The sequence below is a fragment of the Labrus mixtus genome, chromosome 7 (genome assembly GCF_963584025.1).
Source record: "Labrus mixtus chromosome 7, fLabMix1.1, whole genome shotgun sequence".
Classification (NCBI taxonomy): domain Eukaryota; kingdom Metazoa; phylum Chordata; class Actinopteri; order Labriformes; family Labridae; genus Labrus; species Labrus mixtus.
This window is the reverse complement of record NC_083618.1, coordinates 26,026,281-26,098,369: the sequence shown is the minus strand read 5'-3', so window position 1 is coordinate 26,098,369 and position 72,089 is coordinate 26,026,281. Positions and strand designations below refer to the sequence as shown.

At 40.2% G+C, this 72,089-nt stretch overlaps 1 protein-coding gene across 1 annotated transcript; it reads left to right on the top strand.

The window, feature by feature from the left end:
* The first annotated feature begins 27,997 nt into the window (after positions 1-27,997).
* Positions 27,998-68,873, top strand: klhdc8a (kelch domain containing 8A). The gene is made up of 9 exons (XM_061041410.1): positions 27,998-28,317; positions 31,192-31,253; positions 47,880-48,308; positions 48,756-48,966; positions 52,214-52,378; positions 52,510-52,728; positions 62,304-62,405; positions 62,788-62,936; positions 67,184-68,873. The coding sequence occupies exons 3-9, from the start codon at positions 48,144-48,146 to the stop codon at positions 67,235-67,237; spliced, it is 1,065 nt and encodes a 354-aa protein (XP_060897393.1). The 5' UTR covers positions 27,998-28,317; positions 31,192-31,253; positions 47,880-48,143; the 3' UTR covers positions 67,238-68,873.
* The last annotated feature ends 3,216 nt before the right edge of the window (positions 68,874-72,089 follow it).

The window sequence follows — 72,089 nt, the reverse complement described above, 5'->3', positions numbered from 1 at the left end:
TTGAAATACATATGGCGGATCCTGCACAGATGGATACCTTGCACTAGCAATTTCATTCCACCTGTCAATGTCTATCCCACCTGGCTGACAGACACACACTCTCTCTCTCTCACACAAACATACAGGAGTATGGCGGTGGAGCAGTGGAGGCGGAAGTGCTGTAGTTAATTAGGATTAAACATATCCAACCTGCGTTTTCCCAGTACCTCAGTGTGTGTGGGGGTTAATTGTGTGGGCAGCGTGACTTGCTGCATTGCTGTTTGTGTTAACTCAATACAAAAACAGAGGCTAACGTATGGGAGCTTCTAATAATAGAGGCATGGACAGATTGGAAAATCCTCTGCACAAGCAGAATAAAAGTGCTTTAACTAAGCAAAGAGGCAGCGTGAGGAGGGAGGAGGAGGAGAGGAAAAGTTAAGAGATAGAAGGAAGAGGGAGAAAAAAGACATGGTGTGTTTTTACTCTGCGATAGCTCTTTGTGATTGTGAAAAGTGGGGCTGTTCGGTTTTTTGATGGTGTTGTGGTGATATGGACGGCTTTCTCAGCGCAACGTTTGCCTCTGTGTTCTTTGTGTGAAGCGTTGTGCAGAATTGTCTGCATGCCTCCCAAAGACACAACTCTTTAATGAGCATATCGATCAGTGTTTCTCACACCTTCATTTCCCCCCACAGAGAGAGAGTGGGAGACAGGGAGGCAGGAGAAGAAAAGGAAGGGAAAAAAGCTATGAAGAGACGAAAGCTTTAGAAAAGCTTTAGACTCACAAAGTGGGGCTTTTTTTCTAAAGACCGCAGGGGAGTCGGCTTTGTGCCTGTAAAATTCAATTTACCTTTTCACAGATGGGCTATACTGCGGCTGGTATTGAGGTGCACAACTCATAAGCCGCTCTGAATGTGTGTGTGTGTGTGTGTGTCTGCTTCTGCTTGTACTGTATGTGTGTGCACTCTTGTGAATATGCATGCATGTGTGCTCGTGTGTGTGTGTGTGTTTGTGTATGTGTGTGTATGTGTGTGAACAGAGAGAAAAGCAGCAGTGTAAGCCACCCTGGTGTGAACCTGGGTTTTCTCTCGGAGCTCCGTCTCGCTCCAGTCGCTTCTCTGCATCACATTACCTCTCCTCCTCCACCCACCCAGCCCCACAGAGACAGAGGGAGGAAAAGAAAAACATCAAAGACAGCCAATGAGACTGTTGAAGCAACTTTAAAAATCGCTGGATTGTGACTTCATTGTTGACTTGAAGGAGAACAGTCAATACTGTATGGAGTGTTGAAGATGTGTCTGTTGTTAACTTTTGAAAATTGTCTCCGAGTCTCCCGGGTGAGCTGCTGCACTTTAGCAAACATCATGTCGAGTGATAATAATATGCTGTGTCAGCCGAACCTCCACTTCCACTCTCTATGCCCCTGTAGTTCTTTAAAGGGACACTCTGCAGCAACATTTTGTCACTTCAATCAATTCCTCTCAACAGCAGATAGTAGCTTTGGAGGAAGAGACAGAAAACATACGCTTGTTTGTCCTGGAAACTGGTTCTCCTGAACCCGAAAAAGGGGAACGAACCAATCAATTTTGAATCAAAGTCAGAAACCTTACACATGTAAAGAATTTGGTACATAACAAGTAAACCTATTATCAATAAATAATAGTATTTAGAGTAAAAGAATGCCTGGTATCAATATTAAAACAGGAATAAAATAATAAGTTCAATCATGTTTGTAAAAGTCATCTCGTTACCGATGTATTGCTACAGTTCCTTTCTTCAGGCACAGGAGGCTACAAAGAGCAGGGGTGAGCCAGTCCACCCGTAGGACTCTTTCACACAAGCTTCAAACGGTGCTGCGGGCATCCAGAGAGCTAGCCAATCACAGGAAATTGGGCTTTTAAGGTGGGTGCCTTAAAGAAACCTAAAAGCTAAAAGAGTTTGTTTTGGACCAAGAAGCAATTTCAAATGATGAAAATTGAAGACAAGTCAGAAGAGTCAAAAACTGAAGTTCCATTAGTGGCCACTCTAGGCCGACTCCACATGTGACTCAAAGCCATAGTGACACATTTTAATGCATAAGAACTATTTTTAATTGCTCAAACTTTTTGATTATGTCAGGGTTTAAACATATGATTACTGACGTGTCCTCTTTAATTGACAGGTGGGAGATTGAAGCTCTCTGCTTGTTGCCTGTCTGTTAGGGCCCTTGGCAAAAACTTCCCAGGGGGCCCCTCCTATCAGCATTCATCACCATTATGTTATCAATAATCTGCATCTGCCTCTGCATCTCTTGGCTATATTTGTGCTCATTATGAACTAGTGACAAAGTTCCAAGACGTCTGAGCTCCAGCTTCTTTCACTGAGCAAATTCTAGCAATAATATGATAGCACTACGTCTGCATTTGTTAGTCCATTTAGTGTTACCTAAGAATGACATTGAATTATTAATGACAGACCATGAAGTTGTTGATTTTCCCCACAGTGAAGCACACTGTAGTGATGAAAGGAACGGTTGGTTTGTATCTTAAACATTCAACACGTAGACTTTTATGACAATGTTTACAATAAAATATCTAAATGTATTAAAAATGGACTAAACCTATGTTATATATATTTTATTGTTGAGTACTTACATTACCTCAAATATTTCCAACAATTATCAAACACTGAGAAATCCATAGTTTTATGGTTGGAACGGGACGTATCTTGTCGAGGCGGCCGCCATGATGAGCCGCCATGACAGACAGAATGTTTATCGTTGCCAAGGAAACACCGGATGTTTTGTTAAAGACCGCTACATAAGGAAGCGGGAATTGCTACTGAAAGCTGCCGTTAACTCCCATGATTCCCTGCTAGTCCTGACGTCTTTTGTTATTGTGGTATTGGCCGAGAACCTCTTGGCAGCGGAATCTACATACTGTATCTTTAAAAGGATGAAATCACATGTAGTACATATTTGTATATACTTATTTACTGTATGCTATATATATATATATATGAATTAATTTGGTATATATATACCAAATTAATTCATTGTGACGGCATAATGACGCTGCAACCCACAACTGCACCCGATTGTGTAGTCTTGTATTTACATGATTGGTAAAGTGGTATAGGCAAAAACTCATATAGTCTCCCAACACAATAAACTTTTTAGTTCATACACAAACAGTCTGAAAACTCTTTCAGTTATTAGTGCAAGACAAAGTCATTAACACTGTGACATTTGACCTCAGCACCAAATATAAATACTATTTATATTTTTGCCTGTTTTGGCTGAAGTTATAACTAACTAACTTGGCTTAATCGACTTTAGTTGATAATAATTTCTTAGCTGTCAAGGCCAGTGTCCCTTTTGGAGGTGATGAGGGACAGCTTGAAGTCAGTCATGGTGATGATGATGATGATGATGATGATGATGATGATGATGACGAGGAGGAGGAGGAAAACAGAACAGAAACCAGAAAAAAACCACTGGCAGTGAGAGGTGCCATGCGCAGGGCTAGGTTGGCTATCATGTTATGATTAGATTTGGTAAGATTGATTCAGAAATGGTTAAGACCTCTGGTCATATGAAGTTAAACTTAATGGTAGCATTAGAGAACAGCAGCAATGGTAATGTGTGGAGTGATGCTGAAATTGCATGAGTTTACAAATGGTGGAGTTCATGAAATACTAGTTCCCATGAGAATAACAGACCTAATATTAAACCCTCTCCATCTCTGAATTCTGTCCCAGTACATCCATTGCTGCCACCCTAAATAGAATTACTCTCTGCAAACTGTTCCAATAACTACAGTGTCTAACGAGTCAGATTATGAATTAACGTTTGGATATGAAAAACATTTACCAACCCATTATTAGTGTCAAGATCTGACTTCTGTCTAAATCACCTTTGGCTCAAAAGACATTGACAGCCACTTTCATGATACTGAACTCACAACATTCAGTCCACAACGGGTGACAGCTACTTATAGTCTCTGTGTTTTCAAGCTTGTCTGGTTAGCCTTCAAATTGCAATGAATCATGAGCAAAGTTCTGAAATGACTCGTTTCAATAAAAGTTTATTTAGCATAAAACAAAAGTGGTGAGTGAAAAAAATTAACATGACCCAAAGTCTGAGCTGCCAGATTTAAGGGAATAAGATCCATGTTGTGAAAAGAAAAAGTCATAGGAAGGCAACATTTTGTGGAACCTGTACTGGTTATTTTTGACAATGTAAAGAAACTCACCTAGCCACTTATTCATGCTTTACACCAATTGCATCACACTCACTCCCAGCATTTCCTCGCTTTTGTCCCTTTTTTTAAAACCTGTCTGCATGATGCTTTGGGATGCAAATGATGGAGTTCCACTTCAGTCAAAGCACAACTGCCCACCAACCTATCCATCAATCAGATACAATCGCTCTAGTCTTCCTGTATTCTAACAGTGAAGAAAGAGCGCCATTAAGATGTTGAAATGCGGTTTTTGGAGTATAACCTTTGAAGTAATAACCATAACATGAGGTTTCATTTTCTTTAAAAATGAAATCCAACAAAACTTTGACTCAAATTTAATATGAAGCATTACTACGTATCTTTACATACAGGAGGACAAGTGTGTTTGCGTATAATGTAATGAATATGTGCTTTCTAAAGTCTATTTTTAAACTTTGAGCACAGCCATATGTTTTTTTTTTTCCCCCTCAGTGTTGACATCAATCAAATGGAAATAAGCAGCCCATCTGTTCTTCTCATTGTTGTACTTATAGTGTCTCTTTATGAAAATACAGAAGAGGCATAATCAGTCATTTAGTTTAAGAAAAAAAACAAAATAAGAAAAGAGAAGAGAAATGAAGATGAAGAGTGTGGGAGAACAGGAAAGTGAAATTGAATAATGGGCGATGGAGGAGAGTAAAGAAAATGTAAGGATGGAGGTGGGAGGAAGATGAAACAGAGATGAGATAAAAGAGAGAGAGCGATGTTTGTGACTGTGATTTCACTGTCAGCTCCCATTAGCTTGATAGAACCTGCAGGGTAGCTACATGTTGATGTTTGTGTAATTGTGCATGTATGACATTATTGTGTGTATATGTGTGTAAGTTAGCGTGCCCCCAACACACTTTGATCCACTTACACATTTTTTTTTTTATTGAAGACAAGAATTTTCTCCTCAGCACCCTCGAAAATCAAACACAGAACGAGAGAGAGAGAGTCTTCATACTACAATTACTGTGACACTCTCCCCATTTCTCTCGTACTAGAGACACAGCAGCTCCGCAGCTTTCACAAGAACTTGTGTGACATTTCAGAAGCCGAGAAACAGTGAGAAAAATAGCTCGCTCACGTCAAGAGAAAACATGTCAAAGGGTTGAAAAGGAGTTACAAGAGCAGTGGGGAATCTGTTGTCTCTGTCTCTGTCACTCTCTCTCTATAGCTGTGGGTCTTCCTGTCTGTCTTTTTGTCACAATTTGTCAATACACGTTTGTGTAGCGATCCTGCAGTTACTTCCCATGGACTATTCATCTCCAGAATCTGCACACCTTACCCAAGCCAATAAATAAAAATGAAATGTGCTACTCATAAAATTTTATAGCAAAGCTCCTGTGAGGAGTTTTTAGCTCGCTATGAAAGAACGCTATCCACAAAAGTCCAACCAAAAATCCACAGGTAGAAAACCAAGAGTCCCAAGGAAACACGAGGAAATACTGACACTGGAAACATCAAACAGAAACCGCATATTACATACTACTATCTAAAGCGTTCAACAGTAGTATGTAGTATGACTGCCAGTCGTCGTTATTTTGCAGTACGCTTGGCACGGTTAAACTGGTTTCCGGTCCTGGAATGCGGAAGTAAACAACAGCCCATCTGGAGGTAATTGACATATTAAAATATATACTTGTAGTATACTTTTCAGACGTTCAGGTTTAACTTTTACTCAGCTGTGAATAATATGTAGCAATAGAGCAAGCCAAGGACCCTGTAATTGCAGCTGCTTGTCCAGCTGTGGCACATGCACTGTACAGTCTAAAAAGAAGGAAAATCGGAGGTGGTAAGACATATAAATATATGAACATGTCATATTTGTTATTGGTTCAGGCCCATAATGTGGCAAGACATTCAGTCACCGCCACCGGCGAGTTCAAACAGCTGCGCTCCGGCATTTTGATCTCTGACCTGGCACTTTGCATTGTGGGAAACAGTACGCGAGGTAGACTGGTCCGATGCATACTGCACATTTTTCCAAAATCAGTATGACATCCTGGTATTTTTGGCATACTGCGGATCTCACAGTTGTTTGCATACTGCATACTGCATTTTGGCCAAATCAGTACGTACTAGTAGTGTAGTACACGGTTTCGAAAACAGACATGGGGTAATCAGACACAGGTGAAGACAATCGGGGCAATCAGGACTGGAGGAAAACACACACAGAGAGGCAGGAATGAACACAAGACAAGAAACACTGAGGATCAGAACCACAATATAAATCAGGAAACACTGAAGACACACATAACTCAATAATGTAACAATAATTATACACACTAGAACATAGAGAAACACAAGGATAAGAAATTACAAAATGAAACAGGAAACACTAAAGACCAAACTAGGACACATTAACACACAAGGGAAACAAGCCACATAGGACAGACAATCATCAAGTAAGAAAATGACAACTAAGCAACACTAGGGAAGAATGAGAAATTAAAACAAGGAAATCTAAACACTGAAATACCCAAAATACAAAACTAAACTAGAAACATTAATGACAGTGACAGCACAGAGAAAAACAACAGTTTACGTTATACAGTACACAGTGCAGGAAATTCCATCAGGCCTAACTGTTAAGGGCAGTTATTGCTGCAGGTATCAGACTTTTCCTGAAGCGAGCCTTCCTGCACCTCAGGGCTCTGTACCTACACCCAGAGGGCAGAAGAGTAAGGTGCTGATGTGGTTGGAGTGTGATCAGAGGAGCTGTTTGTTAACAGGCCATGCAGGCAACTGCTTGGGGTCCCAGACCAGTATAGGGGGCCCCTGACGGCTAAAAAAAAAAAACTTAAACCAAAGCAGTGGCCCAAAATGTGCAAATTTTGTAATGACAGTAGGAAACCTCCCTAAGGGGGCCAAATGTTACACGATAACTCTCGTTGCCCCTCTACGCGTTGCATGCATTATTGCTGTGAAAACCAAAGTTTGTCAATGAAAGTCAACTTTTATTATGATGTAGAGGAATTATTTGTCTATAGCGGAGGAAAAACTGAACGCTGGTTGGAGGGGCCCCCAAATGGTTTTTGCCTACAGGACCCCAACAGACTCTATAATCGCCGAGTGTGATGTCCTGTTTTATTGTGGTTGCAAAGCGTGTGATGGTCTCACTGTGCAGTAATGTGAGGGTGGATGTGGCGAGAGCAATTATTTTGGCAGTGGTGTTGGGAAAAAATAAAAGAACTCTTTACATGTTACTTTCCATGAAAAAGCAGACAACTACATAAGATTGAGGTTTATTGACATGGATTCAGCAGGTGAGGTTAAGCTGCGTCAGCACTGCGGCATCCCGGAAGAAAGAATATCAGTAGTGGAGTTAACACACACAAATAACAGCTGATGATCATGCAGGCGAGAGCTTTCTGTCTCGGAAATACAGAGGATATGTTTCTCTAGGTAAAGGGCACGACTAAAGCGGTGAGTTGTAATCCATGCGTAGGAAGGAAAACTTGGTCCACTGCCAAGAATTTTAGGTCTGTTCTCATAAAGCACCGAGCTAAACAACACGCTTCTACTGAACTAGCCAAGCGCTGCAAACACAGGAGACCAACAAGGAGCTACTCCATCCAATCACACAAGGCTTGATTTTACATCACTACCAGCTCCATGATCTAGAAATAAGGAAGAAGTAAACAGACTGATAGACAGGTATTGTCGACAACATGCTTCATACCAGCTGTTTCGTCTGTTGCCATCTGAGAACTAATTAACAAAACCTTTAAACATCAGTTAGTCACTCAGTTACTTTTTGATAGTAACTGTAAATAGTTACTTACTTACCAGAAACTCAAATCTACAAGATTGGATCCATGCAAGCTAGTATACATGTGTTCACACCTTTTCATAAGTATTTTAATTTGCATTTAAAAAAGTAAAAAATTGTTCGAAGTTGATGAATTTGGATTAAAGTTTGAATGCTTGACCTGGCAAGTGAAAAAAAGATACACCATTGAATCAAAATGTAGCTTTCAATGAAGACTTAGAAATGTATACACGATGAACGTGAAGCACGAAACTTTAAACAAAAAAACGTTGGTAGACAAAAAAACGTCTGATCTGTGAGGAGCAATGTAGAGACTGTAACCTTCCTCGAGTTTACACATGAAACCAACATAAATGTAATACTTCCTTTGTTTTTTTTTGTCATTTGATTTCTGTGTGGTGCTGTTTTAATTAAGCACCGTCTTCTTCAGCAACGGTTTCATGATTTCAGAGAATTATCTTAATTTGCCAGGCTGCTAATATTTACATAACAGAACTGAATTAATGAATTACTCATTTTCTTTTTCAGATTGTCAAGAAATACAATAACATTTTGAGCTACAGTTGGATTCAAATTTAAAAAACACCCTTACTCTAACCAGATAACAGCACTTTTATACTCCATATGAAGCAATTTTCCCTACAGCAGCAACACGTGCACAGAGTTCGATTTTGAACCTGTACCAAGGATGATAACATTTGTGTCCAACTTCACCGGAGACATCTGTTAATTTAACGGTCCATCTAGATAATAGTGCAACATCAATCTGTCATATCTTGTAAATATCGCTTTCTAAAATTGGATGACGGAGTGATCAAGGGAAACATAAAAGCAGCATGAACCTTCCAGTAAATCACTGCACTGCAACCTGAGGTTTGTAAATGAGGAACACACAGAGGTTAATGAGGTGAATATTGGAGTTATGGACTCACAGTGCAATCGTTTTGGGTTCAAGGTTTTAGTGCAAGATATTTAAAGTATTTGTATCAACGTCTTGAATTGATTGCAACTCCAAAAATAATCAATCCGACCAATTCTAATGGGTTTCTTTTTAAGCTGAACTACTGATGCTGCAACAGAGGACACATAAAACTCACCAGTGCCCAGTCATGAAGATTATAATCTTGTTTGACTCTGCTCCAGAACACAGGGCTTAGACATTGGTTTCAACACTGAAAACAACATATTTTGCCCAACAAGTGACATCCTGCAGTCTTTTTAATAATGACCGTCCTCTGCGGAGACCAAAGGAAACCATTAAACAGATTAGGTCTGGTCTATGATTAGAAAAAAACAAATGCTGATTTCTTTTCATCATAAAACCCCTCTGATATTAAACCAGCATGTACTCATCTTCTGTCACTTTGGGTAGCTGTTGACACAATATTAACTCATTATTATTATTCTTTCAAACAAGTTGTAATGACTGAAGTGTTAGCAAACATGATTGAAATGTGACACTTGTGGAGCAGCTTTATCTCTCATTCATCGCTGAAACTAAATCAATAAGCTGAAAGGCTCCAAATAATTAGAGAACTGCAAAGTCAAGAGATAAATCTCTGCACTATGAGCATCCCCTCACCGTCATTGTTCATTCATTGTTCAATTGGAGACACTGAGCTTTCACTGAGTGAAGTCCTCTATCCTCATCCTACAAATGGGTGTGTCAGCTGAGCAAAACACTCAGGGTAATTTTGGACACAAACAACCTATTTTGTTGTTTGGTTATGGCAGAATTTTGCCTTATGGGTGTATTTAATCCTCATAATGACTGTAGAACAAAAACATGCACATATGGAGGACAGGAAAATAAAGAGAAAGGTGCTGCTGGGTTTTTATGTAGACTTATAGCCCCAGTCACCCATTCTGGGTTTGGGAACAGGAAGAACATCGTCAGAGTCCATATGAACAACCAGCTGATGTTACTGGTGGAGCAGGGACACCCAATGGCTGCTTGCAGTACTGCAACTTCCTCAGACACAAGAATTCCACTTTGACACTAATGCGTTCAGGCCGAATTTTGTGACACCGGTTTGATTAATAAAACAGCAACTACAGCTCATCCACTAACTCAACACAATCAACCCGCTTTGTCCAAACTTCTGATCACTCCTCCTCCGTGTGATTAAAAGGCTGTCTGAGCCTTTTCATGTTATCTCAAGTCTGATTTCAGACAGACCTCACCCTGTTCTCCACAGGCTGTGTCTGTCTCTTGGGATTTTAGGACAGAGAGTGTCGTAAAGGTAGATATGCAGACATCAGGACAGACAGCGTTTCCCTCGGGAGATAATGGAGCTCGATGGGTGACTGCGTCGCAGCATGGCTCGAGACAGTTTCCAGCCGTGGATTAGGCTTGTGGCTGCAGGACATTTTTCATCTATGAAGCTGAAGGTCAAAAACGTAATTGTCTGGAGTCATAGAGGGAGATTTAAACCAATGAGACAGGCATGCAAACATTGTTAGCTCGCCTTTTTTTTGGAAACTACTCATTCCTTTTTCAGTTTAGACTACAATCCTTTTTTCAACATACATGAGTTTCAGGTTTACGCCAAAATACTGACAGTGTATCCCAGGTACTGTGTAACTGCAGGTAGGCTAGTGCTGTGTTCCATTTGATCTAGGAAGTCGGAAATTCCAAGTTGCCGGTCTGATACGTCATCAGGAACGCCCCCTGAAGTCAACTTGGAAACTAAAACAGGGATGTTTAACTGTTGAGTTTATTAGCAGCTTCGTCGTCTTTTTGAGTATCAATCAATCACACTGATGGTATCGTGCAAGTTCTCTCTGTGGAGGTGTTGTCATGTTATTTTTATTCAGAAACTATCACGTAGTGTGTTGTTAACATCCGGTATTAGCTAACAAAACATAGTAACTTCTGTAGGCGTCCATGTTGCTTGTCCGACATGCAACTGGAACGCAGTTAACTCAGGTGTGACGTCGTTCCCAGCTCCGAGATCCGAGTTCTGAGGTAAATGGAACGCAGCATAACCTATCGTACTGAAAAGGAAGTCAGTGTTTTCCAAATAGCTCCAGGAGAGTAACAGCTTCCTGGGAAAAGTACCAGGCAGTAAATATGTTGTTTTAACTACACACTGTCTGCAAGTGTCCATTTTCTGGCATGCAAGTTGAAAAGCCATATTAAAACGAGCAAACACAAATGTCGGGTTCAGGCTAGAAGTAGCACTGTTATGATCAGTGAGGCAAACACTGGTGACAACCAACTCAAACAGGCTGCTAAGGAGGGCACCTGTGCCTGACGTCTTGTGTGACCAGTGCAGATCTGTGGGATCTATACATGAGGGTTTGCCGTAAATTAAAATGTCAGGATTTGGAGGTTTGAAAATATCCTAAGCATGCAGTATGCGATATCTGCAGTATGCCGTTTCAGAAAAAAAATCTACAGCGTGCATCCGACCAGTCTTCCTCACGTACTTTTCCACAGTTTAAAGTGCCAGGTCAGAGATCGAAATGATGGACAGCAACCGCTATTGTAACTGGAGAAATAATCACAAGCACACCAAACCACACCAAGATACCACCTTTTATCTTTTATGATTCCCAATATCATGAAAATCTAAATGAATTTTGTCAGCTTTTTCCAGACCGTAAGTTGTTTCTACACTGTAGGGACGTTTGCCATCAGCCGGACTGTCTTGGAATTCCACATTCCAGGACAGGAAACTAGCTTAGCCAGGCCTGGTATTCTGCAAAATAACCACCCGACTGACAATCGTTTACATACAACTGTCGAACATAGTGTAATAGTAGGCGGTTTTGGAAATAGCCACTGACAACATTAGCGGCAAGTGAAATGGACGGTCACAAGAACAGGAAAGGTGGAACAGAGAGGGAGGGAATAAGAAAGGTAAATGGCCCTTCAATAGACTAAGTGAAATGTTTCAAAATAAGTGACATGTTCACCAGTAAGGGACCAGGTTAGTCTACACATACCTAGCATAGCTAAGTAGCTATTAACAGTGTGACAAAACAGTCTGTAGTTTACACAGTCAGCACATCAATCTGTGGAGGAATTAAATCATAGCAATAATGAGTGCAACAGAGCGATCATTTTTCACTAAGGGCAGTGGTTTTCAACCAAATAAAGCATAAGCTAATGAAATTGTATACTGCATACATACTGAAGCCTGCAGCTAATCAATGCATCACAATAGCTTTATCACAAATTAATGGGAACAATAACAAAGATCAATATATTTTTCTAGTGCTATATCTGACCAGAAATTATTATTGACAGCTTTTTGCTCAGTATGTCAAAGTGCTGCACGATATGTTCAAAAACTCATATTGCTAATTATTTCAGAGATATAGTGATTTCAATATAATTCACATTTAGAGACGATTGTTACATTTTGCATTAGAATTTTAAATTTGACATGCCAAACAGATTAAAATCATGATGTTTTGACATTTTGTTGGTGTCTTTACCACTCAAACATGTTTTATTACATCTGGGGAACATAATCTGTAGGCCAGAGAATCTCTGTAATGCAGTTTTATGACACACTTAACATTATCAAATAATGGTTGGTTCTTGTAATTTGGACATTGCATTTATTTATATTGCAATTTAAAATGTTTTTGAAAGTAATTGTGCAGGACAGTTAGTTTACACAATTAGTGGTTCGTGTGAACAGGGTGGCCTGGGATGGAGTCAAACAACCAGCATGATTTACTGTATTATCCCAGTCCGCCCCTGACAGTGTCCATGGCGTCACATAGACTTTTACAGTCACGCGCATAAAAAAATGTCATAAACAGTGCAGCTGTTCTACAGTCACTCAAAGACTTTTTTTTAAGGTTCTGTAGTATGCACATATGGAGATATTTGTACCTGATAGATTCATCTTAACACCTCATCCTCAGTTAGTTCGCAGCCTGAGGAGAAAGCTGATATTTGAATTTTATAATGCTGTTTATCTCAGCTCTGTGCCTGCAAGATTTATGCTGGAATGCCTCACCACTCGTTACCGTGCGGTTTCACACATCCAAGGACATAAAAAGACAGATACATGCCTTGTCTCACAGAAAGCAGACAGGAAGGAGATTTCACTGACTTTCCAATTCTGATGCAATGTCTTATTCATTACAAGCCTCTTGCAGCCTTTGGAGAGGCCCGCTTTTTTATTTCTTTATTCTTGCAGCCTCAAGGGAAATGTACATCTGATATGGACTGGAATTGGAATTACTTTTTTTTTTTTTTGCAAGAGCCGACTATCTCACACATTGGTGTATCCTGGTGTGGTATGCCTTTAATGCACTAAAATGGTAAAGCTCCCTATGGAAGCAGGTGCGCACCAATGGAAAGTATTCCCTGGTGCTGCCCTTGTAACGTGTGTTTGATTTTTCCTTGTTTTCACTCTTTCATCCTCCTCTCTTTGTTACATGGTGTGTACCCCATTCTTCCATCCTCATCTCTGTTTGTTCTGATAACGAGCATAGCGCCGCACACAGCCTGCCCACAGAGAGAGGGAGAGACACACAAACGCAGGGAGGGAAAAGAGAAAGCCATGAAGTAGAGAGAGAACACTCCGTTGTCATAGGAGACTCCTTGTGTTCCATTTTTGCCATAATGGCCTATTTGTGTACAACAATCTCTCACCAACACTTCGCCTCTAATGCCTGGTTTATTTTAAAACATGCGGGGTATGCTTCCCCAGATGCAGTTAATGTGTGCATAGTCTAAATGTGAGTACGTGCGTGTGCATGTGTGTGTTTTTCCAACTATGTGGGAAGCCAACTCCCGCGCCTCTCATCTGTCAGCCCAGCAGGGTTTCTATGGGAACAACAGAGGACCCACAGGAGTGATGAAGATGCGCTGAATTGTTGCAAGTGACCTTGAAAAAGCAGGAGAATCCTCGTGAACAGGTACAACGATACAAGATGTTGCACATTGCATACAGTCGTAGTTATGTGAAGGGTTGGTAGTGCCCTCTTCACGGAGATATGTCTTTCTTGCTCGTCAGGACAGAAAGTTCACACACTTCAGCTTCTTTGAATTTTTTTCCGAGACGAGTCGAGTCACCTCGTCCCTTTGGGAGCCGTTCAGTCAAAACTAGCAGATGCTTTCTTCCAAAATGTAAAAACCTTCTTCCATCCCAATCTGACGAAATGTTTAAAAACACAGCAGTAATACGGATCATCAGAGAGCTGGTATTTAAACTTGTGAATCAGAGGCTGTTCCTGTGGCACAGGAGCCAGGTGGAGGCTCTTTCTGTGGAATAAGTGTCATTAACTGATCACGTTAAGCAGCCTAAATTCACAAGCAACAGCTGTAGTCTCTAATGGGGAAAACAGCTAATAACTGTACGTGTGTGTGCGTGTGCGTGTGCGTGTGTGTGTATGTAGTGTACATTTATGTGAAAATAAGTGACAGTTAAAGACAGTATTTTACTGTTTATGTGTGGGGTGTATGTGCGTGCGTGTGTGTGTGTGTGTGTACTGGCAAGGGAAATGAGAGATTGAGGTCAGAGAGAGTGCAGACCTACTTTGAGAGATTCCTGTTCATTTGTTAATGTCATACAACCACCATTTAACACTGATCCTACCACCTCATTGTGCCGTTCAGAATGACCTCTATGACCCAATATGTGTGTGTGTGTGTGCGCGTGTGTGTGTGTGTGTGTGTGCGTGTGTGTGTGTGCGTGTGTGTGCGTGTGTGTGTGTGTGTGCATGTGTGTGCATGTGTGTATGGTTAGGTGCAAAATCCAACTCCACACCAATCAACCACAGAAGCGTTATTGATTGTGCTGCTCTCCGCTCACCTTCCCACTTGTTTACTTGTTTCAGTGATTAGCCTGACCCCAAACAAGCGGAAGGTCATCACCACCACTTTCCGATGGAAATGGGGGAAGCACCCTGGGTAGGAAAGTTAAGGAAGAGATCTGATGAAAAGAGAGGAGGCGAGGGGATGAGGGAACAAGGAGGTGAGAGAAGGAAGCATGAAATCCCTTGATGTGATCTGCTCAGCACACTGAGGATTACAGAAACACATCTGAGAGCAGCTGCAGCGAGCTACCCTGATGTACACCTCACTGCTTCTCAAAATGAAATATACGGCACCGGAAAGAAACAGAGGCTTTCTTTAACAAGAACATACAAGGTTCTTTATAGTCTGTGTCGATAAAAATCATTTTCATCACTAATCAGTTTAATAATGCTGCCTATTGAGGTGTCACCTGATAATATGATAATAGATCATTATAATATTAACATTAACAACTATATGTCAATGAAATGGGGTGGACTAATAATGTAAGTTAAAGCAGTAGAACCTGGGGTTTAAAAAATTGAGTTGTTATTGCCCCAGCAGAACCCCACCTAACAATATGTAATGATAATGTATAATTTCAATACTTTTGAAAAAAGGACGTTTCTTGAGTGGATGTGTTTCCGACAGCCAATGACAGCATGCATGCAGGTGAGTTTAGGAGTGGATACATTTCAGCAATTGGACGCGATGCGGCGAATTTGTCGGACCGGATGAAGCAAAAATATAATCACAGTGTGGCAAAAAGTCAAGCAGCTAAAGCTCGCTAGTGAACTTTGGGTTGACTTCAACCTGCAGACGCAGAGTTGGCCTCTTGTTGGACAGGAAGGTGCCAAACACTGGTAGTTAGCTTGTTGCTAACGTGCTAAATTATCTGCTTTTCCGTTACAACAAATGTGATGTGCCTATTCTCAGGAAGCTTACAGAGTAGGTACAAGCAGTAAACGTACATGCTAACCCCGCAGTGGTCCGTGCACTTCTTGTAGCGTTGAGCCCAGGACGAGGAGTCCAGTTTGAATGTTGTGTCTAACAAGCAGCAACAAACAATGCTACTGACTCTACCTTTAAGACAATGTGAAGGAAACAGAATACTGAACAATCACTTCAAAAATGAACTGAGATAAATGGTTTTGTAAAAATAGTACGATCTTTGCTGCGTTTTCTAGCTCTGATTAGAGCTCTGAGGAAGAACATTACCATTAACCTTTGGCTATTTAACGCTGTTTTGTCAAATAAATATCTCACCAAAGACATTATCAAGCCTATCATCTACCCAGGGACAACAGATGGAAATTAGCTAGCTAGTTAAATCTGGTACAGAGCATCTCTTCTCTTCTGAGACTAATGTTCCACTCTCCCTGATTCAAATAAACGATTAAACTAAACTAAACTAAACTAAGCCTAACAATAAAAAAGTGTATCTACAAATAATTCAGTTTAGCTTCCAAAACATTCACATACTGTGAAGCTGTTTCCACTCTTCTCTCCAGCTGAGACTCATCACTGCTTGTGGGCAGACAAGAGATCCTGCCTGACATCAGAAAGTCAAATTGGGCAAGCAGAGTGAATTTATAGCACATCATTCAGCCGCAATTGGACACTCCATGTTGAAGCACCTCTTTGAGATGATGAATTTTTTACACAATAGTTTTGCCCTGTTGAGCACTAACAGAGAATGTTGAAGCACAGATCACATTAAATTGGATGATGAAATTAAAAACACTAACCATGTTGACCAGCCTAAAGGTACACAGGTTAAACCAGGGCCAGGACACAACTACAGATGAAGACCAATCAACAGCACTAAATCAAGCTGCCCCTAAGAAGTGTACTTATGGATGGCCTCAGGGTTGATTAGGATTAGTCGATGAAGCTTCTTGTTTACTCCTATGGAGCCATGATTATTTCTGCATGCTGTTAACATACATGGACTTGATGAGGTTGCCTCTAATTGACACTTATATAGTAACCCACTGAGAGAAGTGCTGCACAAGACCAACAGCATGGATAATAACTGTTACACAACAACAGGTGATGGAAGTCATGCTCTCCAGAAAAACAGGCAGGGATGAACATTGTGGCAAAAGAAAACCATCTGAAATTCTGATTCATTAAAACCTTTTAACAGGAGACCATCTTTCTGCAAAACTCCCCTCTTATTTTACTATAATAATACTTTTACTTTTATGCTACACATAGTGTTGTTTTGGGTTTATTTGATAGTCAAACCAATAGGGGAAGGAATTATTTTCTTTAAATGCACAGCTGAACAGAGTTGAGGAGCTACATGATGAGCTGCATATATAATGTTCTGATCCTTACTTTCAATTGTTTCTGCAAGAGTTTGGATAATCTCGGATGAATGTCCTTAATCCACATTTTCATAGTGAGACAATATGAATGTTTAGCATGATATCCAAATTTAATTTTCCTTGATCTTAAGTAAAATGAGACCTTCTTGAACCAGAGGTCCAAGGAGTAGTGGCAAACACCCTCAACTTGAGATGACATCTCCCCTTTTCAAGGTCTTAAAAACACATTGGCACGCAGCCATCCGGTGAGTTGCTCGTTGTGTAAGTTCTTTGTTGATTTTTACTGTCACTTTTGTCATTTATTTTGCCTTTTGGATTAATGTTAATTGGTCTTCAAAATGTATTTAAAGAAGTTTATCTTTGCAAGCATCAGCCTCCTAGATCCACCAGAGCCCTCTTCCATCAGCCTTGACGCAGAAAACCAGAACACACTCCAATCAAATCCATCATGGTGGACATACAGGCAGCAAATCTTCGCTGTCAGTTTCCAACCCGACGTGAACTCTTCCAACCTGACTTTCAGGCGCAATCGTGAGCAGCTAGCCCCTACGGAGGAAGTTTTCTTAGAATAAGAATATTCTAACTGCAGCAGCTGTGATGAAGGGTTGATGTGAAAGAACCCCTACATTTCAAACTACCCGATTATTTCCCCCCAGTTCAATCAAAGGTATCCCTTCCTTAGCCATGGCTCCATCATTGTAGCGTTACATGTTATCTCATTATTATTTAATCACTCATGTTCTTGAGGCTATTATTTTCCATTATTTCATTTGTGCCCCACCTGCAGATCTTATTATTGTTACCATTAATAATGTTCATTTATTCATCAATTATTTCACTATGACTATTATCTGTTTGTGATAAATATTCACTCTAAGTCAGGTCCTGGCTTGTGTCATTATTAAAAGTATTAAAAGTTGCATTACGACTTTGTTATGTGATCGATAAAATATTATTTCAGTTTATGTTTTGTGCTTAGTCTTTAAAATAAACTGCATCCCATAATATCTGCTGTCGATTACAGAATACGGACTAGTGCCTCAATGACTAATACCAGGAAGAATTATGAGATATGAATTCCTAATTCACTAATTTTTCAAAATATTTGATGATTTCCTTCAATTTTAGTTGTATTTAAAGAACTGTATTTTGATACTCAGATCTAAATGTCTAAATGTAAATGCTTCTTATAAGGGAGGAGTTTTGATTGTTTTTCCTTTGTTATGGGATCTATAAGGCTGGGCTCATCTGGACATCTTAAATCATCATCAGTCACACAAATTTAAATCAGGTTGCATCAGACTCATAAGAAGAAGCATGAAATATGTTTCAAAGTTCAATCATCCACACCTTACGAAACCTTCAGATAATGGCAGATCAAAGACAACTGTGTTGTGTTCTGTGACTCAAATGTCTTTAGGTATAAAAGGGAGCCACAATTTAGTCTTTACGTTTTTCAAAGCCTTTTCAAAGTATCATAATGCATAATAGACATCTAAAAGGATGGGGTTAGAGCAGCTTTAAAGAGCCTTGATGTCGACGCTACAGCTCTTAAGGATTGACTGAAGGATGAAATAACATTCTTTTCAAATATATTTCCTCATCTGGTGTTTTGATGATGGATGACAGTGGAGAGAGCAGTCTAAAAATATTAGATATAATGTCAAGGTGATCAACTGGTTTTGGGATTTGATGCCTCTGATTAACGTAGCACATGATCATCATATCATTGTTATGCTTTTTGAGAAATTAAAGGAGCCCTCTGAACCTGTATGGAGTTAAGTCATATTGGAAGAGGCAGTGGCATTAAGCTTGTACCAAAAATATTTCAATTAATCAATTAATCAATCAAATCAACCTATCTATCTATCTATCTATCTATCAATCAACCTATCTATCTATCTATCTATCAATCAACCTATCTATCTATCTATCTATCTATCTATTTATTTGATTATTGCAGATTTGTATTAACATGTTTTCTCAAGACATTTAACAAAAAAAGACCATGTTCTTGATTGCTCTCTTTGTTATATTATTTACACAGACCCAACCTCAATCCATCATGAGCACAGCACTATGCAACATTAAGCAAAGTAACAGTGGCAAGAAAACACAGCCTTTAAGGGGCAGAAACCTCGAGCAGAACCAGAGTCATGTTGAACAGCCATCTACCAAAACTGTATTTGGCTTGCATAGTGGGATAAAGGGAGATGCAGAAAGAGAGAGATGGACAAAAACAAAGAGGAATAAAATAGATGTATAGCTATAAAGCCAGTAATAATGTAAGTAGTTTAGCAGTAAAATCAAAGTATGATAATCATGTATGACTGATCATTCTGTGGTCCAATGCTGCCTCCATACTGAAGCTGTTTCAAATCAAATGAGACACCTGTTTAGTTGGTCAATGATATCTCGAGGGAGGGGAACTCAAAAGCCAAAAATGAGTCTTAAAGTCTCTAAAAGTAGTAATCATGTAATAAGATGTAAGCTCCTGTGTGGAAGCATCTACATTTGTTGTATTTTCAGGTATTTCATTATACCTGCCTTCTGGCAGAAGGTTGTTAATGACATTTGAGCAACAAAAATGCTGCCTTTTGTGAGGACAGTTTTCTTCTTTCATCTTCAAAAAAAGAAATGTGACAAACTCATTGTCTTACTTGCTACAGTTTGAATAATGTGTTCCTTATATCATTCTCTAAAAACACCATTTTGTGGCCATTTTTTACACAATTTAAACTTGTGGTGTCTTGTTAGATGTAATCTCTAGGATTGTTATTTGACAGAGGTGTAGACACCTCGGTGGCAGCTGTGTAATGGAGGACATCATATCTCAGCCTGCTGTGTGTACCAGTCCTCACAGGAAACACACAGCAGTCTCAGCTGTCAAATTGCTTTCTCAGTCAGATTGGCACAAAAGCAGTTTGACTCAAACTTGAAGGTCACAACTGGAGAATTTATTCATTGTTTCATCTCTGACTGGCACAGAACAATTACTCCCGTATATTCTAATCTTGATATGCATCCATGTACACTTCTGGAGAGTTTCAAAGGGTTCCTTTGAAAAACAGCAACCCCTTACCCCCCAACTCCATAACAAATTACCATACAAAAGTCTCCCAGCACATGACGTTACACTACGCTGAATCTCTTCACAGAAGGAGCTCCGCTGGATGATTGAAGTCGAGCTCTCCTGAATTTCCTCAGCTCGCCTCTGTGATCAAAGTGGAAGACGGAAGGCAGTTAGCGAGACAGGCCCAGAAGTGAAGCTCTGCCTGCAGGCTCTCTCTGTTCTGAGCATGAGGAAAGACTTCTCTGCCTGGTAGCCTTTACTCTACAGAATATACAGAACATACAAGTCAAGTCTGGTACCAGAGCTTACATGTTCCATGCTTTTTCTGTCTCCAATTGTACCATGTTTGGTTGCTGGGCTGAATATGGTTTTACTTTCACTGGCATGTGCATGCACAGACAAATAATATCATGTGTGCTTCATATGTGGATACATTACTAAACGTGTCTAAAATGCAGAAAGATGGCATGATGTAGATTTTTGGTAGCTCCAATTGAACAATGAAATGTGATGTAACATCTTTCAACATTTTACATTTCTGCAACTTATCTGAAAATGTATTTGTAGCCTCCTCTTCGCTGTCAAATGTGGTCTCCCTTAACTTAATAAGTAATGATATGCCAATTCAAACCAAAATCCTGAGCATGTTCTAACCACAATCTACACCAGCCTGAGAATTCAACACTGATCTAATCCGCTCAATCCTGATCCTCTGCTTTTTCTTATTCTGCACCTGACACCTGGAAAAAGATACAATCTCCTTGAGGACAATGGACCTTTGCCTTTTAAACAGTTAGAAAAACAAATTTAAACTTGTTTTAATTAAAATGTATTAAACCAGGAAAGCCTCATTGAGATCAATAATATCTACTACAAGTGTGTCCTGACCAAGACAGGCAACAGCACAACTTAACAAGTTACACAGAACACAAAACAATTACAAACATAGATCAGCCAATCATGGCTCACTGAGCAGAAGATCATTAGTCAGAGCATCTATATAACTTGATGCATTGTCATCGAATTCCTTTGGTATACTTTAAAAATGACTTAAAGAGACCGGCTCCCCAAGGCACAAGTCCTCCTGCAGCAGATTCCAAGCTGCAGAAGCAGTGCACGTGATATCCCTTTCCCCATTTCAAGACACACTTTGGGGACAGATAGCAATACGTCTTGTGAACGGGTCCCAGAGCAAAGACTTAAGCTTCCAGTACTTTTCACGTAATTAAAATCACACAAGTGTGACGGAAGCAGGTTAAGTATGGCCTTATACTGTACAGTAATTAAGGATGTGCCAATGAATTTGTCTATGAGAAGACAATGCAGGCCAGCAAACTTGAGCATACAGAGTACAATGATGAGTTTTTTGAGTGAGTTATAATGAATCTCAGTACTCAATGGAGTACAGTATCCAAAGATTAAAGACATTTAGGAGATGCAGTCAGAGGCATAAAAGTGCTAGCAACTAGTCGTTTTATTTTTGCAGCAAAAGAAGAACAAGACTTATTTTTGAAACATAAATCCTAGCCACGACTTTAACTTCTTTACAAGATGCTGAATATGACGCTTAAAAAACTCATCAGTTAAGGTATAAGATGATACAGACTAAATCCCAACACCCATAAATGTAACTTAACATTTTGAAAATTGTTACCGATACTGTTAATAACAGTGGTCCTAAGACTGAGCCATGTGGCACACCATTTGTGTCTTGCATTATTGTATTTATTGTCAATTCAATCATTGAGTTCACTTAAGTATCCTAGTACATTTTGGGCTGTTTCTTACACTCCTGTATTTTATTATTACTTTAAATTGTCTTCACTTTCAGAAATCCCCCTGCTTGTTGACTGAAGGCTTTATCAATCTGTCTAACGCTTTATTTTCTGTCTTTTAATTGACTCTGTAAATGACTCGATGTCATTGTAAATAAAGGTTGTTGTTGTTGTTGTTGATGTTGTTGTTGATGATGATGATGATGATGATGATGATGATGATGATAAAAAGCTGCTGTAACAGTTTCTACTCTTCTGCTTTCAGGCTTTGTCATATCCTGGCCACAGGGATTTGCTACCATTCAGCCATAAAAGCATCAGTTAGGTCCAGCACTGATGCTGGATGATAAAGCCTGGCATTCTGTGTCCCAATTCGTCCCAAAGGTTTTGGAGGGGGTTGAGGTCAGGGCTCTGTAAAGGCCAGTAAAGGTCTACCATCACAGACTGCAGCTCTTTCATCTTATGAAATGGGGACACTGTCTGCAGAATTAGGTCAAGAAATGTTCAAAAGTTTCTTTATAATGCATATAGCACTTAATATGAGACTGTCCAATTCAGATGTATTCTCAGTTCCAGGAGATACTGTTTTGTTTTAGACGAGGAGTGTTTTTGGTAGAGGCTGCAGAAGGAGGGGGAGGAGGAGTTTACCCCAATAATCACGGTGTTTGAGTTTACAAAATTAGTTTTCTAATAAACATGTAAGTCTGACTGAAACCTGAACGTCATACCACACCTAGATAATGCGTTAGGGGATTGATTTACACGTGCATGTATACGCCTCGATCCAAAATGGCCAAGGTGTTCTGTCCACGCTCCACTGTCCCCAAGCCAATCTTTGAACCAGAAGTCAAAAAGCATAAATGTATGGAATAACAGAAGTCGCATTGTCATCTGCCTTTGGATATCCCCATAGGCTACAGGGATACATGCACAGAAAGAGACAAAATAATATGAATACCACAATCAATTCTTTGTTTTAGTTTCAGGACTAGATATAAGAAGCATTAAGCCTAGCTTAGTAAAAAGAAAGTATCTATCCTGGCTTTAAATACTTTAAAGGTCCAATGTTTACTTTAGTCCGGTTTCTCGCCGGTTTCTTTCTTTTCTTCTCTTCAAGCTTCATCTGTCACCATCCTGATCTTTCTTCGAGCCATTGCCATTATATCAAAAAATACAGAGAAGGGTATGACTGGCTTCTTTTTAGATGAAGGCTTGTAGTGTCATAAAACCATAAACACTTCTCCCAAGAAAACCACAACCCGACGCCAAAATTACATAGACCTGAAAACAGGCAACTGGGTCGCTCTGTGGAAATGGGATAGAAGCCATTCTCCCAGTTGAAAGTTATTGAACTATAAGATCGACACCTTAACTATTCTAAGGTGAGAAAGTAAAGTATTGCTGCTTTAATAGGCATAAAAACTAAAATGTGAAACTTAAATGTTGCATTATTGGGAGTCAAATGAATGAACACTTTTTTTATTTGTATTTATTTTATTTCTATATACCAAAAAGATAGCCAGTTTCTAAACTCTATAGAGGTTTTGTCATATGTTAGTAGAGTGTGGTAGTAGACTCGTTTTTTCTGTCTATTTCACTCAAACCGAGCTCAGGTAATTGCTGCCCGACTGTAGCTGCATTCTCACTATTATCACTGCCGGGGGCAAATTGTTTATGACAGCTAAGACCAAAGACAAGTGCAGACTTAGTGGCTTAGAAATGACACAGTAACATTATGGCATCAAAGCCAAGAGAAGTTCTGAATACATTTGGAGGAGGAGAGAAGTGTACTCCGGGGACCCGTTACAGAGCATCTAAGGGGTGAGGTGATCTACTGAGGGGCTGCAGAACACATCAAATAGCCTGCATCAATGAAGAAGTGGGTGTAGGAAACACTCGCTCATCAACGATTAACTTTAATTGCTGAGTCCAGAAACAGCAAAACTTTACTTGCTGTTGACAAGCTCAGCTTTCTGTCATCACCTATAACTGATGCCATCACAAAGTATATATGTATCAGAGGAATCTGTGACTGAAAACATAAAAGAGGGTTTGGATCAAAAAAAGATTTCAGAATATTGAAAAACATGCTTTTTTATAGCACAGGTCTAAGTAGAAGGCAGAGTGGATGTTTCTGTTTCCCCACTAAGTGGAGCAGAAAAATGTTATTGGAAAGAGGTCCTTGGATGTCTGGTTGCTGTCACTGAATTATTGGTATAGTGGAGACAACCATTCTTAGGCAACAGTTCGTGCAAGTGGCAGATTGTGCAAAGATAAAACTCTTTGTTTGAGCAGCCATACAGGTACCAGTCTATCTGATTTTGTAAGATTTGGTGGTTTTATCAAACTGTCATGGGTAAACCTAACTTAAGATAAGCAACATGTCCGGCACGTGCACAACTGTTAAACAAATTATCATCTATAGAACCATGTTGGTGTCAAAAGCATTAATTATTGCAAAGTTGTACTCTTTTTTAGAAATTATCTTTGCATTAAGAAGCTTATCACTGGATCTCCATATCAGACAAAATTAGATTAGCCACAGTCTAAAATGTTTCCGAGTTACCGGGCTAATTTGACATGACCTTGCGATAAAAAATTGCAGATATATTATCCAGATATGCATTGGATAGTGGTGAAGAAATATAATCACAATCCAAGGCTTTTTATTTGATAAACACTTGTAATGAGGACTATTTAAGGGTAAAACAGGGTATGGTCTAATGTTACAATTCATGATGGATTATTGATGATGGATAAAGCAGCTACTCTTGGTCTCTTTCTGTCATTAGCACTCTATAAGACCATTTTGCAGAAGTTGTAGCATCAGCATGCGCTTCCTGTGCAAGACAAGCCTGCCAGTTTGGCCTCCGATGTGTCAGATAAAAAAAAAAAAAAAAGACTGACTGACTGACAAGACTGATGAAGATGAAAAAGCAGCCTTCACTGGTGGAAGTCTGAGATTCAACTTTGAAAGCAATTATGTCAGTATTGACAGAATCAGTTCCTGCATATCCAAACAGATCAATGCCAACAGAGATAAGTTTGAAGTGTAAAATGTAAAAGTAATTGGAGAATGATCCACAGTTATTATTCAATATAGATGCCACGTGATGCTATAGCTTTGATTTTGCACTGGCCTGACAGAGCCTGAGCTTATCCGACTTTCTTGGTCAAGAAATGTTCAAACATATCCATTAATTCGAAGGAATCTATCCAAATCTTTTTGAAACCATGAGAAAAAGGCCCAAATGGAAGTAAAAAAAATAAAACCATTATTGTGACTATACTCAGTGCATATTTGAAATAAGCATAATAGATTGTCATGCTGGAATATGATCCTCGAGTTTCGCTTATTCTGCTCAGACAGAAAATAAGTGATGAGCATCAAATTGAATGTCCTGAGCAAGCATACAGCAACCTCTAGTTGCTAATAGATTTCATAAAAAGCAATTGTTTTAAGGAAGAGACATTTGACATTGAATCTATTTTCAGTATCTAGCACAGTTCTTCATTATTGCTGCCCTCTGTGTAACAAATACTGTTGACCTCACCTTTTGTGTGCCTGTGTTGAAGGCAATTTATCTATTAAACCCATTTTTCTTCTTTGTGTGGGAAGCTGCAGCCTATAAATATCTGCTGGGAGTGCACAGTGTAGGGATAGTGTGGTCACATGGTGATCAGATTGTATTATTTATACAGTATGGTTGGCTATAGAAGCGGCTATACTGTGCATGTATAAAAAATATGCTGCAGAAAAGTCACTTCCCTGCTTGTTAAAATGGGTTATTTATATCAATAAAAAAATGTTTTTCTTTCTAAACTATATTTAAAGTGAAAATAAGGAAGATATTATAGTTGTGAAAGTCAGAGAGTAAGAAATATTTGTCTTCCCATTTCGAACAACTGCCATTATTTCTAGCAACAACAGAAGCATTCACCCGAAGGCACCAGCCACACAGAAAAGGGTGACAAACAAAGAGTACCAGATGATGGAACTGGAAGCTCTGGTGTAGACAGTTCTTTTGGTTCACACTCCCCCAGTATAGTGTTTGCTGAAGTGACAAGCACAGATGGATTGATTTGGTTCTTGGGTTCTCATCATTTACTGCCTGAACAAATAAAGCATTTTGTCAAAAATCAACAGGAATCTTCCTTGGAGAAAGTGTTACTTTTTTAGCTTAACACAAAATCACATTGGCCTAATTACAGCTCGCACTGACCTGGTATGAAACAAATCCTGCAGTAACAGTTCCTGGCAGATTTATACCTGGGCAAAGCACTTTAGCTGTAAGTTTTACCAAGTAAAAACTGCTGGCTGTGGACAGTTTGAGTGTCAGTTTAGTTATAGATGTAGCAGTGGATTTTTTTTGTTACCAAAGACCATTGTTCTGCTCCAATGAAAACATCAGTGATAGAGAGTGACATGTCGAAAAGCCAATTATATGACTGGCCAGTTGTCATCGGCAACAGTATATCTCCTCATTCATCTCTGTCTCAGACTCTGAGACTTCACAGACCCTGAAAACCACAGCAACCGGAGGCCTGGCAAATTCCAGGCTTTCAGATCATAATAATGCAGTTGAAACCGCATATTCAATGAGTTGCAAAGTGCAGATGTGACTCGAGAGCATGCGGTGCCACAACTGTGCATGAGTGTGTGTGTGCGTGTGTGTGTGTGTGTGTGTGTGTGTTAGTGTGCATGTCCAGAACTAAAAGAGAAAGACTGATGGTGCTGTAATCAGGCTAGGTCCCACAGGAACAGACAGCAGTGCTGACAGTGAGTTGGTACCCATCTTCAGAGCAGGATTTCTGGGCCATAGTCCCTCTGTCTGGCTGTTAAAAAAATTGCAAGGAGGGGGCAGAGGATGTGGAGGCACAGACGAGAGCTAAAAGAGAGAGAGTAAGAGAAAAAAAGATCAGGGGGGGGGCTTGATTTTCTGGAGGCAATGACAGTAGCCCAAAAGCTGTGCTGTCTCTCCGCCTAATTGACAGAGTGTAGATTCTAGACTTGGATTATTGTGTATGCATGAGGATGAGAGTGGCCATTACTCTCTAAAAAAGCAGAAAGTGTTAATGACTGAAACAATGACGTGAAGACAACTTCTGAAGGTTCAAGCCTCTTATACAAGCTGTATTACAATTAAACATTCTTAAACTTGTTCCTATGTTAGGCTGAGACTCAATTGATATGACATAGCCTACTTCTCATAAAAAAACAAAGAAAAAAGTCATTGAAAGGGATAGGCCTATAGAGAAATGCAATATGTATAAATAAAGTGTGTTTTCATTTATTCATACGGTGCAGTTGACCAAACAAGCTACTTTCAAAGTCTTCCTTTGAATATAGGCTATGTAAACATGTGATTAAAAATGAGCTTTACTGCGTGAACAGGTCTGACTACGGTACGAGATAATGAGGCTGCAGAGCTGCCAATTTGACCGTTATCATCATTTCACTTTTATTTCTTGAAATATATATTGATTAGATTGACCACTGACTTTTCAGTGTATTGTGGTATCATGCAAATGCCAACACAAACTTTGCAAACAAAATTTTTTTGGGGGGGGGGTCCATGTGTGTGTGTGTCATCATGTCAGGTAAAGCTCAGGTGGAACTGCATGAACCCTTCCCAGTGAGAAAAACATTAGGTACATGCACCTGCTTTAAATGGATAAATTGAAAGCCTACTTACACCTGTGTTGATGTTAAAATGTATGCCTAGGCCTATATAATTGCATGCCTTTGTTTGGCATATGGAAACTAAATGATGTAAAGATGACTCTATTCTAGTGTAGCTACAGAGATAAAGATATCAATGTCAGAAGATAAGCTGGAAACATAGAGTTTGCTGCTTTGTACCAGAATAAAGAATGCGAGGATGTTATTCACAACTCCTTAGAACCATTTCCCGTATCAAATATTCATCTTCACCTCAAATCATGCACAGGCCAACATAGCCACATCTTTTTCGTTTCAAGAAGATTTAACAGTGTCAGCGGGCTCCCCTTCACCAAATATAGGTTACAGCAACACTCGAGCTCTCTCTCGCTCTCTCCCCGGGATGTACCATCGCGGGGATGCATTTTAACTTGTGCGAATGAAAGCTGGAGATGAATACTTCATTCGTGACCCACATAATGGCGATATATGAGGCTCGCTAAGCGGAGCTCCGTCGTGTTTACAGCCCGCTCCTCCGCGGTGAGCTGTCGCTGCAGCGGGGAGTTGTTCGCGGCGCGCCTCGCCTCCCTCTTCTCCGCCTGGGATCCCGACTCCTTCCTCCATCCTCGCATCCAGGAAGAGGAGAGGAGAGGAGGGAGAAGGAGACGCACACACACACACGCCGATGCGAAGGGCGACGAAAAGGGGGGAAAAAAGTAAGTACCTCGAGAGGCAGACATTAATGGAAATATTATCGGCGTTACTGTGAGGCGAGACACTTGGTTAACGTGACTCCTGGCTCAGGAGAAAAGTGGAGCTACTACTTCTGCATTTCGTTACTCGTTACATGTGGCTGTATGGTGGTCAGGAAACCTCGAGAAAGTTAATGTTTTCTACTCGTGCACTTGCTCTTTACAACAGGCTTTTATCTGGCCAGACACTTGAACACATCACAATGCACATGCGGTTTATATTGTTGCTCATTGAATTGACTTTGTGTATTTATACACTGTTACAATTAATCACTGAATAGCCTCTATTGCAAATAGATAAACAAGCTGTAGTTTGTTGTCTGAATGTTTAGTAGACTACTATTGCAAAACCAAGAGCCTTCAAAAACAGCAATTCCTGTGTGATTGGGAAAAAATAGACTACCTGAGTTATAGTCTCTTGGAAATATTATGCAAAGTAGGCTCAGAAGTAAGTTCTTGTGAATGACACAAACAAGCAATCAAAGCTCCTTGGTTATGAAACACACTGGAATAAATGATGGTGTCTCTCCGTATAAAAACAAGCAACACCATAAGCAACAACATTGTTCATTTCAATGCTTGTATCCTTTGCTGGTGAGGTGTCAGACACAGTGAGTCACAGCAACCTCCAAAACCAGGCTTTGTTTACATTTTTTAAATGTTGAAGGAACGCAGGGTGATATTTTCATCAGAAGACATAACTTACACTACTTGCAGAACAAGGTCAGCGAAGAAGGAGAGGTACAGCTTAGTCCACAGGGGGGCTTCAAAATCAACACAAACCAAAAGTTCCTCCCGGGAGTGTGAAGTGATGTATAAGGGCCAATGGCGTTCTCTTGAGTTGCCAGATTAATACTAGGCTACACCAAGCTACAGCAATGCACTAAAAACAACAGTCCTGCAGCTTTGAGAAGCTGTTTTTGTAACATTATGTATTATGAAATACATATAAGTGGAAGACCAAAATATAAGAAAACACCTCTCAGTGAAACAGCATCACCAACTCCCAAAAACAGATCCACAAATAGCTAAACATAATAACCTTGATTAAGTCAAAATATTGTTTTATGTTGCATTAAAGTGCAATAGTTTAGCTACTGTATACATCTCATAGACTGACAACTAAGTTGAAGTAACTGTGAATGTCATTGGATTGTTTAAATCATTTGTCATAGTTCAAGAAGTTTTTAAAACATCTCCCTAAGCCAATTGAAAGAATGATTGATGATGATGGATCTTTTGTTAATGTCCTCATGACAACAATGACAGTGAATATAAAGACCATAAAGGCCTTATCTGAAAGGTCACTTGCTCAATATTCACCACATTTTCCTGCCTTCAGACCGTCTAGGCAGAGATGAGGAAGAATGACATTTCCTTCTCTTCCTTTGTCCCCTGAGGGAGATTGTCACTCTCCTCCACTTTCACACTTTCTTCCATAGTTTGAAATACTCAACTTAACTTACATTTGCAGAACAGTTTAATGTTGACCTTTGTCTGCTCCAGAGGTGCTAATCAGAAATCCATGGCAAAACAAAGACCCAAACTTTGCTCAATGGAACCTAGTCTTCAACTATAGACCTCAAGTGTCAATGACAAATCCAATTTATTATTATTATTATTATTATTATTATTATTATTATTATTATTATTATTATTATTATTATTATTATTATTTAATGAAGTCTACTTAGTTTGTAGTACAATTTTGAACAATGTAAGGTGGTTGTATTCCACATAAAGACAACAGAAACAGAATCAGTTGTTGGGGTCAACATGTTAACAAACGACTAGAGAACCATCCCACTTAAGATAAAGAGAGCCCAAGTTAAATTGCAAAAAGTAAATATCCAATCAAAAAAAAAAAAGTTAACATTTCTCTTATTGAATAAAAAAAAATCACAAGGGTTAGGGATCACAGGGGTGATACATTTATCATTTTCTTTCATTCAGACTTCGTGATGAATCTCTACCACGATGACAATACTATTGGTATTTATTCTTACTGAAGCGAGGCACACCGTTTATAACCGGTTCCCAGGGCATAGCAAATGGCAGGCTGACTTTTTTTTCTGGAGTTGGCTGGATTATGTCAACATTTGTTCACATGCCGGTTAAACCATGTGTTTGCTCACGTTTAAGATTCTGGTTTGCCTTGGGCTCTCTTGCTCTGCAGTGAGATGACATTAATTGCCTTCCTACACATGCACCCGAACAAACAAGCAAAATAAGCTTACAGTCGGTGTCTAGAATCTGGCCACCTGTTGCATTCAAGTCCAATATACACTCTCTTTGTCCCCACCAACTCCTGAGTAAAATGTTTGGCTTTGTATTGGCCTTTTGGCTTGGAACTGTTAACTCAGTGAGTCACAGTTGGGTGCTGTGCAGGCGGCAAACTCTAGTTTTTTGAGGGCTTTTAAACTTAAAATAGCCGCCTGCTACTTCTGGAAATGTAGTTGACACTGACAGTGATACCTGGTAATGTTTTGAGTTATAATCTGCCAGTGTCAATGGGTTACCTGAAGTTGGCACCATACCAGTACAATCCTTTTTGAAATTTGGGAAATATAATCATGTATTTTCACAAACCTCTTCTTCTCATGTAGTCTGAAAAAACATTGGCGTAAGTGAATTTGCCTCAAATTGGCCTCAGATTTAAATCAACAACCGCCAACTGTGAAACATTTGAATCCAGCATTACATTACATTATTTAAATAATGTCATTTTTTTAATAATCCAGAGATTGCTGGAGCGTGAATAGGTCAACTTACATTTAGGAATTGCAAATAGGTCATAACCCTTTGAGACGTCACAGTGTTATCTTCTCAACTTCACAGATAACACTATTGGAGTGCTGAGGAATCTTCCAGGACTTGCTGTCTGTGATTTCAGCCTGGAGGTACAGATGTGTGATTATTTCTCTTCTTGTTGAAGTGCCTCACCTCCTCTCCTCCATCCTTTCCTTGCCACTCAATTTTCCCCACCTATACTTCCTGTCCTCATCTGTTCTTGTTCCGGCGAGCATTGATTACTTCCCTCCTTACACTCTCATAAATACTATTTCAGTTAATTGCTATGCAAAGCGTGCCGAGTCAGATCGATGTGATCCGATGCCGGTCTCAGTAGCATCAGCCTGCTCATTGGCTTGTGAGATGAACAGGATGGAAGTACTTCCTGTCAAAGTAAGGAGGAAGTTAGAAATTGATACAGCGTATGTCTGTCAGTCAGTCACAGCTGAAGGGTTGCTGGGCCAGCTCTTTCTGGCTGGATGAGTGACACTTTCATACTGTGCAATGGCAGCAGTGATACAAAGTCCCAGCTTGATTGACAACTGGTATGCAGACTCCATATCATTTATTTTACATTCAAAACAGTTTTTGTATAAGTATGAGCAAAGACCAAAACTTACAGCTGAAATATTATTATTATTATTATTTTTTTTTTTTAGATCATTGGTGAATTCTGTGTGTGTAAGGAATTGGGACACAGCTTCTGTTAAACTATGAACATAAAATATGTACTACATATGATCACTATGCTGTTTGAAAACAGTCTCCGCTGAGTTTTAAAGGGCCTTCCAGTTAGGACGCGATGTGTGCTGCTCTCGCCACGGCGTAGGGCGCAGAGCAGCAGGGTGATAGGTTGATAGGTGACCGAAATCATAGTCTGGAAAATAGCTACTTTTTGTCCACTATTAAGTAGAAAGCTCTGATCTTTCTACTGCTGAGGAGGAGGAGGAGGAGGAGGAGGAGACGAGCAGCACAGAAGGAGAGGGTGGTGTGTTCATTAAAATCCTCAGGGCATGACAGGATTTGGGAAAGTTTAGGCTCGTCCAGGAGCTGCAGCTCTGTAACGGCCGCTTCACAAGCACGACGCACATTTCTGCTGTTGTTTGAAACACACCTGGTACGCACAAACATCGGACATTTCTTTTCAAACGAGATATTTCTCCGATGTCACAGAGCTCTGCACCCGAGTTAAAAATGTTTTGACTTCCGCGCAAGAACGGCAAGCGAGACCTTTTGCACGGCGCTCAGCTCGGTGGGGCGCAGGTACGCTCACGTGCAGAGCAACACACAGACAATTAATTGGATCCACCCTCTTGTCTTAATTTTGTCACTTCCTGCCCCTATAAAGGGAGAACATGCCAGCGAGAAAACCAAACACCAAATGAATAACGTCAGAGTGGTTGTGTCCACTTTTTCTATTCTCTGTATGCAGACTGTTAGGTTGGATGGATGGAACAACAGCAGCTGACTATAGGCCATAATCCTCCATTTAAACAGATTTAATAATTTCACAATATGTCAGTATCCATTGTGGGGGTATTTTGGGTTTGCCTGAATAACCGAAGGAGACAGAGATGCACTGTCCGTTTTAATATGCAGTAAATGGTTTTGTACAGGAAGGTTTAAAATGAAGTACATGTGGATTTCTGGTCCATATTTGGACCTGGCCAGATCAGCTGCAGCTCATAACGAACATATAAACTATTTTAATTTGCTTCAGGTTGGTTTGGAAAGTCCTAGACAAGGCAAGTTTATTTATGTCTCACATTTCAACAACAAGGCAATTCAAAGTGCTTCACACAAGACATCAAAAAGCATCATGACAGAGGAAAGAAAAGAAACATTAAAATAGAAAATTTAAAAAAATCACTGAAATTATTAAATCTGAAAATATGTTCAAATAAAAATAATTCAAATGAAATTAATTGAATAGCCTAATAGCCTGCCTTCACCCAACACAAGTTGTAGTGATCTTCTAAGACCCACAATGCTGATGTTAAACTTCACAGCAGACTGAAAGCATGCAGCCTGGTTTACTTTGAACCTGTGCTGTAGAACAGGTAGATAAAAAGTAGCTCACTGCATAATACTCTTTCCAGACCTCCTGCTGCCTGTTTGATCCACACAATCACAGGAGGTAAACAGTAAACACACATTTTATTTTCCATGCATTACTTTACTTCACGTCACCTTCGTCCTAAACCAACAGTTCTATAGAAGTGAGTCCATGGAAGAAAAAAAAAATGCACACACTGCTCTCACTTTGAAAGTCAACCACTGCAATCTTAAAAGGGTAGAAGTACAGCAGCACACACTCACACACATAAAAGCACGGTGCAATGAAAGAACCATTAGGGAGTTAATTCCAATTCTGCTGACAGTAGATAGGTCGTACCATTCTCTGTCTCTATCACATGGTAATTACTTATAAGGCCACAGGGATTAAGATGTCCCCAACTCCCCTCTGTAATAGAGCCTGCTCCATATAACCCGTTAGTTTTGCTACCCAGCTTCTATCAACCCCTTCATTAATACATCCCCCCATCTCATTATCCCATCCATGTAATATCTTCCATCCATTAACTTAGCACCACTTCTCCCTCACCGTAACTCCCCCCTCCTCTCTCAGCCTCTCCTCCATCTTTTCCTTCTCCCTCCTCTGCTCTTTTCTCCACTGAAGCCTTCACAACACTGCCACACTGGATCAGCTCACTCTTAATTTGACTCCTACACAGCAGTCAGTGAAAGGGAGCAGAACCACTATGCCCTGAATAAACGAGTGGTCGGGCATGGGGGGGGCGGGTGCGTTGCTTCAGGGACTCAATAGAGCACAGAAGAGATTGAATATACATTGTCCTTACATAACCAAGCATGCTCGTTTGGCTCTATTACGTCATGTCCATGCATACATCAAGCTTAACGTTTCCTCAAGTCTTCTAATGTTTTCTTTTTCTGAAGCGCCAGGGTCTATTTTGGTTCTGTCTCCGCGGCTTCTGGCCCAGCAACATGCAAAATGCAGCGACGTTTTCCGATTAGCTTCATGACGGCTTCAACCGCGTCCAACTCTTCGTATTGAAATGTTATGGACCAAAGAGCAAGAGTGTGTAGTTTAATTAAGTAGATATATTCTGTTCATTGTATTTACAAAGGTGATTACCCTTTGACCAGTTACATTGAAAAGTCTTTTAGTATCCTATTTCCTCTTAGTCCTTAACACAAATGCAGAAGACAGCATACCCATACTCAGAACATTCAGTTCCTATAGTGATTAAAAGGCTGACATTTCTATTTTTGCCTGCACTGAGACATTTTGTTTGTCTTACAGAACCAGGGCTTCATACAAAAACTGGATTAAAAGTGGATTTTAAATGTTCAACGAATAGATAGTTAGCAGACTTTGTGGAGATATTAGCTGTGTTTGACCAAAGTGTATTAATAAGAATAGCATACACACCAACCCAACCCACATTTCTTATTGCAGATTGAAGTTCTCGAAATATTTGTAGCACATGCTTACTCCCTGCCATTTGGTGTTCCCCATTGATTTTGAAGTGTTATCAATCAATTCTAATTTATAGTGGCAGTCAGTGTTTAAAAATGAAAATGGACTTCACTTAATTAGGGTAAGGAACCAGCACAGCTTCCTGCAGAAGCTTCTGCAGTTGTGCTGAGTTTTCCTAAAATGACTTCTTAGCTGTCTGGCAGTTGCTTATGCAGCGTCTGACCTTGAGAAAACCACGATGAAGATCGCCTAAAATATGTGCCAGTTCAAAGCAGCAGCAGCAGCACAAATTTATTTCAGTATCTGATACCGAGATGTTTTTGACATCCTGAAATATCCCCTAAAAGTTCAGGTAACTTTACTGGCATGAATCATTTTAAATATTAAACTGGAAAAAAAAAAATCTGAAATCAATTTTTTCCCCATATTAACTATAGCCCGTAGTGTCACTGCCTAGTTGCACTTTAATTATCCACTCCCTGTACCCATTGGCCCATAGTGCCCCACGGACATGCTGCAGCTCCTTTTCACTACCCCCCCTCCCTACTGTCAAGATGTTTTATGTAGGAGGGTCTTCACCTTCTCCCATCAGTTTCACATAGGTGTCTGTGGCAGCCTATCATCCTTCTTCTGCTCCGATAATGAAATATAGACAAATCTGGCGACTGACCTGTGTCGGCTCTGGAGTGCGAACACCATTATTAAGGTGGCAGAGTTCAACTTAGCACATTTTGGTCTTGACAGTGAGCGCATGAATGCTCAGGTTAATCTTACCCACAGATGGAGGTAGTCTGTGGACGTCAGGACGTTAATCATTGTCGCGTTTATGTCAGATAGGAAAGAATAATATCTGGTCTCATTAGCAAGAGTAAGTAAGTTTGCAAAAAGCATGGAAAAAACATCCTTGGATTCAAATTGTAAGGTTGATGATAGCACTATGGTATTGCACGAGTACAAAAACCCTTAAAAAAGGGAAGACATTTTTTTTTTTGTTAATTTGTTATGCATCTTTAAGACCCTATAGGTACTGACATTAACATGCAAAATTCACATCTTTTGAATTTTTGGAGTAATGGCAGTAAAACCTGGATTGTCTGGGCTCCCTCAATCCCTTCCTATGTGTGCTCCCCAGCGGAACTTCTCCTTTACGGCCTGATAGACAGAGTGACACAGAAAGAAGAAGATTCTCTATTGTTTCCTCTTGATGCTCACTTGAGTTGCCCCGGTGACAGTCTGCTTACTTTTTACAGCATCTGTCAGCAGACCGCAGACACATGCACATACACACACAAATAATATACACATAATAACACTCAGGGACAGCTATGCCAAGCCGGGGGCGGGGGGGTGGGGGGCAGAGTGAGTTGTTTGCCTTTTAAAGGCAGATAAGAGAAACACCAACTGCTCTACAACAGCCTCGGCCAACAATCAGCCACAACTGATTTAATCTCAGCTCTCTCATCGCAGGACCTGGACCCTGTGCTGCCAGATTCAGCCTGCTAATTCACTTCATCAGCACCAACATGGACACACGAACAGCTGGTCTGGAACGTTTTGCCATTTCAATCTTGTGTAAAATATGTAAATGACAACATTCACAGCGAGGTGGCCAGCAGCAGCAGCAGATTTGAAAGAAGCTGTAGTGACAGAAGCAGGTGATTTCCACACCATTATCATGCTGCATTGTTACTCCTTACCAAAGAGTCTGTTGTCTGCTGAGTGTGATTTATTAAAGATAGCACACAGTGTGTTCATGTGTGCACAGAATAGAGATACGATTAGCAGAGAGAGCAGACATTGGCTCCGCTTGCTCTCTGGAGGATAAGGGGTGCCATCTCCCCCTCTGGCCTATCGATCCAGAGGTCAGTTCAGACTCAAGAGTCTCGGTTGAGGGACTCACAAACCTTCAAATTTTAGCTTTCTGCCTCACCCTGTCAAGGCAGCACTTTAACCTAATCCTGCCCAGGCCATTAGATCAGCTGGAGCTGCAGCTAGGTAGGGCTTCAGCTTATCTTGAAGCTGACCAACTGCAGGATGTCTGCAGCTGCCGCTGTGTTGATTCAGTTGGAAGGAGAGGAATAAGGATGATAAGATCTCAGCTGGTGGTCTGTGCTAGCTGGAAGGTGCTGTATGTTCAGCGCTGGAGGCTTGAGATATTATAGGTTAGGAAGTGTGGAAATTTCTTGTAGGAGTCGACCGATAGTGGTTTTTCATGAGACCATTAACCGATAATTGGAACCAATATTTACAGTATGTATGAAAAGATTTCTGTCAACATTTAGAATCTAGAATGTTATAAACTCCAGCACCAGAATTTGTTTAAATTCTCACCCAGAGACTCTTCCTGCCCCAGGCTGTTCTCGTCTCTGTGCATGTCAGTGGCACCCAGGCTTCGGTGTTGATTAGCCATTACTCGTATGACGTCTAGCCAATCAGATAGTGTTGTGGGTGGGCCATTATGTGAGCGAAAACAGACCCAGAGGAAAAGACACACCTTCAGCAGAGTCAGAGTAGCGCACTTTTTAAACTATCGGTGAAATAAAACGCTGTTATAGATAGTCAGCAAAATGCTGAATATCAGCCCAGGCCAATCGTCAGTCGACCCTTAATTCCTAATTGTCTTGGACAGTATACTGTTGGTCTGAAGCACAGGACCTGATAATGAACACTGCTGTACTGCAAGTTCTATAGAAAAGTAATCTACACATTCCTACTTGACTGTGGCTCTATATTAAGCACCCAACTCCCTTGGCTGTAATGTCTCTTCTCTGCACTTTCCAAACATTACCTGTCAGTGAAACTGTGCAGCTAGTGCTTCTTTTCTGTCTACTTCTGTATCTGCTGTGTCTCACTGCTATGAACAGCCGTGAGACTTCTCACTAAAAGTTTTTTCTTCAATCAGACAAGACACAATATTTACAGAAAGAGATGATACTTGTGCATTATTTGGTATCATGTGTGAGAGAGAGAGAGAGAGAGAGAGAGAGAGAGAGAGAGAGAGGGACCAGAGTGAGAACAGTGTGTAAACAGGCAAAAGTAATAATTGGAAAGATCAAGATTAATTGTCTATTTTCTCACAGGATGCACCTGTTATTGATTTAAAAGTTACTTTAGAATTCAGAATCAGATATCTATATCTATATAAAAACAGATATCTTGTGGCATATGGTAAGATGAATCTGGTGGTTGTGTGACAATCAAGGCTTTATATGATGCCCGGTTCATTCACAAGCCAAAACCTCTTGGAGCTTTGTGTGGAGTAGGATCTCCTCAGGAGACAATTTGACTTGATATTCTTGAGCTCATCCTCAGCTAGGAGTTGTATCTTCTCTTGAAGCAGCTCCCTAACTGTCCCTCGAAGCATCAGGTAACTTTTCTTGTATGGGTTAGCTGGGAAAACTGCTGTTTGTGTTTCCCAGCAAACGCTTTCCATAACATTGTCCTGTGTGCTCTGCAGGCTTGTTCGTCTCGTTATTGAGACTGATATCACCACCACATATTGGCGCAACTAGTGAAGTCCTTATGGAGTGCTTAGTATTCTGGTATTGCTTCAGTCTGAATATGACTCATTCACACCTGGTTTTGTTCATTTTGTCATGCTGTTATATTGACCTGCACAATGAAGTCAATTTTAACCGTGGTCACAATTGTGGTCTACCCGCGATCAAAGAAATTTGAAGGACGGGGATTGCATTTTGCTAAACGGCACACTATCCAGGTGCAAAACGTTAAGAGGTATGATTGGGTTGCTTTATTGTACAAAGGTGTTTTGGGTGCAGACAGGCCTGAAGTTAGAGCTGCACAGTGTCTTTCACCATCACAATTGCAATGTGCGCATGCTATTCACATTGCAAGACGTGCAATACCTGGAAACATGTCATCCTTCAACTTTTTTGTTACTTGATGCAAAGCCAAAACTTTCCAGTTTCTTATTTGCAAAGGTTACTCTATAAGGAAGTTTGTGTGATATCACTTAAGACTCTCTCATGACCTGCTCAGTGTTCCCCTCCTGCCAGTAATGTAAACATGCATGCAACCTTTCTGCGACTTAGACACACCAACACGATGCTCAAGGCATACATCAAGTGTGTGCCGAATTTTAAGTAAGTCTGTTCCTGCTATTATTGTCCCCTCAGAGATTGTGAGTCATTGTGAGTACACAATGCGTGCAATGCTTGGAAAAGAGTAATAATGCCATAATAAGGAATATAATGATGCCAGGAGACAGGAAACAGTTTGCAGTCTCACACTCCCTTCATCATGGCCTTCATTTGATTGATCGATATACGCGCTATTTCCTAAGATGTATGACTACTGCCCTGTATCTGTGTATCTGTAATAAGCAGGGGAATAGAACTCTCGTGCACATGGGTATTTTACTGCTTTAATAATGCACCATTTTCATAGCAGGAGAATTCCACGCCAAAGACCTGTTGTTTTTCTTTTATAACTAAGGGCTTCTGCTTTAGTGGTCCCTTGAGGAGAGTTAAAGCATTAGAGATAGAAACCCTGAACTTACACTCTGTTTTATTGTAGCTTATATTAAAATACAGATGCTCTACAGAATATTTGTTTCGTTTTCGGTTTTCAGACAAATTAAGAGGAGTGAAATTTGATTAGAACCCAACCGATTAATCGACCAGCAGATAATATCTGCCGATATTAGCACATCCAGTGACTATTGGTATCAGCTTATTTTATCGCAGATATGCGCTGATATTAATGGTCAAAAAGCATTTAATTGGAGTTTCATTGTATTACACTAGCAGTTTTCTTCCACCAGCAGAGGGCGCTATATGGATTACAACAAGCATTGTCACTCTCCAGAGTGTCAAGCAGTGATTCCCGGTTACTTTCCATTTGAGTGACCATCTTGTCTACACTATATATCTTTTACATACGTGTTTGTTAACTGCATTTGAAGGATCAACTTTAGAAATATGTGTATCTATATCTCTACAGATAGAACATAGATCTAAAAAAGATATCGGCCGATATATCGGTATCACTTTTTATCTCCCAAATATCGCCAAAAATCCCATATCATATTATAACCTCTTGTAATTTATTTAAAAAAAATTGGCAGACAAAATAAATGTAAAAAACTGGTTAATCAAAGCTGCTGTGCTGAAATCTGAAATCAATCAAGGGCCATAACCAACAACATTTGAAAGGCTTAAAGTGTTGTGTAGCAGACAAATAACTGACTCAAAATGATTAACGACGGCAAGTCAAGTTATTTAAGTGAGGAAATACGATATGTTAAGGTTACAAAGTGATAAAGTTAGTCACATTAGCGAGGCTTGTTGTGCAGCAGAACCTGTAATTATACTCATTTAGAATAACGTTGAACAAGCCAGCAGCTGCTAGATTTATTGTACGATTGCTACAAACAAGCAAAACAAAAGTTCAGCTGAGGTTGCATGTTGACAAATTCTATTCATGGATATGATCTAATGAACTTTGTCAGAATACAATATCTAAACAGCTCTTTGAACCTCAGGTGAATTATAACTATATTTAAAAACATTTATTTGCATGAAAATGTCTTACAATTAGCAGCGATACATAGCAGCGATAAACAAGATGTGCTGTGTCTTCACATTTCTGTCTCTATCTTTCTTTCAAAGACTTTTCCTCTCTCCTTACGTGAAATGAAACTGTATCAGTAGCAGGTTATTATCTCGACGTAGCTGGCCTGTGCTCAACTTAACCAGATAAGGCTTCTGTGAGCCAAAACACAACTGATGGTATCAGACCCGGGGGAGGAGAAACAGCTAACGGAGCTCTGGGAGACAAAATTCAGCATTGTTAAAAGCAGGCTTGTGTGAGAAGCTGTTAAAGTCTGATAAATCTCAGACACCTTCTCTGGCATTTTTATATACTACCTGACACACATACATCCAGAAAAGTGCACACACATTTGCAGCCAGTAGCACATTTTGGCAGCTTTGGCAGTGCACTAAGGTCAGCTACAGACTGCGGCACAGATGTGCTGTTTGAATACTGCAGGCTAATTTAACAGTAAATAAATGATCCCGTGCTGTACTGCCTGCACCTAAAGGAAAAACAGAGAACAGAGAGCTGGGGAGTAAAGCACGGGGCTTTTATCTCACCTTTAAACAATGAAAAATAGCTTCTGAACTAAAAGCAGCCTGGTGTAGGAGGTGCTGTTTCCTAAGTCCCAGGCCAACCATTTACACTGGTACAGGAGGATTAAAGCAGAAAAGGCTGTTTTTAAATGCCAGCAGCTCAAACCACTGATGCTCAAATATTGCTGCTGTATCCTAGCTGAAATGCAGTCAGGGAAATACACAGGACAATGATCCATTCAACCTTGACTGAAACCTTTGTGTATTTTTGGTACCCTGTGATATCTGTCAATACAGAGTGATGTACCCCGTGGAGGATAGTCCTCTTAAAACAAGCTTAAAAAACCTGTTAATGCAGATCTGGCCATGGGAGAAGAGCAGTTTTGGCACTTTTTTTAATTTAATTTTTGGCAACAGATTGGGTTTCCACATACTCAGACCGACTCCTACCATGAAAATAATAGGTTTCTGCTAATGTAGTTGACGGGGTGCACTTATGAGACCTTTCAACAATCCCCAAAAGCCTTTTATATGCCGTGTGTTGTAAAAACATTTGGTGTAAGTAGTGCACATTAACTTAATTGTGACACACAATCAGGTCAGAGTCAATACAGAAGAAGCTAAGACAACCTTAATATCTGTCTCCAAAATGCTGAATACTCCGAGTAAGGTAATGCTAGTATGGAAATGCAATAACATCTCCACATGATAGATTTGAATGCCTGGTTAGATCTTACATCATTCAAAACTGCCCCCTTAGTTTATAATGGAGGAGTAGTGACTGAGCCCAAGCCCACATCTGTCATGTTGTTTTTCCATTTGAAAAATTGACTTGATCTCACCTTCATGCACCGTGAGTCTTTACAGAAGATTGTATTTCATCACAGTTGGGGGAAATTATAGGCCTCAGACTGTGTTCAGCAAGTTGTTTTTCAGGCATCTTGTGTCTTTCTGCAGTGGTTGCTGTGGTAACGGCCTAGATGTGTGTATGTATGCTAACTGGAGGTGTGATTTTCCAACATAGAATAATAAGAAGCTTTCATATAGATGTGAATGTGTCTCCTCCGTGTATGTTACAGTATTATCTTGTCATGGAGTCCTCCAAATTAGTGAAGATTGATTTGCTTGTTCACGTTTTGAACAATAGACATGATCTCCTGCTTACAAAACTGAGAACAACTGAGTGGGAAAACAGCATTGTAATAGTCGACTTCTAGTATTTTCAAGCTGATGAATGGATGTCTTGAAAATACTGTTTCCTTTCTGACAGCAAAAACTGTGCGAGTGGAAAGTAACCTTTACCAATACAGCTGCAAAGCCTCCATCCCTGACAGGTCATTGTAATCTCACATGAGGGATGGGCCTTTTTTAATAATTCATTACTCGCTGGGCAATTAATCAAGTTACAGTTTCAATTACAGTTTTGGCCTCTCACTTTCATGAAAACAAGATAATTGAGATAAACCATCCCTGAACCGCATGCCGTGTTGTGCTTGTTTTATCCATAGGTTTTGTCATATATGTGTCATGATGCAAATTGATAATTGTTGTATTTCTGTCACAATAGTACATCACCACTACCTCAAAAACATATATGCACTATTATTTATTTATTATTTATGTATTATCACTTATTGTTTGTTTTCCAAAGTGTTCAGAATGGTAAAGTTTTAAATAAGTAAAGTTGAAATACTGCTTGTCTCTCTGCTGATTTCTGATTGTGCATGTGGTTAAACATTCAACTAGTATTTCTATAATATGCAAGTTTAACACTTTGACGTTAAGGTCAATTGTCAGCAGGTGCTCTGCTGTTTTTAGATTTTCTTTGTTAATTGTTTTGCACCACAAACACCAACATCAGATTCCTTATGTGTAAATGTATTTGTCAATAAATAAATATTCTGATTCTGATTTGTGACTCTAAAATTGCCCGTAGTAGTGATTGTGAGTTTGGCTGGTTGTCTGTCTCTATATGTCAGCCCTATGATTGACTGGCTTACAGTCCAGGGTGTACCCTCACAGCTCGCCCAGTGACAGCTGGGATCAGCTCCAGCCCCCCCTGCGACACCGGAGGGAAAAGCAGTAAAGATAATGGATTGATGGATGGATGCAAGTTTGACGCCACATATCTTGCACTGCACATTATCGTCGTCTTATTCATCACCAGTACTTCCACACTTTACTTTACTGGTCACGGCTGACATGGTTCATTTAATGCTACATGAATTTAACGGTTGTGGTCTAAAACAATGCATGTGCAGGTGCGAGTGACATAGTGATAGTCAGTGGTGATGTCAACGAAGTATACTTGAGTAATCATAACCATCCCCGTCAATGAGCTGCAATTGAGGTCAGCAGCAGCATTATCATGGTTCAGCATTCTCAATGAGCAAAAGACATAATGATGAAAAGTGGTGCCAAGTGGTGGCCAAAGTGTGGTTCAGACAGATCACTGAAGATTGAGCCTATCATGCTGCACTGATTATGTAAAAACCAGTGTGTTAGTCTTCAGCTGATTGACTGAAACCTAAATTAAAACATCTCGTCATATGTAAGTTAATAGCAAAGCCAGTATTCTCCCAAAGTTTTGATCTTTTATTCTGTTGTTCGGATGAAAAGAACCCTAAGAGCTACCGTAAGGAACTTTCATTTTTTGTTGATCCTGGCGACAAAAAATAATTTCAGTATGTTTCATAACTGGTTAAAAACTCCTCAAAGGAGCTTCAGCTAAGAGTCATTAAACATGTATGTGTTCATTTAAAGAGCACTGCACCAATGTAGCGTTGCATTCCTGTTACATTTTCTATCTCCGGTTGAAAAGTTAAAAAAAATATTAATGAAGTGAAACAAAAGGTCTCTCTTGTCAGAAGCTTGTGCCACACATCATTACATTGCCCACAGATCTACACAGAGTCGCATTGATTTGGTAGTAAGACCTGGGCATGACACTGCGGCTCTATTGGGGAAGGGGGGGGGGGGAAGGTTTGTTGCCCTTTTGACCATCATTACGAAGGAGAGCTCTGTAAGATAAACTGGCTGCGACTGGACATCTGAAAGTCCACGACTCTTGTTGATCCATGGAGGTTTTATTTTTGTTAAACTTTTCAGAAGCTGAGAAAAGCAGTGTAGTCATCAAAATGAGAAGAATATACCAGTGTGCATATACCCTGGAATTGTACCTGCAGGATCTTTGTTTGATGCATGTTCAGGGATTGTTTTGTGATATGATTAGCAGCTCATGAATCCTGAAGCCAAATATTTGTAAGCTTTCTTTCGTCTAACCCAACAAAAGGCGGGCGATGGACTCGGGCTAAAAGTATGACTAAGGGGCGGCTAGATAGTTGGTAGATCTCCAGCTCCTGCAGCAATTTAACCCCGAATCGCTCCTGCTGCTTTGGCGGCGACACATGCATGTGAAATGAATGGGATTAGTTACTTCTGATGGTCACTTAGCAACCACTGACATCAGTGTGTGAATGAGTGTGAATGGGTGGGCGTGACCTGCGGTGTAAAAGTGCTTTGAGTAGTCAGAAGGCTAGAAAAGGGGCTATACAAGCTCAAGTCCATTTACAATTACTAAGTATGAAGAGTCCTCATGTGAGAAGGATGCAGTGAAAATACTGGATGAAGGGAGGAGCCCAGAAAGAAATCCCTGTAAGGGCCAAGAGTTTTTTTTTGTGAAGGCCTCGCCCACTTTGTGTTGGTGAAACATTATTTAGAGACATATATTTTACCACAGCTCTCTTGGAACTGCAAAACCCCTTTTACAATTAACTATCTATTTGAGAGTGGTTCTCCGTGACACCTGTAAAGAGATTTTGGTTTGGGAAATATTTGGTGTTCCCCTTTCCTTCCAGCTAATGGCCCACAAAAGATGATTTGGTACTGATTAACCGTTGCCAAATAATAAATAAAATCCAAAATGTTGGGTGTGTTTGTAGAATTTTAAATGGAAAGTCAACAAACAGTTTTACCTTCTGGTTCTTTATCTTGAAGTAATTAAATTGGATTTACCCACAAAAGATTTATTCTTTGGAAAATGTAATTCAGTATACATCTGAAAACATTTGAAAGGAATTAATAAGACTAGATTCAATCTGATTCCATAATGTGAGTTTCTTCCTAAGGAGGCGTAATGCTTGATTCCTTCCTTCCAGTTCTGATTTATTATGGATTAACTCACATGCTGGATCCACTTTAGTGGATCTAAAATATTCAAATTTGTCGAATCAAATGTTATTACTGGCTGGATTTGTGCCTTGGCTCCAGGTAAGCTTTTGCAATCTCACTATTTGCACATCGATGCCTCACCGCCGACAGCTGAGATCAGATGCTCCTCTTCCACGGCAACCTGTTTATCGTAAATGATGTTTATTGTCATTCAAACTTGAGTGGAAGGTTGACGCGATGCTAATCAATGACGAGACTATTATGAAATTAACGTGTATTTCATTATGTTTTATTTAATGAGTGAAGCTTATAATGGCTTTACATTGAGAGACGGTCCCTGCACAGAGGGAGCTGAGGGAGAGCCCGCTATCTAATTAAAAGTTTCAACTTGGAGGCACGTTGATTGTAAATGACTTCAGATGATGTTGGTGGGCTTACTGGTGATCTCAAGCTGCTCAAGCAGTTAATTAAAAAAAACGACGTGGCGAACCAAATCGGTTACAGATTGCAATTAATGCACTCTGTTAGTCAAGCTGGGAGAGAACTACCCTGCCTCGTTAGCCAGCAGACGCCTGCCGGGGTCAGCCTATAGGAGAGCAACCTCTTTTATTTGTTTTTTCATCCGCTGGCGTTATTAACAGCAAACCAAGCGATAAGCAATCATGTGGAAAAAAAAAAATGGAGAGAAAATAGGTGCGCCTCTTGGGAAAAGCCTAACTGTTGCTATGGTAACCTATCTGCACATTAAAATGGGGCAGATTTAAGGGCAGTCGTCTCTTTATCTTTCCCCTATGTCCTTCATCCCTCCGTCTGTGAGACGATCAAAGGTACGGCAGGTAGATAAAGTAAAATGAAGGGCGGGGGGGGGGGGGGGGGGGGAATGTGTTGCTTTAAAATACAACTTGCTGAGATGCTTTGTTAAATCGCAGCTCCGTAATTCAACAGTGGTTATATTTCAACTAAAATCTTCTCTCCGTAGCCTCTTTAACACTTAGTATACAGGATGCGTTCAAGGTGATGTAGGTTGTGGTGTACTAAGAATTAGGTTTGCAGTGCATCGTGGGTTTATTTTGGATGCTTCCTCCTACATCGGTGACAGACTTCCTCCCTCTTTCCTGGCTTGAAAGTGAGCGTAGGCAGCAGAAGTGGGTTACACACAGGAAAAAGAAAGCTCCTCAGGGATGACACAGGGAAAAAAAAACACAACAGCGGCATCCGACATCCCAGTGAAGGAAACTTATACATGTGAGACTACCCGTCAGTTCTCCTGGACTACAGCTGCTGTACATCTGAGCAGTGGAAGAGGAGTGTGTTTTGATTCACAGAAACACACAGGCAGAGTGATGTGGAGGAAAAGGTGGGTAAACTGAAATTTGTAGTCTGTGGTCATGTTTGTAGAATGTCATGACGAGCATAACAATTTGTCTCTTTGGATTTTTACTTTATGCCCCGACAATCCAGTATTTTCTCTTAACAATTTTTGAATGTAAAAAAAAAAAGACCATACAACGGGGACTATGGGTGCAGAAGGATCAGACAGACAGCATTGAAGAAGAGCAGAGGGGTAGAATTGACCTTCGAGTGGATAACCTGGAGGTCGGGCATGAGTCTGGAACAGTTCGGGAGGCCGGGCAGAAGGTGAACTTGACAGGCAGAACCGGTCCGGAGGGCGACCAGAAGGCTCAGGAGCATCTGCCGGACCAAAGACAGGGGACCAGGATCAGGCCAGGCCTCACGAGGGGGGGAACCACGGAAGTCCCCCACTCTGCAACAGGGCATGGAGGTGCTCAGCGGGGACAGGGTTGAGGACTCACTAAACAACAGCTTACTGTAGTTTCGTTACGTTATTTACATAATTTCCTGGGATGTATATTTGTCAGTTACAGAGTGAATTGAAACCTAGATGTCAAGAGTGACTTGAGAGTTCAGGCAGTGGTTATCCTCCTGACCGATATGGAGGAAGACAAGATGGTTACTCAACTGGAAAGTAGCTGCGCATGTACGCTCATGATTGGTTTTGATCCATATAGCACATTCTGCTGGTGACAGCCAGAAAGAGAACAGCTAGTGTCATACAATGATGCTCAAATGAAATGCCTTTTGATTGGTGAACTAATCAAGTAATATCTTCACATATCTAATATTAGCCAATACCGATAATCAGTTGATACGCTATCGGCCGGCCGATTAATCGGTTGGCCTCTAGCGGTGACGTCAAGTGAAAGCTATGAATTGCGATGAAATTATTAGAATTGGTGTTAATACAAGTGTGTGTTCACATTTGAGTCTGAATTTTTTTAAACAGTTTGAATCTCTTCAAGGTTTGATACCTGACATTTAACATGTTTTGTATGTTTGACCTTAATTAGCAAAGCAGCTTGTAACTGTAGCTGTGAGATGGATCTGAAACTCTTGGTTATTTTCATTATTGAGTGATCCAGTTATCGTTTTTCAACTTTTTGATTTGTTGATTGTTTAGCCTGGTAAATGTCAGAAAATAAAAATAATGATCCCCAGAGTCAACGGTGATCTCTCACTTGATTTGTTTATTGAGGAAGTCCAAAACCTAAAGATGATCAGTTTACTACAGTACAAAACAGAGGGAAAGAAATCCTGCCATTGGAGATCTTCGGAATCAAGTGCAGTAAAATCTACATCTACAACGTTTCCCTGTGAGATGTGGTTAAGTGAGGGTTAGTAGGAGGTTGAAGTACCTCTAAAGTTCTGTACTTAAGTTCTTGAGTAAAGGAAGTTTTCTTTAGAACTCTGTTGGAGCGATGTTTTCCTTCATCCCAATCTTTGCTCTGCTGTAGATGTCACGAGTGTTAACATGTTGACCACTCCCATAACTCATCAGACAAAGCACACACTGCTTTTTTGATGAAGCTTTTAAAAATGTATGGCCTTTTTTCACACCCTGCTCTGCTGTGTATTGCACTGCTACATCCAATTGTATTCCACATCTTCTTCAGGGCCTTGTGTGGGGCAGCTGACCATTCCCAGGAGAAGAGACTTCAGCCTGGCCTTGCTCCGACAATCCCGCCTCTTCACAGCTCCAATAAAAAAACCCTCCCCCCTCTCCCTGGGGCCCTGACTCTGGTTCCCCATCTCTCCTAGACCTCTATCTTCTCAGCTCCACCTGATAAACCCACCCCCAGAACTCCTCTGACTCTGGCCCTCCTCCTGCTCCATCCTGCCTTTCTGCCTCAGTGATTCTCCCCTGGGGTTTTGGGGCCATGGCGGTACCTTCAGCCCAAGAGTTTCACTGGCAGAGCCTCGCACGACTGCCCAGCGGCCGCGTCTACCACACTCTGTCTGAGGTGGGGGGACAGATGTACATGCTGGGGGGCTGTGACGCTACAGGGAGACCCTGTCCCACTGTGGAGCTCTACTCCCCTGAGGTACAAAACAGATCTCATTTATTCCCCAGACGGAATAGACTGTACATGACTGACAAAATGCTGTAAGCGGTGAGGTCAGAAACACAAATAATTAATTAAATATTAACCAAAAATTCAAAAATAACTGCAGTGAGAGGGTTGTTTGATAAATATGCACGTTTTGATTTGTAGAAATTTAAATTTAACATAATAAAACATCTGTCCTGCCCTATTTACAATCGAGTATGACACATGGATAGGATAGGAAAGGTGCTTTATTGTCATTGTATTAAAGAACACAATGAAATATGTGAGAGGGAATATTAACATTTACCTGAAAGTGAACACTGTTTTTTTTTTACCAAGAATATAAAATAATTGTATCTTGAAACCTGACCGGTGTTTAATCATTTATGAGTTGATCTCTAACTTTTTTACCTGAATGCGGCTGCTTGTCCGTGTTTGCAGGGGGACCGCTGGATAAGCTTGCCCCCCATGCCCACCCCTCGAGCAGGGGCGGCTGTAGCAGTGCTGGGAAAACAAATCCTGGTGGTGGGAGGAGTGGGAGAGGACCAGAGCCCCCTGAAGGTGGTGGAGATGTACAACACAGAGGAAGGCCGATGGAGGAAAAGGAGCGCTCTGCGGGAGGCCTTGATGGGTGTATCCATCATTGTGAAGGGTAGGGACAATAATATTAATAATAATAAAAACATGTTGTGTTAGTTCTGCAAAAATAAACAGCACAAACATAAAAATGAGACCTTTTCTGACTTTTACCAGTTCCAATTTCTTGTTCAGAAAAAAATCAGACACAAACATGAAATGCATTGATTATGTTTCATGCATGCAGTAACAAATGTATAATGTTATTTAGCAAGTCAGCATGAATAATGTGATAAATCTGCTCGCAGAGGAAAAAGGGCAGGCTTGAAATTCACAACACTGGAGAAAAAAAAAACTTGCTGCAGTAAATCAATCTTTGCTTTCCAAAATAGGTTTGTTTGTTTGTTTGTTTGTTAAAAAAGCAAAAAGAGCTGGTGAAGGAAAAGGCAGGAAACAACTGCAACCAGAAAATCCAGATGATTACCAATAGACATAAAGAACACGACATTGGAGACAAAGAGAAAGTGACAGCGAGGGAACAGAAACGCACAGACTCTGTACTATGGGAAGTAAGGCTCATCAAATGCAGCAGACACAAACAAGGACAGGACAGAAAATCACACAGGAGGGAAACAAGTGAGGACAGAGAGTGTCTGAAACAGAGAGAAGAAATTAATGAATTTAAATTACTGACCTGATGCACTGAAATAAGCATGATAATGAAGTTATCTAGTTCTAACACAAAATGTGGAGCATTTGTTTGATTAGGCAATGTACTACTCTTATGGTATGTCTATAAGTTTAACCGAGTTTGCTAAGAGCCTAAAGTACCTCACCTAGTCGAGTATAAGTTCTACTTTATTGTATCCCTTCAACACATTATTAAAGTAATTTGATACAGTACTGCTATCAATACTGTGTTTGGCCAGTTAAGGTTGATTTTCACACATCATATAGCCTCACATAGTACACAGTCTATTGCAGCATCTATATGTTCTGTCCAGACTTCTCCATGCCAGTTTCCATGGTTTATGTTTTTCCCAGTCTGACCTCTTTCTGATGACATCATCAAGGTCATTTTTTTCCCCTGCAGCTGACTGACCCCCCCCCCCCCCCCCCCCTCCTTTTTGAGACTCTGTCCCTTGTGAATTCACCATTTTTTTTGGGAAGTGCAACACTAAATACAGGTTTATACATTCTTAAGGGTCTTTCAGATCGGACGTGGTGTGCATGTGTGTGTGTGTGTGATCTGATCGCGGAGTTGACGTCAGAGAGCGCTGCGGCCAAGTTAAAAATGTTTTTACTTGCGTACAAGGACCCTGTGCTGCGCTCAACTCTGCGGCGCACAGATACGCTCTTGCGCGGAGCAACACAATAGACAATGAATGGGCTTGACAGAAATCTGAAGAACTTAACCAGTGCACTGATGACATGGATACGAAGTAGCTGGTTTGGAGAAGGGTATTGATGATCCACATTGAAAACTGACAGCAGCAGAGAGAAGAACAGATCTGAAGTATGACTGGAGGAGGATGATTGGTTGATTTAGGTTGTGACGAAATCCTGTTGGTTTATTCTTAAGCAGTAAACGCACATAATCAGCAAAGGCAGCCGGGAAAGAGACAGAGTAGAATGAAAGATGAACTAGTGACTGAAAAGAAGAATATGAAGAATATAACAGTCTTTTGGGACTTAGGTCAGGAATCAGGACGTTGACGGTTCAAGTCCTGGCACGAACAGTCAGGAAATTGGTCTGTTAACTGGAGAGGTGCCAGTTCATTTCCTGAGCACTGCAGCGGTGCCCTTGAGCAAGGCACGAAAAACCCCTGTGTTCTTTCATGTGCAGCTCCTCACTCTGACATCTCTCCATTAATGCACGTCTATAAGATCCTTTCTGTGCACCTATGTTTGTGTATCATGTCTCAATAACAGAGTGCAAAAGTAATTTCCCTTTGTGAGATTAATAAAGGATATCTTCTTAAATAAGAACAGAACCAAATAACAAAAGTATTAATAAGTTATAGTATCAATAAGTACCTGTGTGTTAATGTAGAGAACATGATCACAGTAACTGCTCTCCAGAGTCAAGTTCAGAAAAGTTGGAACAGCAGTTTAAACAAAAGTTCAATACACTTTGATTTTGAACGTAGAAGTCCTTAATGAGTTTTCTCATTTGATGTCATTTTGGCTCTGACACTCAGATATAGTCTCACTTTCTACGATCAGGCCAGCAGTCTTTATCAATAAACAATATTTTCAGGGAGCGTCTCTCCAGCCCTAGAGGAGTGTGTGTTCAGCCCAGAGGATCATCCGTCAGTGTCTGCGGGAACACAGACTGATGCTCTGTACCCACAGACTTATTGGTCGTGTATAGGTTTCATCATACTGCCCTCTCCATCTCCCTGACCAATCCTCAATCCCCCAGTCCTTTGTCTGCAGGTTAATCCCCGTGCACATCCTCAGGAGCTGAAAAAGGACAAATGGTCTGACAAAAATGATCCATAGGGCCAAATTAAAACAAATATGGTATTTCTTAATGGATAGTCAGTCACCAAATTGACTTAATGATGCCATTTTTATTGACAATTTTAGAATCTTTATTTCCCAGAAATGAGGTAATAAATAATGAGGTAATAAATGTCAGGTAATGGGCTTTTTCTAAATGGTTACAAAGTATTTGGAGAACTTTTCCCTTTTTCCTGTATTGTATTTATGCATTGATGTATGGTTAGGTTAGTGTTTTACTGTGTACAGGAAAAACAATTTAAGAAAAATGCAATAAAAATGCAGATTTCCCTGCAGCTCTTTTTTTGTATCTCTCCTCTTACAGTAAAGACTTGTTTTTTTTCCCTTTTGTAAACACTTCCACCCACTTCCATTCTCATGCAAGAGGTGTCATGCCAAAGTGCCAGACACGGACTCGTGCATTTTACATTCTGCTGCTGTACTCACTGTCCTTCACTTGTCTATTACAGTCTCCCGCCTCGTCACAAGCTTCTCATTCAACACAGCTCAGCGAAGGTGACTCATGATGTCATCAATCATGTCAATAAAAGGCTGAAAAACACAAAGCAACAGGCTACCCCCCCCCCCCCCCCCCCCCCCAAAAAAAAAAAAAGATAGCATACATATTTTAATTGGAAAAAGAGATTTATAAAATATTAAAAAGAACTTTGGACGTCTATTAATCATTCTCCGTGTCTGTGTGTGTGTGTGTGTGTGTGTGTGTGTGTGTGTGTGTGTGTGTGTGTGTGTGTGTGTGTGTGTGTGTGTGTGTGTGTGTGTGTGTGTGTGTGTGTGTGTGTGTTTGTGTGTGTTCACAGATGGCCGTGCATTGGCTGTGGGGGGAATGGGTGCTGACCTGCTCCCTCGCAGCATCCTGCAGCAGTATGACCTTCGAAAGGACGTGTGGGCGCTTCTTCCTCCCATGCCGACTCCTCGCTACGATGCCAACACACATCTGTTGGCCAACAAGCTCTACGTGGCAGGTATACAAACAGACCAGTGTGCATGCGTTTTTAATTTGAAGTTTTACTTTGTGTGTTGAACAACAGAAATAATATCTCCTGACTTTAAGTATCTGCACAGTTATACTCATTACATGAACACAACCCTTTAGGTGGTCGTCAGTGTAAGAGACCAGTGAAGACCTTTGAGGTGTACGACGCAGAGACACGTTCTTGGACAACACTTCCCACAATGCCTTGTAAACGTTCGTATGGGGGTGTCATATGGGACCCAAATGGAAGGTTGTGTCTGCTTGGAGGACTGAGGCAGGGAGGAGGACACCAGAGTTCCAAGTTCACCAAGAACGTCAACATTTTTGACACCAACCAAGGTATGCAAACACTTTTTCTTTTTTTTTTTGACAATTTTTGGGATTTATTTGATCGATCAGCTTTTAGAGGGCGAGGAGAGATTATCCACAAAATTGATTACAAAGGGCGTAGTTATCCAAGATGGATAAAAAAAAAATTATAATAACGTAATTCAAGGCATTGCTGAGAGAACGTGATCATTACAATTTGGCCAACATGACCTTGCCCTTTGACCACCAAATTCCAATCAGCCCATTTTTGACTCCAAATGTCTGTTTTTGCCAAAGTTAATGATTTTTCCTCCAGGCTCTCCTGAGATATCAGAATTATTTTATTTTCCAAGACATTATGATTCAAGTTGAAGTTGACCTTTGACAATTTTTGTATAAATGTCATGATTTCTTAATTTTGCCCTATTAGACAATTGCGTGAAACTTCTTCCTAATTAGCATGTTAATTCTTAACTCATAAGCCTGGAAATGGGATTGAGAGATCACGTTGACTTTGACCTTTTAACATTTGACCTTCATATTCTAATCAGATCCCACGAGGATCGAGCCACATGTGAAGATATTCTCTTGGGACTTTCCTGATATATGGTGTTAACAAGAATTGTGTGGAAACTCATTTTAATGGAAAACCTGAAAAACACATAACGCTCATTTCTCATGACAAAAACATACAAGCAACTAGAGAGAATGTTTAGGGGAACACTGATCTGGGAAACACTGCTTTAGCTTACTTGGTATAGCAGACCCCCCCCCCCCCCCCCCCCCCATGTTCAGAAGTGACAGTCTACATCACAGGATTGACTCCTGGTCCTGATGCTCTTTGGTGCATGTAATCCCCCACTCTGTCTCTCCACATTTCCAGTCTCATAGTAAACAGATAAACAAATGCTTTGCAGGAAAACAAAGAGGTACAGATAGAGAGATGTATTACTCATATTGTGTCCCTACAGTAACAGATTGTTGTACCTCTTCTCTGTTTAGCGTAGGCCTTCATGTGTTTTTATTGAGGTAATGTACTCTTTCAGTTACTTGTTAGGTATTTTCATATACTATATCCCAATATCTTTCCAATTTTCTGATACATTCAAATATGCCCCCTTCCTACCCACAGTATCAACTTCCTACAGGAACACTGATAAGTAGAACTCCAACTGAGTAAAAAACTGTATTTTTTAAATGTTGCTTCTAATGGCTAGCCTGTAGAGCAGGGGTGGGCAACATGCGGCTCCCATCAACCCTCAACGTGGCCCTCAGGTCAATTTTTACATATCAACTAATTGGAAACATGAAGAAAACGCGACAAAATCTGCCATGAAATCATGAAAACCAGAAATATTTTCATAATAATATTAGATCACTGGTATATGTTAAGTTTAATTTGAGACATAATTGACTAATCGTTTTTTGTATACTACAATTTGGCCCTCTGGCAGTGAGAATTAATTGAATGTGGCCCTTGCTGTGACCGAAGTTGCCCATCCCTGCTGTAGAGCTAACACGTTTTCAACTCCCCAACTCTTGAGCCCTAGTCCTTTAATTATAACACAAATAAATGCACACACAGCAGGTTGTTGAAATTGTCTTTCATGATATTCTAAAGTTTCCACAGATGCCAAATAAGTCCGAATTAGTAGCACTGATGTAAATAAAATAGTCCAGTTACAACTTTGGATATAGGTTTAACCAAGCTGACTCTGAATGCATCACTAGCTTCAAGCAGAATGAAGCGTTAGTTAAGAGTTTATGCTTAACTTGGCGAAATACCTCCTGACTTCAGCCCACACCTCAGATATCTACTGCATCTTACTTTCATAAATAACAAACTACTATGGCTTAAAGTGGTAAATGATGGCATTATAGACGTACAGAGCCCTTGACTATTATTGCCTCTTATTTGGCCATTCGCAGCACACTCACACATTGATGGCTGCAAGTTGACATTGAGGCATCGTTGTGACCACTGGGAGCAATTTGGAGTTCAGTGTTTTGGCCAAGGACACTTGGACATGTGAGCAGTGTGAGCTGGGGATAGAAACACCAACCCTATGATTAATTGACAAGCTGCTCTACCTGCTGAGCCACAGCTGCTGCTGGTTTTTAAATGAAATAAAGAGCTGTCCATCCAGTCTGCAGTCCAAAAAGAAGTCATTATTTTCAGGTTGCAGAGATTTTCATAACAGAATAAAGTATTTGCAGCCATTATTTTGTATTTGTTGCCTAAAAGTAAATGTATCATTATCTTCAGTATCAGTATCCATCTTCATTTTGACTCAGCTGTCACACAAAGCATTCATTACCATTGACCCCACGATGAAGATATATGGTTTGAGCTTATCCCTGTCTTGATTCCGTGCACACACCGTATCCCACAAACATAGTGAAATGACATATCCCTCTATCCTATACTCGGGGCTGTCTAAAAGATACCCCAGAGTAACAGGTGAACAAATTGTCGAGCAGCCAGAGGGAGAGATGGGAGAAAGAAAAAATCGATAATTCATTTTAGACAGCTGTATATACGGTCACACTCCGAGATTGGTTGAATGGAAGCCAAATAAAGGAGAACATGCAAGTGATTATGTTAATGTATGATAATGGGGAGAAAGTTTGCCTTGTGTGTGAGCGATAAAGGAAGACAGAAGAGAGAAAAACAACTTTGACCACACAAACACAAGCTTGCATGCGCGTATACGGATGCACACACATGGGGGGGGAAGGCAGCCGTACCCCGTTTCTCCGATCTAATTTGGTGAAGATGAGATGGGAGATGAGCTAAGGAGGGGTTGGGGGTGGTGGGGGATGAGGAGCGTTTTAAATTACAAGATTCCTGAAACAGATTGCTTTATTATCCATCCGCAGCAATATCTCTCCACAAACACACAGTCCTGCAATCTGCTGTCACACAGTGATATTATATTACAGTTCCATTCCGTATCGCGCTATTAAGATGCACGCCTGTTAGGTGTTGATTCCAGTACTGTAGGCAAGCTGCGGCAAGTCCGACTGGAAGCCCAAAGAGTCGAGCTTAAAAAAAAAATAATTATCAAGTAAAAAAAAAAAAAAAAAACTTGCCTTTGGAAATTGTATAAAGGATCAGTTCACACACAATGTAAAATAAATTCTGTTTCCTCTCATTATATTCATTCATGGGGATGGTTGTCCAGTCTCTCCAATTCCTTCGTCACCATATCAAAGTGGCAGAGATGTTGCTAAGAAAGGTTGCTCGGTGCAAACTTGGTATTGGTATTAGTTCAAAATAATCAAATCATTCTTTTGCCCTTAATTGAAGGATAGAAGAACACCTCCCCCATTATTCACCCCAATGGTTTAATTCCACTGATACACTAAATAAATCGACCACGGAGGGATGAAGGAATTCTCCCTGCGTTGGTTTCCGGCTGGCTCATTAGTGTATTATCGCATCACACAATGTTTATTCATTTAGCAAATTTGTTTGTGAATAATTCGATGTAGGTACCCGTGCAGCTGCTTTAGTTTCCATCTGAACCTGAGGCGGGGTGAGGTGATTCACGCGCGGTGTGACGATGGCCTCCATGCTCCGCGGTTGTCTTGTTAATATCGCTGCAGTTACCGTGACAGCCTTAAAACCACATGGCCTTTAGAGGCTACCACAGCATCGCTAACGTCAACGGACCCAGGCTCCGTTCATGCAAGCTCCAGGCATTGATAAAGCTGTCTCCTCTACCAAATCGCCCCCAATGGCCCCCACAACCCAAACGTGACGCGCGACGGGAGACGAGAGCCAACACATCAATAAGGTTCATAAAGTGAGAACCTCCTTTGCGTGTAAGAGGTAAGAGTTAGACCACAATATCTTAGGAAGGCTCAACTGTTAGCACCGGTGTCCCCTCATCCATACGAGCTGTCATCACCAATCATACCCATCCTCAGAACTTCTTTGTGCTATCGCATCCTGTAAAAAAAAAAAAGAAACTATTCTTGGTGCCATCCGGGGCAGAGCAGTCTAGATCGAGAGCACAAGAAAGTTCAAAAGAGAAACAAGTTTTGTGAAGATTTTCTTCAGTTCAGGTAGATGCAAACTCCAATACTAAAATGAAAATAAATGGTTTTGTAATACAAGAAATAATGAGAAATTCAATTTTAATTGCTGGGTTATTAATGCGCTCACACAACATTAACTTTCAGACCACTTATTGAAACCATACTCTATGATAATCAAAAATCATCTCTATTATACTAGAATATACATTTAAATTAAAATGATTAATGAAAACACATTTCTTGTCACTGAGCACACACACTCCATTATACACTGCTTACTTCAATACCTGTCGTCTTCCTGTCGGGCCCAAACAACTTCCAACAACAAGATACAGGACACTCAGTGTAGCCTGAGAGGAAGAAACCTAGCTAAGAAATGTCTACACATTTGTTTATTTCTGCTCATAAAGGTTCATTTCTTAGTGCACAGTCATAACCAAAGGCAACTCAGATGTGCATGTATTTTTAATAATTCTTCTATTCTCTCATCTGGAAAGTGGAAATTACCTCCTTGCCTACTAAGGCGGAAAAAGTATCCATGTGTGAAATATGCTTCTCAATGCACTTTTTTAAAATCAGTTGTGATACATTTTTTCCTTATTTTTTTGGTTTTTCCAAATAATGTCAAGTCAAGTTTATTTATATCGCATTTCAGCAACAAGGCGATCCAAAGAGCTTCACACAAGACATCAAAAGCATCAAGACAGAGAAAAAGAAACTTAAAATGTTTGAATCACTAAAGCAGATCTTTAACAATCACAGAGAAGATTTAATATGAAAATATGAAATACTAGTAAAATAGAACGATCCAAAAGAAATACACAAATATGACATTAGAAGAAAACATACAAATATATAAATAGCCTTAGATTTGTAATGTTGATGTTCTCTGCTCTGCGTTCCTTTCCAAGTTATATTTCTCTGAAGTCACTGACTACAGTCTTACCTTCCCGATGGACACAGATTCACCTGCTGGTCTCGCCTAATTGAGATTGATTTGGGCTCACAGTTTGCTCCATCTGTGTTCAGGTGGTGGTGAAATCCAGCCACGGTCGTTACAGTTCAACGTCACACCAATTTGTTTTTAAGACTGGAAAATGTTAGCTTGCACACCAGAATCTTGAGTTCTCGATTCACGTCTAGACCTTGACTCCTGTCGCTTCTTAGTGCCGGGAACTATTCGGCCAGGCCAAATAATTTAATGTTATTCAGGCGAACTGTGCCTTTAAAATCTCTGAAATATGAATTCAACTGTTCTGGCCGCATTTAAAGAAGAAACACTTAAATCAGAAACGTCTCTGAAGCATGTAAAGCCAAGACAGCAATATAAAAACAACACAAATGATGCAGTCCCCCCCCCTCCCCCCGAGCCCAACTAACAACAAACATACCCTCAAGTTGCCTGTATTTGATTTATGTCCTGTCTGAGAGCCAAAGAACTTCAAAGAGGATGAAATCAAGCAGAAATGACTATAGAAAAAAAATTGTTTGTGACTGTTTGCCGATATGAATTTATAATAAATGTCTTGAAATGATGGTCGCATTTTGTTGAAAAGGTTCATTTGTGTGTCACTAATGTGCTCATAGCGATCACACGTTACATACCGACTACCCATCAAAGGCTGAAAACCAATCACCATTTCTAATTTTAATCAGGATGGACAATTACAGAGGAGAGCTGTGGACCAAATGACTCCCACACAAACTACAAAGGCCAGTCTTCAGTGAATCCCCCTCCTTCTATTGTCACTCTCTCGCTCTCTCTCTCTCTCTCTCTCTCTCTATATTATCCCTCAATGTATTCCCCCTCTCTTTCGCCATCTCTTTATTCTTCTCCTCCATCTCCCTCTAGAGAAGAATAATGCATGCTGGTGTTGTTTTTTTTTCCGGCATCCTACAAAGACAGTCTTGGCTCAAAGACTTGTGTAATCCCCTCCAAAGCAAATAGGAATAAGGTCTGCAGTTGAAACTCAGAGGAAGCCTCGGAGGATGGGACAATAAGTCTGCGGTGTGATGTGTAGACACAACTGTAATTTAAGGAGGTAAATCCTGCCTGAAACGCAGTAAGCACTGTTCAGGAAAAAAAAAGAAGAAGTGTTTCAGAGTTCTGCACCCACTTTGTTTGCATTTTATTTTCAAAGAACTAAACTTCATCAAAGTATAACCACATGTCTGGTAGGGAGTTATTTATGGGAGAAACTATAAAGGTTAGGAAATCAGATTAACTCTACTTTAAATTTTATGTATCAACAGCAAACACTCATAAAAACATAAATTAAAGCAGGAAATTCTAACTCATCAGCCGGTGACAGCCTCAGTTGACCAGGACATGTCTTCTTAAAAAGGGGTGACAGTTTCATTTTCAATGTGTTCTTTTGCTTTTCTTTGTTTGCGAGTTTAAATACACCTAGGAGAATGCAACCATGCTGGCAGCTCTGTGAAGCTTTAGGCACAGCCTTGAGCTAAATACTATCGTCAGCATGCTGATATGCTCACAATGCCATTGGGAACCTACTGATGCTTGGCAGGTGTAATGTTTACTATGTTCCCCAAAACAGTGTTGTCATGCTTACATGTATTAATTAGACCAAACAATCCAGCCAGGGCTGAAGAGTAAATGATTATTATTGCAGATTTTTGGTAATAAACCAAAGAACTTGGAGACTTTTCAGTTCTGACCTGATCATGGCACTGGATGAAAATTCAGGGGGTCATCATACTCCTTCTTTTCTTTCTTTTTCCTTTTTTACAATTCAGCATCAGATAAATGTATACATGTTTTCCAAATCTCTGGGCAATCTAGCCATAGTTAATCCATCCATTTGTATCTTGCATGATAGCATGACATAAACAAACTTTGGTTATTGGAATACATTTGAACTTAAATCTCAAATGTTATGTACCCTACCCTACACTCTCAGGGATCACAAGTTCTTAGACCATTTTTATTCCATCTTTCCAATAGTTAAGATATTTAGTCCAAACCAAGGTGGTGGACTAACACGGAAAAAAGCTGAAATTGCCATTCTTATCCTCTTTACGCATATCCCACTTATAGCCACACCATGACATCACAGCAGGTTCAACCACTCATATTTAGTCTTTTATTAAAATCAGTTTTAGTGTAAGTAGGGCAGCTGCAGTTGTTGATCAGTTGGTAGAGTTGGTCACCTATCAACCTGGAGGTTGGGGGTTCGATCCCCAGCTCCTGCAGCCACATGTCTGATGTGTCCTTGGGCAAGACACTTTACCCCAAATTGCTCGCCCTGCTTCGTCTGCGGTGTATGAATGGGATTAGTTACTTCTGATGGTCACTACATACTGTGTGAATGGTAGGTATGACATGTGGTGTAAAGCATACATAATATACAAGCTCAGGTCTATTTTGGTTGTGGCTCTGCTTGAATCAACTAAAAATACTGGTTTGCCAATTTGCATAAGCTGTGGTGAGAATGACATGATGGGAATTGATGCAAAATGTCAGACTGTTGGCACATCTTGAATGTCACATGATCACATTGCTGTGCAGAAATCCTTTTGGCTGTGAATATAAAATGATATTGTACAAAAGGTTGCCAGTACATCTAAATATTTAGATATATTTATAGTGCTCCCCAGATGTATGTGTCATACCAGTGTGAAACATCTGACAGGACATTTCCTTCTCTGGTAGGAGAACACAGCAGAGTGCACAGCCAGCTGTGATCTCTACTCTGTCCTCTTCTGTGTAATTCGAACAGGCTGGAAATGAAAACACAGCTCTTCATTACACACTGCTGCAACATCCAGGAAGGCTCACCATCTGGCTACTTATCTTTCTTTCATTCTGTCTGCCTCTCTGTGTTTGTCTCAGCCTTGTTGTCTCTGCCTCTTGTTTAAGGAAAAACACTGGGAATAAATGAGTTAGAGATGGGGAAAGCAATGGCGATGGGAAAGGGAACACAGAGAGAGGGAATGAAAAGAAAGTAATAAGAAGGAAAATGAGGAAGAGAGCAGACATAGAAGACAAAAATGGAAAACGGTAAAGAAAAAGAAGGATCGAGCAAAAAAGGAACAGAGGCAGATAAGATAGATAGTGTAAAGAAGCTAGACCTTTCTTGTTCTTACTCTATCTTTGTTTCAACCTCTCTCCCCCTCTAATGAAGTTATGTGTCTTCGGCTGTCATGAGGCCCCCTGCTTTGACTTCTAAAAAAAAAAAGATTTACAAGCTCAAAACCTAAAATAACACAAAAACTTCTGCAGAGGGGGAAGAGAAATGTTCTTGTGATTTAAATGTGGGTTGTTTTTTTTTCTGAGGAGTTCCTCAGCTATTAGTGAGCAGACAAGCGTGGAAAACTGTCACTTTATCAGTGTTTGCTGTCATGTTATTAGGGAGATTAGATTTTAATTATAATACCTTCCACACATGCGGCTAGACAGATTTTTTTTTTTTTAAATTTCATTTCTGATACTGTGGGAATAGCAGGTGCTAATGGCTGCACCAGTGTGTGTCTGGGTTCAGCTCCCTGTAGTGGGGCTTTTTTTATTGGCAGTAACAGTATTACTGTTCAGGGAACATGTCAACACCTCAGCACTAGACACCACTTGTGGTTGGGCGGGTTATCACAGCAGAGAGGTGGGATCTGAAGGTTCAACTTTATTATTGTACAATGATGTGTTGTCTGGCTATATTTTTTTATTTATTTATATTTTTTTAAAAGAATGAAGCTTAGAAAAAGCACAAAACTGGAAATTGTGGAAACATTTGTAGTTTCTGAATCGGGTCTTCTGGAAGAACTCTTCTTGACTTTTGACACTTCAAACACCGTCTCCGCTGAATGTGCTTTCCCCAGGTTTCAAGTAATAAAATGTCATTTTCCTTTTTTTCATCTGCATTTGTGTCTTCCTGCACTCCTAATCCTCACAATAACATATCTTTAGGAAGCATAGGAAAGTGGGAAAATAATACTGTAAAGACTCAAATCTACCTAAAATATAAGTTTAAAGTCCAACCTAGGATTGATTCTGTTTATGTCAACAAACGTTGTCTAACTTTAGAGGTCAAAGGAGCATCTCAGACCTCGGATCTACTCCTTAAAACAGTGCCTCAAAGCTATACGAGCCAAAATTCCAAGTTTGAAAACGATGGGCCGACAAGTTTACAACAGAAGTGCTTTCTCTTCCTGGTGGTAGTCTGACCCCTTACTCCAACTTTCCTGTCCCCTCTCTATCTTTATTTGTAGTCTGGATGTGTTATAACCTTAGTCTGTCCTTGCCGCGTGTGTTTGTACGTAGGTGTGTGTGTGTGCGTGTGTGTGTGTGTGTGTGTAAATACACTGTACATGTCCTGGCTTCAGGTGGTTTGTGGGGGACCTGTGTGTTCAGGTCACACTCTGAAAACAAGCTCAGCAACATCATGTCCGGCCAGAGGAAGACAACAGTGCCACTAACCTCACCTTCAGCTGTGCACAAGCAAACACACATCTGCTCCCTTCAAACCTTGTTTCTTCTTCTTCTTCTTCTTCTTCTTCTTCTTCTTCTTCTTCTTCTTCTTCTTCTTCTTCTTCTTTTTCTCCTGTAGCAACCTGGTTGAAGTCAGAGGAGACGGTGCCCATGAAAACTAAGCGAGCCGACTTTGCTGCAGCTTACCTGCGCGGCAGAATGGTAGTCGCAGGAGGACTGGGTAAGAGTGACACATTCAAAACTAAACATTTTGTTTGCACCATGTATTTTGTTTGTGAATGAATGTTGCTGTATCCATTACTGTAGTACTAGCACAATCTATGTGCTACGTATGACCAAGTGTATCTGACAGAAAACTCAACACCTCCGACAAAGAATTCACGCAGTAAATGAACAGATGAGGGATAGATGTTTAGGTCCTTTAATTCATAATATTGACGTCCCTTTGATGATCATAGCAGCCATACCAATCGTAATGTTGCAGTAAGAAAAATCAAAACGTGATGAATTTCGTTTCTGTAAAATATTGTCCTGAGAAATGCTCTGTCAGTATAATGACGTCATGCAAGAATCCACCATTTGTATGTGTTCTGTTTTTTAAGGTCATGAGCCCTCAGCACTGGACACAGTGGACGCCTTTCATCCTCAGAAGAAGAAGTGGGAGAGGTTGGCTCCCATGAACTTTCCTCGATGCTCCACCACCTATATCATCATCAGAGACCGCCTCCTGGTGGTGGGAGGAGTCAACCAGGTACACATCTACTCATACCTAAACATCTGTTTGTATCCAGTGTAGAAAGTCTCACCAATGACTGACTGACTGACTGACTGACTGGCTCACTGCATGATTTCTTGTGAGAAAACATCTGTGCAAATCTGACCCAACCTTGCACAATGCATATGAAATTATTTGACAGTTGGTTTTACTTTCTAGTTATGAACAGAATCATACTGAAATATGTTCTGTTAAAAATTCTAACAACAACTAGACTAGTGTGAATATACTATGGTAACTATTCTATATCAATAAAGTAATTCTATTCTATTCTATTCTTCTAAATTATATGTTAAAAAATGGTAAATGGACTTACTGTATATAGGGCTTCTCTAGTCTTCAGACTAGAGGGTCAGGGTGCTGTGTTGTCAGAGACAATAGCTCGAAGTAGGGTCTCCCAAGGCAATTTTGTCCAATTAGAGAGACCATTTGTTGACCTCACCAAGACTCTGTCTAAAAGCAGCTACAGCACAGGGACACTGGTGTGCCTTTTCAAAAGCAAACCTGGAAGGAGAGCTTTTTTGAAAGTGTCTGGTGATCAGGTTTGGAGCTGTGAGGCACAGCCCAAAATCAAACACAAGGATCCACTGGCCTGTTGACCCAATATTTACAGGGATTGGCATTGGGATTGGGATTATTGTAGTAGTAGTAATAGAGGTAGCTGTAGTAATAGTAGATTGATTTATGAAATAAATTGCAGCAAAAAATAATTTACCCCCACAAAATGCTTAGAAGTAATATCTTGTTTTGTAAGCTGAGCTGGTCTGAAACCTGGAAAGAGGCTGGACCGTCCTTGTCTTGGACTTGCGCAGGCTGTGAGTTAAAGACAGATGTTGGGGAAACTGACAAGTTTGTGCATGAACTTGAGATCTCTCTTGAGCAGAAAAAGTGATGTCTCTAGAGAGCTGTGAGTCACTGAGAGGAAATCTCTGACTGAACAGCAGATGGAAGTATACCACTCATCTTAAGCTTCTCTTTGCGCGGTCATGGAAAGGATGCTGATTAAGGACTCTGCAGGGGGAAGTGGGCAAGGCTGAAGAAACCTCAAGGGGGGCGGCTGAATGACAAACCTGATTTCAACCTGATCAGACCCTGAATTAGCGATAAAAACACCACATTTTAACATATGTTGATTCAAACGTATACGTGGGAATAGATCGCCTTACTCCAGAGATTGAATTTGTAATCATTTTTTCAGCCATCTGTCTCAGGCACTGGGGCTCTAAAATGGCAGATGGGGTGGTGGTTCCCATGTTTGATGGGGATTCGGAGGGTTTGCTTCAATTTTTGGTGTGTCACACTGCTCAGCCTCCCTGGGAAGGCATATGCCACGATGCTGTGACAGGATAGGATAGGATAATACTTTATTGATTCCCAGAGGGGAAATTCGGGCAGCACAGACAAGAAAGCTCAAAATATACACTAAACAGAATAGATAAGATAAATAAAAATTTAAATAAAAATAAAAACAGGGGGTATATACAGTACAAAATGAATGATGAAGTTCACTGGGGGGAATTGAGAATTGAGACAGTATTTGCAGAGAATGACAAGATAAAGTGACAAGTGATGATTAAAGTGACTTGGTATGATAAATAGCAACAAGTAATGTAAACAGCAGAGAAGAGAGGCAGTGTTGTACCACTGTAATGCAGAGTGCAGTTATATAATATAATGTAGTATAATATAATATAATATAGTGCAATATGAACAATATAGTGTAATATAATGAAATGTTATATAATATGGACTAATATAATAACATAATACAAATATATAGAATGTACAGTATATATGTATATATATATATTGATGCTAAATAATAATAATACAGTATAATAATGCAATAATACAATGTTAGTAATGATAATAATGAAGCAGGTCATGTGGGTCGTGTTTTATGGGGGTGAAGTTTGGTTGTGGTGATGGAGGCTCTGATGGTTTTCGAACCTCAGGTCCAATAGGAGCAAAGAGAGTAAAGGGTGCCTTAGCCGTCTTGTCCTTATATAACCAAAGTGAGAAGATGTTCAACACATTCTCAGAGGGTGTTGGGCTCTGCCAATTGGATTTGTGATGCAGGCGTTGTACCACACCTTTGAGAGGAAGATTAAGCTGAGTGTGAAGGCAAAAGGTTTTGATTGACTCTTTGATTCGCGTTGAAAACATCCTCTTTATTCAGGAGTTTTTTGAGAAGAGACCAAAATATTAAACCTCTTTACTCTCACAATAAAAGCAACCTGCTAAGGTGGTTTGGGAATCTAATCAGAATGCCTTCTCAACACGCTCCGATTAACTTTTCCTGGCCTTCTTAACAGGAGATTTGATACTTTATCTGGCTTGGGACTGGATACAGATTCCTCCCTCTCTTTGCACCACCCTGCTGGCACTGGTTTATGTTTGAATCCAGCTGAAGCCGCATTTCATCCTGCCAGCTCTGGCCTATCCTAGAGGCGAAAGATGTGGAAAGCGATGTAACTGTGGTTGCCAGTTTGTTTTTTTTAGGCCCTAATCTTCAGCTTTCTCATGAGTTAATTTACAGGTTCTGAGTTTAATCCTCTTATTATTCATAAACTTTCCTGACCTCTAGGAAGCAACTTATCTTTATTCACAGATTCTACTTAAAAATGTAGAATTTATACACAGGGGTCTTGATTTTTAGCATGGGAAGTGTTGTGGTTTCTGTTTATTGTACATTTGTAGTCTGAGCTGTATTGACCAGGCTTTGGTGTGTGCAGGAGAAAGAGTCCATGTGGACAGAAGAAAAACAGGTGGAACATTATCCACACTTATGACAAAGACCAGCTCCCATCAACAGTATTCTGTCTCTCTAAACAGATATCTGTAATAAAAGTGCTAACAACAATAAATTGTGGATCAAACATTTCAACTTGTGCCACAAATCTGCCGTGAAAACCAATCAGTGTTAAGATTCCCCGACCGCCAGAAATTCATCAGAATGATCGATCCGACCTCAAATCAACAAACACACATTTTAAAAGTTGTTTTCTTCTCCTCTTGAGGAAAGACCCGACAGAGCTTACATATCGACTTTTTACATTTTTAAAAATCAGTCTCTTTTTGGGGCTCAGACCACTGAAGTGAGCCAGAGTGAAGTCGCTGTGTAACTTTTTATTCTACTGTTGAACTGAAACTCAAAAGAGGAACAGGCTCTACTCAGCAATGGGACGGTATGGACCAAGAAATGACAGCGTTTAAGTTCTGCCATCTAAACATGACACGGAAAAGATGAACGCCAGACCCTGGTTTCACAGGAATCACCCCAAAAACTAGAATCAGTCTCCAGAGGCATTATTATATTCAGACGATGACAGGTGATGATTGCTGAAGTGTTCACCAATGAGTAGCAACACACTTTTTTTTCAACATCCGGAGCCTCTTAGTGCATTTTCATCTTTTTGTCACGATTCATGGCGGCGGCTGTGGCTCAGTTGGTAGAGTCGGTCATCTCTCAACTGGAAGGTTGGGGGTTTGATCTCCAGCTCCTGCAGCCACATGTCCGATGTGTCCTTGGGCAAGTCACCTAACCACAAGTGAATGTGTATGAATGTGATTAGTTACTTCTGGTGGACTCTGCGGTGTAAAAGTCCATTTAGCATTCAGTTCAAAGGTCCAGCTAATCCCAGGGTCTGTATCTCTACTTTAACTATAATCTTAACTTTATTGAATATTGTTTTTAAAGTCTTTTATAACTAAGTAGAAGTATCAAACATATCCACTGATTTAGAACAGTATTATAACTCTTGTGATGTGTCCTGATAAGAAGTTTGAACCAGGAGTGAACTCAGAGAGTCTGGTCTACACAATATGCAAATTAATGCAATCACTTTAAATGTCTGGATGAATTGTTTGTGAGTCTGATACACTATTATTAAGACACCAGAGTACTCAATCTGGTCTTCATAATGACTCGTTCATGAGTTGGATCAACAATAATTGCTTGTTTGTGAGTCAGTTCTGGTCCAAAATTTTTTAATGAGTTCTTCTCTGGCCCGTGCTTCACCTTTCCATCAAGTTTAATGAAAATTAGGCACGCAGATTTGGTTTTTTTTTAACCTGCCTGTGAGCGGTAATAAACACCTCCTCCAATCAGACACTAACATTTACCGTTGTTATGCTGCATCAGTGTTGCTACAAATGTCTGTGTTCTTTGACGCCAACCTTTGCCGGTGAACTCTTCCTTGACTCCTCTCCCTGTCTCTCAGGTCCCCAGCTCAGCCAATGAGATTCTGTACGTGAAGGAAGAGGAGTATCTGTAGCCACACCAGCACCAGATGAATGCAGCACATCAGTGATTCCACGTCTTCTTCTACAAATCCTTCCTGAATCAGCCTGTAGAGATGGAGCCTGAGTCCCTGACTTTCTGATGTAATGGAACATGTAACACCGCCCCCTGCTGGGCTTTACTGACACTGAGAGCCACATGGAAGCTCCCAGAAGCACAACGGAGGAGCTGGCTCTTTCTTTATACCAACAATATGTTTCTTGATACTTTTGCTATGTGACAACACTTCTGCGTTGTACGTTGTAGTGCATACATGGAGAAATAACTTTTTTGTAGCCTAAATGTCTTGTCATGTGGACAGAGAATATGGATGACTTAACTTAATGCATTTATGCAATTTATGTGCGGTTTAATGTCTTAAGTTATCTGTTTATTTGTATCAAGCTTGCTTAAAAAAATGCATATGTAGATTTAGTGATTTAAATGTAAGATTTTAAATTAATTTAACATGACTGCAATATTTGTATTTTATTTATTACCATTGAAGCTGGGTTATGGAGGTTTGACAAACTGTACTGTTAACAGATATTGCACTTAAGAGATTTACACTGATCGGTGTAACCTTCAATTATTTCATGCATAATTTTTTTTTAAAAATGACACTGAGAATGATGTCCTATCACTCTTCTACAGTGTGATAGTGAACATCTGTGGGTCTGTTAGGTATGATTTGATTCATGCACACATGTATAGAAAGTGTATAAATGATAACAGGTTGTTTGTGTAAGTCGTTGCCAAACTGCTCTTGTAAACATTTGGATCCCGTTTGACTCTGACGATGAGCACATTTTATTCTTCAAGCAATATACGACTTCTCTTTTTTTTCCCCCTCTTTCATTTGTGCAACATGTTCTGTGCTGTAAGAATAATCATCAGTTCATAACACCTCACTCAGGTTTTCGTTTGTTTGTTTTTTCTTAAGACAGAGAGAGTTGATCGATTGATAATGTCTTAACTGTTAACTGTCTGGCTCTGTCTGTCGTGCACCAGGTGACCAAGCTGTGAAATCATCTTTTTTGTTCCTCTCAGTCATTGATCAGCCCTATCATGTCCTGATATTATTAATATATTAAGTATATGATTAGTCATATCCAGTGGAATAAATTTGATTTGTTGTTTGTGTTGCACTTATTTGCCACTAGATGGCAGCAATCACACATCAATCCACAGCAGGCATGTGTTTACTGATGAGGCAGTTCTTCGAGCTTCTTTTTCTTCTTCAATGATGTCTGATAAACTGACAGTATTTTCAGTGTTATTGCATGTTCTTTAAATCAGAACTTTTAATTCTTGCATACATTTGTTTTACTTTAAAAAGACAGAAAAAATGCATTTCTTTTCCTATGAAAGTTGTACTTTTGTTCCTTTCCGTGACTGTAATGAGAACTGCTGACAGGAGAACATTAGTTTTATTCTTCTTATCTTACACTATCACATTATGCCTACCATAGCACAAGTTTCCTTTTGGATATAATGCAAGGGTCAACTCAAGATGTTGTGTTTGTACCACTCACTGTACAAACACAATAAAGCAGTATGCCAACAGACATGTGCAGCCCAGGGTTTAAAGCATGTGGTGATCTTGGTTTTAATAAAGCAGTGGTCAGTTTAAGTGTGTTATTGTGTTTATAGCTGACTGATTGATATTACTGTTTGCAGTCTTTTATCAGTACTTTTGGTGATCAGTTTAATGTATATTCACAGTTTCAGTGTTGTTTTTACACCACATTTGAAAAGGACAGTGACTCTGTAGGGAAGATGAGGACACATAGTGTTAAAGCCTTGACAGAATAAAAAGGCACGAGGTAGGAAATCTTGATATTGAGTTTGTGCATCAGTCTTGGCCCTTCTCTGAAGTCCTAAAGAGGCTTCACAACGGGACTTCTGATACGCAAGGAGCCAAACCTGGACCAAAAAAAACCCTTGATTTTGAGTTTCCTGTGTCCTCTATGTGCTACAGTATATTTGTATTATAAGCAACATTATCTCCATACACACTAATTATAACCAGAATGAGTCTGCATCTGTACACATTCATGCAGTAAGCTGCAGAAATGTATAAAATTAGATAATGTTAATCTAATAAAGCAATAACTGCTGCACTCAAAATACTTTGGTGATGACTGGCATGCATCTTATGGTAATGCTATTTTCTGATTATTTCCGATCTAAACTCACTTCCTCTGTGAGGCTTTTTCTACTTCCTTTGAGAGATCGTAATTTACTCTATAAATGACTCCCACCCCCCATACAAACATACCGACACCAAGTTTAGACGCTGTGTAGTCTAAAAAGGATTTTATTGCATTCGAGTGAGGTTGTCTGAGTGTTTGTGACCGCTCTCTGTGGCCACTCTATTCCTCGCTGTGTTTTTTTCCACATTAACTCGGTCCTAGTAATGGCCTTGGACAGCAGCAGAGAGTTGCAGAGCCAGGGGACAGTTATGGACTGAAAAACTTACTCTCAACATTAAAGTAAAAAGAGGATACATTTAAAAAAAATAAAAATCTTCACTACTACACAACTTTTCTGTGTTGCATTAAGTAAATGCAAAGAGAAAGGTATTTTATGACAAACTGAGGTTTCTCGTCCTCATGCATTGCATTCACATTCAGACTGTGGAATTTTTGTATCTAAGGTTACTTATCCAAAAGTATAAAGATTTAAGTTGACGCTCACAGTTTTAATTCATTCTTGTACTTTGAAGAAAAAACGTTTAATTAGAATCTATATTTGTAGTGAATATCAGCTAGTTTTTTTATCTTGAGGAAAAAGCTTTCTTGGATGATACATTCTTGACGTGTTTTTTTTGGGGGGGAGGGGGGCTATTTGTGACCTGTATGTAGGGCTAGGACAGTGGATAGAGTCAGAAATCAGGGACAGAGTGGGGAATGACATGCAGGAAAGGAGACCCAAGTTGGACTCGAACCTGGGCTGCCCGTCTGGAGGACTGCAGTCTCCGCACATGACGCACCAACCACCCCGCCACCAGTAACCCATTCTTGACATTTTAAGTTGCACATTTTTCTATGTTTTCTTGGAGCGTTACACTGCACCTGTATGCATGACTGTTGGTTTGACAGAGCACGCAGGGCGTCTTGAATCATTGTTCAATAAACTGGTCCTATGCCAACGGGTCATAATTGATCTGAACACAAAGTTTCCTGACCTGTTACGTAATGTGCAAGAACAAGTGTGTTTGCACATTCAGTCAGGAGATTCCTGTGTGTGTTTAAGTGTGTGTAGGTGCATAGTGATGAGCGATGCGGCAATGGAGAGTAGTCTGGTCAAAGTACATTTTTAAGGACTGTTACGTTGGGCTTATTGGATTTTTAATCTAAAATTCAGCAATTACATTTTTTTCTCCAAAAAGTGTGTAAAATATTGTACTAGTCTGATGTATTTGCTACATTTACAGTGCACTGATTATCTTCTCATGTTGTAAAGAAGGCCAGTAAGATAATAACACAGGTACACAACATCCTGCTGACTTAGAATAACAGTCATCCATACAGCTCACCATGCAGAATTATGGCACATACAATTTGTGCTTTACAGTAATGACAGAAAAATGAAATAAATTAAAACATGCACGTTTCCTTTTTATTTAAAATACAAGCTACCAATACTTACGTTACCTTAGGGTCAATATGTAACGTGTTGTATCGCTCTGATGATGCCAACCAGCAGACTAGAATTGAGTTGTTCGCACACATGGACTCCTGAAACATTTCAATAAAATTACAGGAGAGCCTGCCCCCTGAAATCTGTGTTTCTTATTTACATATCCTTTTATATAGACCAGGGGAGAGGGAGGTTTTCTTAGGAGGCAAGACCTGACTTAAAAAAAAGACACTGCAACACTATTATGACTGTTTTTCTTGCCTTTATAGTCGTGCTATGCATTATTGGACATATTCACAAATGAGTGGAACAGAAGACTCATGCTGTGGTCAACCTGCCACCTCCGATGAGGCAAATGTGGAATTGCAAGAAACTGCAGTTCCTCAAGTGTCCACTGGAAGATGGCTGTAAAATATACACTCATTCAAAAAAAAGGTCATATTTACAGCAGAAATCAACACGTTTTCAGCTTGGCTCAAAAAAAGAACTCGGCCTGCATTGCACATCTCGTGATCAGAACACGCTGTACGGGTTGTGAAGTTATTTTATAACTCAGCCATTTTAGTTTGATGAAGTATAAGAGTTATTCATATTAGGCGATGTGGCTGATCTAAATGACAGGTGGGTGTTTTGTAATCATTTGTAAGGGGTCCTAAACCCACCTTAGCTCCACCTCTTTGCATTTTACTTGTTTGACTGAAACTTAGTCTGAGACAGCATTTCCAATATGGTGATTTTGTTGAAGTCTGCAAAAAGAAAAAAGTCAAGTCAGTGAGATTACGTCCATGTGTGTACAGTCTATGGCTGTGGTTCAACATTTTTTTCAGTTTGACAAAAAGTCTACAGATAGGTACGCGCACATGCAAAAAAAATTACCAATGACACGTTGCACAGACCCATTCCCAGCAGCATTTACCACATCTTTAATCTTTTAATCAACCTCCGGTTAAGTTCATTTCAGAGATTGTTATAATGTTGCCATGCTTTCTTTATCAGCACAAAATTTAAATTGACATAAAACTTGCAGCATTTACACAGATCATGAGTCACCTGCATCATGTGGCATTACAGGAAACCCACTAACTTTAATCTTAACACTATACTGAATACTCTGTCAAAGGTTAGCAGTGTCTGGCTAACAGGCTAACACATGCACGGCCTCTGGTGTGGTGCTTCATAAGGCAGGTCATTCTATAACACTA

Coding starts and splice junctions, on each gene's coding strand:
- klhdc8a (XM_061041410.1), top strand. CDS start 48,144: ATGGCGGTACCTTCAGCCCAAGAGTTTCACTGGCAGAGCCTCGCACGA. Junction 48,967..52,213: donor TGTATCCATCATTGTGAAGG/GTAGGGACAATA, acceptor GTGTGTTCACAG/ATGGCCGTGCATTGGCTGTG. Junction 62,406..62,787: donor GGTAGTCGCAGGAGGACTGG/GTAAGAGTGACA, acceptor CTGTTTTTTAAG/GTCATGAGCCCTCAGCACTG.